Below are 72,089 nucleotides of genomic sequence, written 5' to 3'. Positions count from 1 at the left end.
AAATTATCTTGGGATTAACCACTTTCTACAGATCTTCATACAACATGGTCAACATTTAGAGAAAATTTAAGTACTCTTGAAAACTTTCAAGTGGCAAGACATATCTTCAGAGGAGAGGTTCCATCATCAACGCAGCTACACATTTTTGGTGACGCATCTGAAAAGGCATTTGGTGCTGCAGCATATATCAGAGCAATTTCAAAGGATGGCAGAATAATAGTGCGAATATTATGTGCAAAGTCAAGAGTAGCATCACTTAGAAAACAGATGCTACCGCGACTAGAGTTATGTGCGGCAGTCCTAGCAGCGGAACTTTCAGTAAGAGTCAAAAGTGATCTTCAGGAGAAGAACCAGCCGGTATTTTTGTGGGCTGATTTAATAATTGTGTTATCTTGGATCAATCCATAGTCCTTATCATTTCAAACATTTGTAGCTAACAGGGTGGCGAGAATTGAAACATTAACTCTGTCTGAGCAGTGGCCACACGTTAGGTCAAAGGACAACCCAGCTGATGTGTTCTCAAGAGGACTTTCGGCAAGGGCGTTGTCAACATGTGCATTTTGGTTTCAACGCTCGTTTTTCTTGCATGGAAGACACCAAGGTTTTCGTCATCATTACAAGTTCCAGTTGATTTGGAGAAGAAAAAGGTTGTAGCTGTAGGAACTCAAAGCAATGATGCAGATTTCATATACAGGATTCAGCACAAGAATTCTTTCAAGACGTTACAAAGGATAGTAGCATATGTTTTAAGATTCACTAACAACACAAGGATATCAAAGGAGTCACGTGTCATATATATAGTACCAAGTGCTACCGAATTGGAAGCAGCATTAATCACTATAATATGTCACATTCAGGTTGAAAAATTTTTATTCTAAACATAAGGGAGGTGCGCGCGCAAAAAATATCACTGCGTACTTTGATGTTTTTTCTAAGTGTAAAATGTATAAATTAATTTAAATTTACCACAAAAAAAAACCGAGACAGTGACTCGTAAGAAAGAAATAAAATATAGTGCCCGACAAAATAAAATATTAACATATTTAGATTGTTTTATGTAAAAAGCGGATTTTTGGTTTTGCGGAATTACTTTGTTTTTGAAGTGGTTAATTTTGCCTCAAATGCGCACACATTTAAAAACAGCTGATAGAGACAGCAAATAAAGCTTTTAAGCTTAAATTAAATCACAAGAAAAGTGTTGTAAACAAATCTATAAAAACTAAACAAATTGTGTAATTGTGTAATTAATATAACTAAATAACTGACAAATGCTAAATAAATAAATACGCGAAGGGACGCTAAAAATATGTATTTATAAATTTTAAGGTAAAAATTTAAATTTAAATTTATATTATTAGTATAAATATACGCGCTAAAAATAGTATTAATTTAAAATTAATATGACTGATGCTAATACCCCACCTCCCGGTGGTGGAAATAAAGAAAAAATGATCAAACTTGAAAAGGAAAATACAGAACTTCAGAATAAAATTAAAAAGCTTGAAAATTTATATTTATTATTATCCAATGAGTTAACTGCACTGAGAAGTGAAAACGAAAAATTAAAATATTTTAAAAACGTACCAGAAATCATAGAAATAACTCATAACATTGCAAAATATGAAACCGATGAGAAGGAACTTGCGCGAGGGACAGACTGGATCTTAAAAAAGAAAAGACCAACTAAAAAACGTAAGGCCGAATCCTCTCCTGAAGTAGCTAGTCAAAGTAAACCTAGTGTTGAAACAAATACTTGCCAAAAAGGACAAGCTGCCCCTAATAAAATTGCTCGACCTCCTCCTATTGTTATCAATGGCATAAATGATTTTAAAAAATTGCATGCCCAACTTATTGCAACTATGAAAAACAAGTATTTTGTGAGACTTATAAATAATGGTTCATATAGAGTATCTATTTCTGACTCTTTTGACTATAGATCTGTTACAAAACTCTTAACTCAGGAAAATAATTCCTGGTTCAGCTACGAAGACAAGCAAACCAGGTCAATAAAAGTTATAGTAAAAAATCTTCACCATTCGTGTGATCAAGAATCGATTATAAATTACTTAAGCAACCAAGGTTTAAAAGCAATCGGTGCGATAAACAAACTCAAATGGAAGACTAAAGAACCGCTTTTGTCATTTGACTCAACTGAAGATGTGAAGAAAATCTATGAGATAAAAAGTATTCTTAACACAATTGTAAAGATTGAACCCATCAAACCGTCAAACTTAATTCCTCAATGCAAAAAATGTCAATCGTTCGGTCACACAAAAAATTTCTGGTGAAAACCTCCACGATGTATTAAATACGCCGGCAAACATTTAACTTCGGAGTGCCAAAAGACAGTGTCCGATAAGCCTAAATGCTGAAACTGTGGCGAACCGCATCCAGTGAACTATCGTGGTTGTATAGTCGCTAAAGAATTACAAAAAATAAAATAAAAAACTGAGGCTGACGAAAATAATCAAGTTGCTGTAACAAAAAGTAAATCCAAAACTACTGGACCTACTAGTGTTAGAACAGTCACTTATGCCCAAACTGTAAAGGGACCCATTCAAAGTACTGAATTACAAAGCAACAACGCGTTATCAATTATCTTAACAAAACTTAATCTACAAGAAGAGGTATTTAAAACCCTCGAACAACGTCTGAGAGTGCTAGAGCACAATATGCAATTTTTAGATTATGACTAATCGTTTGAAACTATTCTTTTGGAATGCGAATGGCTTAACAAAACATAAAAATGAACTCGAAGTCGTATTAAATAGCGAAAACATTGACATCGGTTTAATCACTGAAACTCATTTTACTAAGCAATCGCATATAACGTTTAAAAACAATATTCTATACCATACCATACATCCCGATAATTGCGCTAGGGGTGGCTGCGCTGTCATAATTAGAAACTCGATAAAACATCACTTACTAGAACAATATAGCACAATTGAATTTCAAGCAACTTCTGTTTCCGTGGAAACCTTAATCAGCCGTCGTAACTGCATTATATAGTCCTCCCAGGCATCAGTTAAAGCGCACACACTACTTATCTCTTTTTAACGGGTTTCAAGGCCGTTTTAAAATTGGAGGAGACTTTAACGCAAAAAATACGTGGGGCTCGAGACTTACTACAATGAAAGGAAGAGAAATGTACAAAGCCATGCAACTCGCAGCTTGTAATTCAATTTCAACTGGTAAACCAATGTGCTGGCCGTCGGATACTAACAAAGTTCCAGATCTAATCGACTTCTTTGTCTACAAAAATATTCCACCATCTCACCTACCCATCTCAGAAGGCTTCGACTTTAGCTCTGACCACTCACCAGTGCTGCTGATAGTTTCACAAAATCCAACAATAAACCAGAACACACCCAAGTTAGCAAATACATTTACCGACTGGAAATATTTTCAGCTTCAGCTTGTACATTTGCACAAGTTCGATCATATTGTTAACAGCGAGCAACTAGATGACGCAGTACTTCATTTCACTCAGCAATTGCAGATGGCAGCGTGGAACAGTACACCAACACCAAAACTCCAAACTCTACATGGTAAAAAATACCTACCCGTCATCACAAAAAAGATTACGGAGAAGCGAAAATTGCGAAAACGTTAGCAAGCAACTAGATGCCTGTTAATTAAATCGCAACTAAACCGAGCAACTAAAAAGTTACACACAGCCATCACATCATACAAAAATAATACCTTCAATAGTTTTCTAATAGGCCTCACGGCAGACAAAAATAATGAATACTCTCTGTGGAAAGCTGCTAAATCATTTAACAGACCAATGCAGCAGTCTGCCCCAGTGAAAATAAGCGAAACTCAGTGGGCTAAAACAAATGCTCAAAAGGCGAACCTGTTTGCTGAACACCTAGAGAAAACCTTTAGTACAAATGAAGGCCAAGATGTTATTGGGTCAAGTACAAATTGGCCCGAAGGCGACACTGCAATTTTTCCAGTCACTATGGAAGAAGTGAGTAAACAAATTTTAAAAATGAAACTCAAAAAATCTCCTGGTTTTGACTTAATAACGGCTGAAGTTCTTCGGAACTTACCCAATAACTGCATCATCTACCTATGCGATTTAATTAATTCGTGCCTCCGTCTGAAACATGCACCCATTTTTTGGAAAATCGCTGAGGTAATTATGATACCCAAACCGGGGAAGTCTCCCTCATATAGGCCAATATTACTTCATAAGGATAAAGGATTACTTCATAAACTTAAGTCATTATTGCCTATACTATGCTGTAAGCTGCTATCATCGTATCTAAACGACAGGTACTTCAGTATTGAATATGAAGATGCACATTCACCACTAAAGAAGATTAGCGCAGGCGTGGGCCCATTCTATATCTCCTGTATACAGACGACTTACCCTCTGCAAACCAACTAGTTACAGCAACATTTGCAGACGATACTAGACGCGACGGCTAATCTACAACACACAGTCAATCAAATTGCTTCATGGGCAAAAAAATTGAGAATCAAGCTAAATAAGGAAAAATCAGTACATATAGTCTTCTCATTGAGTAATTATAACCGTATTCCAATTCATATCGATGACACAAAAATTCCACACGCCAACGAAGCTAAATATCTGGGCATTACGCTCGACGCCAAGCTGCGCTGGAAAGCGCATGTTAAGAAAAAACGAGAAGAGCTTGACCTAAAACTAAACAAATTTTACCACCTCATTGGCAGGCGCTCTAAACTGGCAATCCATAACAAACTAATGGTCTATAAACAAATACTGAAGCCGGCTTGGAGTTATGGCATACAATTCTGGGGTTGTGCCAGCAAGATATACATTGCAACTACCCAGCACTTTCAAAATAAAGCACTACGACACATCGTAAATGCTTCATATTACATTAGAAACAGTGATCTCCACCGTGACCTTGACATACCAACAGTCGACGTCGTGGCAAAAAGGTGTGCCATTGCTCACAAACAGCGTTTGAAAACACATGTCAACGTTACAGCATCCAGTCTTCTCCAGGTGGTTGCAATACCTAGACAGCTAAAAAGGAAAACAGTGGCAGACTTAATGGACAGCGAGTAGCAAAATAGCTTCATTTTTTACCTTAAATATTCAAATCAAATTGCTTATTAGTACCTTTTTTTTGTTATTTGTACTAGGTGCAATATTAAAACGATTTTTGTCTTTATTTGAAGAATCGTTAATAAAAAACAAAAAAAAAACATTCTGGGTAGTGATTTTAATCAAGAAATCAAACAACTGAAGAAATAAGGCAATGTCGATAAATCTAGCATACTATAAGTCGAAGGACGAAATGTGTCACAGTCGCTATTTTGATTATATTTAATTATATCTTAATTTAAGATTCACTAATCATACTGTAAAAATGATTTTTTTTTTGTTTTGAATACTTATACATTTATTTATTGCATCTTCTCTTACAATGAGACTAACAACAAGTTTAAAAATCTTATCACTAATTACATAACATTACAAATTTTTATTTTAACTATACATAGTATAAAATAAAATAAAATAAATAAACCTTATATCACGAACCTGACTTAGATCAATGGGTTAGGTTACATTGGATTGAGAAAGCGGCTTATTAAGAAAGCGGTTGAACTTCATCAGATTAGTTAAAATAATGGTGCGGTGATTGCTTCAAGCCATTCCATATTTTTTAATGGCTGGACGGTCAGCTCTTTTTAGACGGGAAGTAGCGGATAGATGAGGGAGATTTCATGATAGGAGATTAACATGTTCTGTCAGCCTTTTAATGTATTTTTTTCTTATATAGTCAAATTCAGTTTTAACTAGGGGAATTTGTAGATCTCGGAGGATACTTTCATTCCTTACATACCATGGGGCAACAGTGATTGTTCTCAGTAGTTTTGACTGAGCTCTTTGGATAATTTCAATATTTGAAGCACTAGCCAAATAGCTGGATACCATAAGTTCATATTGGTTTTATGATGCTGTTATATAAGAGTGCTTTATACTCTAGGAAAAGGAAAGATCTGCTATTAATGAGCCAATGCAACTTAGAGGCTTGGAAGTTCATTTGAATTTTTTTTCCTTCAATATGTTTGCGCCAAGTTAGTCATCTGTCTAGGTAAATACATAAGTACGTTATATTATCTGTTTGTGATATGAGAATGTTATTTAGTAAAATTGTTCGATATGTACTCCAATTTAAGGCGAAAATGACGTGTCTACATTTTAGTTCATTGATTTTTATTCGACATTTTGGCAACCGTTTCTCCACCCGCAATAAGTGAGATTGAAGTTGGTTTGAAGCTAACACAGCGTTTTTGTTTCAACGTAAAATTGCCGTCTCATCAGCAAACGTTGTGGTGACGACTGAGCTACTTATTGGGATATCAGATGTTGAAAGTACTTACAAGATACTTCCTTGTGGAATGCCAGCTTCTATTGGGAAATTATTAGAAGTACATTCAGCTCAATAAGTACCAGGATTTTGTTAACTACTCATTAAGTAATAGACCTTTTTTTTGTTATGTTGTTACACCCTTTCTTGACATATGATACAAATTTGAGCGCCATCTGTCAATTAGCAGCTGTTAATGTGAGACTACCTTAAGTGCATTTACTTGAGGTATGGAAAATTCAGTTGAATAACGAGTTTGTTTGAAATTTTGTGTTTTCAACAAAATTTCATGTGTTGAAGCATTGAAAAGGTGCAGAAAGCTTACGGAGACTCCTCTATGTCTCAAGAAAAATTGTGCTGGAAGATCGTCGTATAACTGAAAGGGAGATTGCTCGTGAGTTAAACATCTCAAATGGATCCGTTCACCACATTCTGCATGATATTGGGCATGAGACGCGTTGCAGATCGACTTGTACCGAAACACCTTGATTTCTTGCAAAAAGAATACCGAAAGAACATGTGTGAAGAAATGATTTTTGAGCATAGAAACGACTTTACATTCATGAAACGCATTATAACAGGTGATGAGATATGATTTTATGAGTATGAAGTCGAAACCAGTCAACAATCGAGCGAATGGTGCTTCGAAAACGAGGCAAAACTCAAAAAACCGCGCAAAAGTCGCTTGAAAATTAAAGTTATGCTCACGATTTTTTTCGACTACCGGTGTTGTTGTTGTTCATTACGAATTTTTGCCAGTGGGTCATACCATCAATTAAGAATCTTACCTCGTCATTACGAAGCATTTGCGTGAGTCCATCCGTAAGAAAAGACCAGATTTGTGGAAAGCCAACATCACGATTTTTCATCACGACAATGCTCCATCGCACACGGCCTTTGTTATACGCGATTTTTTGACCAAACACGGCACCACAGTCATCGCTCAGGCACCATATACGCCAGATCTGGATCCGTGCGACTTTTTCCTGTTGCCGAAACTCAAACTGCCCTTTTGTGGTAAACGTTTTAAGTCGATTGAATCGGTAAAAGAGAATTCGCTGAAGGAACTAAAAGCCATACCATCACGGGCCTACGAGAAGTGTATGGAAGATTGGGTTAAGCGTTGGCATATGTGTATCGCTTCAGAAGAAACATTTTTTGAAGGAGATGAAATAAATTTGGAATAAAATTTAAATTTGTGTGTTTTATTTACAAAATCCGAGTACTTTTTAAGCAGAAGGTATATGATTTACACTTAATTTTAAAGCTTCTGTTATGTAGATACGATTTTAAAACTGAGTGGGCATTTGAAGGTAATGAACAGCGTATCTTACATAGGAGTCCATTATGCCACACTTTGTCAAAGGCTTGTTTAACATCGAGAAATACCGTGGTACAATATTCTCTGAGCTTAAATGCGTGTCTTATTTCATTCGTTATACGATTCACTTGCTCAATAGTTCCATGTTTTTCCCTAAAACCAAACTGGTGGGAGGGTATTAGGCTTTGACGGTCGAGGAATGATTTCAGCTTTAAAAGCAGTGCTCTTTCAAAGAGTTTAGAAAGGCATGGCAGTAAGCTTATTGGCCTGTATGAAGAGGCAAGCGTGGATCTTTACCTGATTTACGAATCATAATAATCATAGATGTTTTCCACTCTGTTGGGTAAAAGCCAAATTTAATAATGGCATTAAAAAGTCTTATGATAAAATTTATACCCAAAATGGGTAAGTTTTTTATCATGATGGGTGAGATATTATCATATCCCGGTGCCTTTTTTGTGATTATTTGAACAAGATCATTGGCTGTAATAATCACGTCAATAGATGGTGCATTTGGATTTTGTTGGAACACCTCTTTTAGGTAATCAGCAAAAACGTTAGATTTTTCTTCATCACTTCGCGCCCAGTTTCCAAGAGAGTTTCTTATTTGAGAATCGTAGTCTATGGGAGGATTTATACCTTTGCTAGCATTCCACAAGGATAAATCATTTTTGTCATTTGGACATAGGTTTTGAATATAATTATATTGCTTGACTTTGGTTTCCTTGCTTAATGCAGATCTAAGTCTTCTTTGGGCTTCTTTAAGTAAGTTTTTCGCTGAAGGGAACCTAGATTTTTGCCATTCGCGCCTTAACCTACGTTTTTATAAAACTAAGTTTTCTATGTCTCTATTTGTAAGTTCTTTATTGGATCGGTAAATTTTATTGTCTTTAGAAGTGGAGTTTTCTGCTGCTGAAATCAGAATTGAGCTTAAAACCGATTTTGCGTCCTTAATATGAGATTTAGACTTTGTCTTGTAATTTGTGTGTATGTGAGAACTAATGTACTTTTTATATTTGAGACAGTTAGTTCTAGGACTTGTAATGCTATTGGAACAGTCACGAAACAGAGAACCATCAAGTAAGCAAAATATAGCTGGAGAATGGTCAGAAGACAATTCGCAGCTTGGGTATATGGAGATCAAATGTGTGATTATGCCTTTGGTCACTGCCAAGTCTATTAGGTTTGGTATTTTATTGTTATCGGCGGGCCAATATGTATTTTTTCTATTTAAAATGGAATTGTAAAGCTGTTTACCTTTTGGATTACAGAGCCGTGAACGCCAATACGTGTACTTGGCGTTGTAGTCTTCTGCTGCAGGAAATCTGTCACCTAGAGAAAAGAAGTACTCTGAAAACTGGGTCTCAATAAGATTGAACAGTGAACTGCCGATAAAGTTAAATTCTTCCCTTCCCTGAGTTTAAATAGTTTTAAGACTGTGAATTTTTGGGAGAACGACTTGAAAAGACGACCGCTCATTAGAAAGTTGTGTGTGGAAAATCAAATGAAATTTTAAAATGAAAATAAGTATACATACATTAGGGTGACTCAGAAAAACTAAAATGCGGTTTTTAATAAGCGCATCCCCTAGGAATATGCCATTGATCAAAAAAATGATATTCCCAAAGTTTTGGAACAATAGGATTAAAAATGACATTGTACCTCTCGAGCAAATTTTGGTTTTCAGTACAAAAAATAGAAATTTTTCAATTCAAGGTCATTTTTTATCTTTGTTACTTGTTTCAACAGTTATTAATATATACTCATTTGATAGATAATTAAAATATCTTTTTAATAGGATACTGATGAGTACAATCGCTTAAAAGTTATGCGCAAAACACAATAATTAGTTGAGCGACTATGCTCCGTTTTCTATTTCATACCTTTTAGCTGGCATGCACAATTACGTAATAGGTATATACTACGATTTAGTTAATTATTTATAAAAAATTATAATTTCAAGAAGACCTTTTTTTTCAGTAATTAATATATTGTGTTTATTATGCTTTATAACATAAATCTGACTATGTGAAGGATAATTTTTATGATAATGTTCGACTACTTGCAGAACATATTGTTTTTCCTCTTCATATTTTGTCAAAATCGAATTATAATCCATCATAAGTCTAATTCCTCTTTCTATACAATCATTTATCATATGAAGTCTGGCACAGAATCCAAGTGCATCTCTATAATCTTGCGTCTCCATCCATGGCGAAGGATCGAAACTGATAAAACTATTAGATAGGCAAAAACGATCAAAAAAATTTGTTATCTCTTCGGTCACGAAATCAATAAGGTTCTTTCAGGAAAATAACTTCATTAGTGGGTTCTCACTCTTTATCTAACCAGAGATAGCTGAGAGCTTGGATCTGTGACCGGTAACTCTACAGCTACTATCTACGCAGATGGCTCAAAGATGGAAGGCGGTACGGGAGCAGGTATCTTCTCGAAAGATATGCAGATAGGACAGTGCTACCGCATCCCTGCTACTTACAGCGTCTTTCACGGCGAGATATATGCTATCGAAAAAGAGGTCACCATTAGACAACAAAGTACAATTCGTCCCTCGAATATCACGATTTTTGTAGATAGGCTGCACTGAAAGCAATTGAATCTAAATTGAATTCCAAGATAGTATTAAAATGTCACGATTCACTGATGAGCATCAAACATCATAAGGTCTCTCCTTGTAGGACATAGTACATTTCGTATACTTGGACATAGCAATATTGAAGGGAATGAACTAGCAGATGAGATGGCCAGAAGAGGTTCTGAACTGCATATAGAAGAGGCCGACCTCTCAAAACATACACCGATATGTATACTGTTTAAGATAATAGAGGAAATCAATACGGTGACTAACAATTTATAAACTAACCGCGAAGACTGTAAGGTCGCTAGAATCTTATGGCTTAAGTTGGACAAAAATAAAACGAAAAGCCTTTTAGGCTTCAGCAAACCTGCAGTTAGTGTGCTTTCTGGAGTACTAAAGGGGCACTGTGCCATTGCGCCTATGCTTCAACGGTGGCGAGTTCCAACAAGTGGATTATGCAGGAGTTGCCAAGATGAAGAGGAGGTACTCAGCTGACAACGTACACCGGGGAAAACATGCCCGGTGTTCACCTTATGACAGCTTACCTCCCCAGGGCAGCAGGCGTCGAAAACTAAAAACTACTGAAGCTGATGGTAAGATAAGAAGATAAGAGTAAACGGGGTACTAGCTCCCACTTGAGCAGAGTACTGCGACCATGATTGATCTTTTGTGGTACAAAAGACCCTAATCGAACAGAAGACATTTCGCCTTCCGAATGAAGGCTAAAATGTTGGTCGTTGAGGACCTCCAAGTGTCGGAAGGTGAGAGCAGTTCCCGACCCAGTGATTTCCTTCTGGTTCAGATCAAGGCTGGGCATGTCTCCTCTGCTTCTAAGCAGAGTCTACACTCTATCTCTTTGAACAGACCCATTTTGTTGAGGTGGGAACGTAGTCCGTGGTGACTTCTTAGATATCTCACCAGCAATCTCAACTCTGTTTTGCTGAAGAAGGATATTTTATTATAACTATAGGGGTGAACCAGCTCTTTACTCTGACGGTTACCTCGACTGTCGAGCCAGTAGCGACTTCTCTCGGTTGAAATCCAATTATTGATTAGAGACCTAGTTGTAGACCAACTTAATCCACAATAAGGTTCTGGTCCACAGATTTGAGAGACGGATTCTACCCTTGCAAGACTGTCGGCAGATTCATTATCATTGATTCCTGTCTGATGAGGCACCTAGCACAGCGTCACTTTATTATTGCTTGCCAGCTGCTGCAGCGTGCCATAGCAGTCCATTAGAAGCTTTGAGAAAACCTTCCAGGAGCATAATGCTTTGATTGCTGCTTGACTATCTGTGTAAATACAGATACAGATATCTGTGTATATACAGCGCAGACTTTGATGGCGTGAACCTCCGCTTGGAAGACAGTAAAGTTCCATGTTCATTCGATCTGTCTACGGGGTGACGAAACTCAGGTACCACCTGAGGGCATATGCAGACTGGTGGAATACTGCACGAATAAGAGGCTGTCGCTTATACTCGGCTGCGATGTCTACGTGCACAACGAGGTTTGGGGTAACAGAGACACCAAGAAACGAGGTGAGTACCTTTTAGAATTTATAATTAAAAATAATTTAGAAATTATAAATATAGAGAATACACCAACATTTGTAACTAGTGTAGGCAAAGAGGTTCTAGATATAGCGCTGGGAAATACTCTAGGTAGCGAACTAGTTAAGAATTTGTTGGTTTCTAATGAACCATTGATGTCAGACCATAGAATTATGAAATTTGACATTGAAGGGGCACCATATACCAATAGAATAACTTGGAACCCTAAGAAAACAGACTGGGAAAAATACCAGAATGACCTAGGATTTAACCTAAGTCAGTTAGATATAGGGAAAAATATCTAGCATGCAATCCAACTGAAAACCACAGTTTAAAACCTCAGCAATGCCATTATCGATGCATACAAAATTAGCTGCTCGATAAGCTCAATAAAATCAAACAAGGAGTGCCTTGGTGGAACAATAAACTAACGGTATTGAGATCCAAGACTCGAAGGCTATTCAATCGATCCAAGCGCACTGGGTGCTGGACCGAGTATAGAAGCTCTCTCACTCTCTATAATAAGGAAATTAGGAGAGCAAAAAGACAAAGCTTCAGGATGTTCTGCAACAACATAGAACACACTACGGAGGCAGCAAGTATTTGCCTCTGCAAAGTAATGACCAGAGAGGAAACACTCTCGTCAACCAATCTGTAAGAAGATGATAGTACGTACACGGTAGGTGAGGAGGGAAGGATCCAATTACTTCTCGAGACTCACTCCCTAGGATCCTCTAGCACAGACGAACAAGAAACTGAGAATATCAATCAGGAAGTTTGCGAAATACCAGATAAAGGAACCTGGGCTATTGCCAAGTAAATATGTACGACAGCTACGAACAAATGGGCGGTGAAAAAGTTTAAACCATTTAAATCACCTGACATAGATGGTATACTTCCGGCACTTATTCAACAGGAAATAAAATACCTGTTAACCCCGCTGACAAAGATAACTAGAGATAGCATTGCGATTGGGTATATACCAAACGACTAGAAAAGGGCAAAAGTAGTTTTCATACCAAAAACAGGTAAGAACGATCCATTTCATCCAAAATCTTTCAGACCCATTTGCCTCACATCTTTCATGCTAAAGACATTAAAAAAAGTTGTGAATAACTTCAATAGTACGATAGCACTTGTAACTACCCCATTACATCCATGCCAAAATGCCTACAGGGCGGGGAGATCCACTAAAACCGTATTGTTTGAGCTGACAAACATGATAAGGGATAGTATTCAGAAGAAGAAAATAGCAATATGCACATTTCTAGATATAGGTGCATTTAAAAATACTTCACATGACGCTATAAAGACATCACTAATAAACAGAGGAATAAACTGTACTGAACTAAGCAACAAAAAAGCTGAGTGGGCATAAATCAAACCTATCGGCTAACAAACAGCACAATCGCATGGTTCACTGACGGTTCGCTTACGGAAGAAGGTGCCGGAGCGTGCATAGTCAAACTAGACAAAAAGCACTGGGAAGCGCTGGGAAGCGCTGGGGAAAAACAAACAGCACAATCGCATGGTTCACTGACGGTTCGCTTACGGAAGAAGGTGCCGGAGCGTGCATAGTCGAACTAGACAAGAAGCACTGGGAAGCGCTGGGGAAAAATACTAGCATCTCCCAAGCAGAAATTTAAGCAATTTTAAGATGCGTACTCATCAATATTGAACGGAATTACCAGGGTAAAAATATTGCAATACTGGCAGACAGCCAAGCGGCGATCTAGACACTGAACTCGTATCAGGTGACCTCAAGCCAGGTGTTAGACTGTCTTGATAAGTTATCTGATTGGCGAAACAAATCAGGTGTCGATTCTTGAAGACCGGCACATATTGGCGTACGCAGAAACGAATAAGCGGACAAACTAGACAGAAAAAGAGCAGCCACTCCGATGATGGGGCCGGAATCTTTTTGTTGACTTGGAAATAGTACGCCCCTTTCTCTCACACAAATTAAGGAGAATCAGAATGAAAACGATTACAGGGATAATATACCAGGATTAAAACAATTCAAATTCCTTATTGGTACCTATAACAATAAGAGGTAGCAGGATTGTATGAACCTATCAAAGAAAAACTTAGAATCATCACAGAAAGCCGGCACTGTAGACTAAAACAGCACCTTACAAAACTGGGTATACTTACGTCGGCCACACATGTACCTTGCGCTAATGCACATATGAAATTGGCTCTAGGAATTTATATTACTACGAAAGAGGCAATAAAACTCTGTAAAGTAGGTTCTATACTAGTTTTTATTGATGTAACAGGACTTAAAGACCTACGATACAACCAACTCTATGTGAGCCGGTGCGTTATTGTGGTGTAAAATCCATGAGTTTTCCTTCCATAAATCTGGCCTCTTTTTGCGAATGGCCTCACGCAAACGACGCATAACGGCCAAATAATACTCCTTATTGACCGTTTGACCGTCCGGAAGGAATTCGTAGTGCACCACACCACACCACAAATTCATAGACCCATGTCTCATCACCAGTTATGAGGCTTTCTATGAATGTGGGGTCACTATCTGTGTTGGAAATCATCTCTTGGCCACATCACAACGACGCTGTTTTTGAATGAAATTCAGCTAAAAATCGCCACACGAAAATTTTTCGACTTCATTGTATAGACGCCAAACAAAAACTAATCTTACGATATTCGTTAAACTTTGACAGAATGCCGGTTGGATAAGCGCGGGAAATCAAAAAAATATCGAATAAGTTCTTTTTTTCTTCTTGATTCAACTCTCGTCACAACAGCACTCGTGGTTTAAGTCCCCTTAAATAATTTAAAATTAAATAAAATTCTAATATCAATTATATAAATAATATGCATTTTTTCGTGAAAGGAAAATGCTTGTTTCAATTAAAGGTGCTCAGGTCAAATTATTTCGATTGCCGCTTCTAATGCTGGGGATAAATTTGGGTCACTATTGTTCTATATGTTTGATTGTATATTCTGGGCTTGAAATGGGATTGGTTGTTGAATTGATTCTACTACTGGAGGCCTGATCATGTTTGATGGATTGCCCATGGTTTTAATTTTTCTAATTTTTGGGTTTTTTTTTATATAGAAGTATTTTTAATAATTTGAATATGATTTCAATATAATTTTAATATACTTTCAATATAGTTTCAATATAATTCTAATATAAATTTATTATAGTTTTAGTATAATTTCCATATACGTTTAATATATATATAGTTTTTATATAATTTTCATACTATTTTAATATGATTTCAATTTTGTTTAATATAATTTTAATATTATTTTTGCTTATTTAAAACTAATTTACCTCTAGTTTAACATTTCTTTTAATTTAATTCCGAATTTTTGTAATTTCAATTTTCAATTAGCACAATTTTTTATATAATTTTTCTTAAATTATTAATAATTTACACTAAAACGTTTAGTAATATCGTAATTCGCTGGCGGAGAGAATTTGTTCCTCTTCACCTTTTGTTAGTTCGAATTCTACGTCCGCTCTCCAACGATAAGGTTGCCTTGTGTTGCTGGATGAAAAAAAATCACTTTTTTCCCGCGATTTCTTTATACAGAACTTAATCGCAATTGATTCACTAACGTTACACGTATTTTTTATTATTTCGCGCGAGTAATATATTTATATTTGATTAATTTGATTTGTTTTCGTATTTATTGATTTTGTAAATGTTATTATTATTTTTTTTACTGTTGTTAGTAAACCAGTTATTCTTTAAATATTTTCACTTCGCTTTTGATTTCGCGTAAAATTCTTCTTGAAAATATTCGTTAATTTAGTTTTCGTTAGATTATTATTAATTTTCCTAGATATATGATAAATGAATGTATCATATTCATATATCATATCCAGTAGCGAGGCGTCAGCTTTTTGGCAAGGTGTTCACAATTTAATCAAAACAGAATTCCAACTATAACGTATTCCCCCTACTTCTAAGTTTTGTCCTTTCCACAAGCAAATAGCGTACAAGACCAACAACACAATTTATTTAAATGTTCGCAGCCTGTGATCCACTGGTTTTTATTTACCATAAAGCTGTAGCTGTTGGAAAACGACGACTTACCATAGATTTCGACATTTTTACAACAGGTATCAAATTCTTCATATCTGGAGTTGGTTTATTCATTTCATGAATTAAAATCTTTTTTTCAGAAGATCGTTTAAAAAAAGACATTGAATCAAATCTTTAATCACACACTTATCCATTTCTAAATATTATTTTTCACTTCAAATTTCTTTAATTTCTTTCTTTACTTTTACCATTTGCTAGTATAAAATTGCAATAATGACTTTGTTTTGATTTATTTCCACCCTCTATATAAGAGTAAGAAACTCTCATTTACTCTTCATTTACTCTTTTACTTTGTATTTACAATGCCCGGTTCAATTTTTATACTGAACCATTTGGCCATATAAAACAGCAACCGTGACTTTGATTGTATTTGCACGCTTTGTATAAACTTTTGGTTCAGTTTATAGTGGAATGATCCTCTCGTCAAATGTAAAGCGATTTTCGCTCAGTCATTTCTTTTCTCTTTTGTATTTACTTTGCATAACATTGGAAGTGCACTTTTTTTTTATTGAACTGCTTGCACGCATTAATTTAAGAGTTATGATTATTTTGTTTTTGTTTTCTCTTTTATTTTTATATTTCTTTGTATGTTTTGTGTTGTGTATTCAATATTGAACATAGTCCCAATGTGAATGTTATTTCATTTGCATGCTTTTTAAGCGACGCAGTGCAGTTTTTATTCTGAACCTTAGTATATTTCAAGAGGAATGTTATTTCTCTTTTATTAATTATAAGCAATGTTGGGTGTATCTAACATATGTGTGATTTTGTTTGTATTCTACGTTTTGTGCTTATGTTAATCTGTTTGGAAAAGCTATTATAAAAAATGTTAAGTAGCAATATAGCGAGATTATTTTACCTAATAAAAAAAAATCTAAAAAGGAAGCTTTGTTAAGGTGTTCAGTGAACACTCTGAACCATTCGACGCCTCGCCTCTGATCATATCATATATCCTAGATATATGATATATGATAAGTGATCTCAAAATCCCGGTGTTATGAATTTTCGGGCATCCACAACAATTTATATAGCAGGGTTTCACGAGAACGGCAGTCTCAAGAAAATTGTTATGTGATTCCCTGTGGCCACCCAAAAAATAGACAGTTAACTTTGTAGTTAATTTCTCTCTTTATTAAAAAATTTTAAAACAAAAACAAAACATTCGTAACGCCACTGTTGTTGTCTAACGGTTACCGCTGCTGCTATTGCTGTTGTCGCTGATACTGTTGTTGATGTTGATGTTTCTGTGGCTGCTGTTGCTGTTGTTGAAGGTTTCTTTTCAACATTTGTATTTTTAGTTTTTCATGTTTTTACGATATATAAGATTATTTATTTACTATTCCAACAAATTATTTTAAATTAAACCACAAAAACATTTAGTACTTTATCCTTTTATGATATGTAAGATTATTTATTTACTGTTACAAGAATTTATTTTACATTAAATCACGAAAACACCTCGAACACCATTCTATTAACTTTAATACTCAAAACACTACTCTGTTCGGAACTTTCCACCCATGTTTTCATCTTTGAGAAATAGTGAAAACATTATACTGTTCATGTGCGTAATTAATCGGAAATTTCTATTAATTTTGTACATAAAATAAATATTGAGTTCAATAGTTGCAGGGCGATTCCACTAATTGCTATCGCTAAAATTTTTTAAATGCATTTTAGCGACTTTTTCGATTCTGCTAACTCGTTACGCTTAATTTCTATTCGCTAATTTTCTCAACTTTCAAAAACAGCTGATTTCTCCGGATAAATCGCTAAATCTCCAAATTTCGTATTCTGTTAAATTGGCAATTGCTAAATTTCGTTAAAAACTACTAAAATTTCTCCTAATTTGATTGTTTTTGGCGACTAGGTTTTTGGTGTCGCTTAAAGTGAAAATATTATTTTTTAAACAAATTGAGCAATTATTTTGTACGTATTTAGTATTATATTCATATTTATTTATTAATTAAGTTATTGTGATAGAAATAAATTTTGCATTTAAAGTAAAATGAAAATAAATAATTAATATTACAAAAATATTGTGGCAGTAATATAGTGAGAGTGTGTTTGGTTCTCAGCAAATGTAAACAAATGTATTTTATTTTTCATATTTTATTTTTAATTTTTGAAATTGCACCAAAAATAATGACTTGGAAATAAAACAGTAAACAAAATAAATAATTATATGCATATTTCCACATATATTATTTAATATATTTTATTTGTTATTTAATTTTCAGATATTTATGATGGAGTTCGTAGATTTAAAGACAAAACGCATTAGCTAGGAGCAGAAACAAGCGCTGGTCCAGCATATGGAGCATATAGATTTGCTCATGACAGATTTGTGTCGGATCATAGTGCGCGAAGTCTTCACGAAAGAAGAAGGTTTGAAATATATGTTAATAGTTAATACTATTTATATGTAAAAGAATTATACAAACAAGCATGTAAAATGACATCGTCACATTTAATTTTAAAATTGTAGTGTGCATATTTCTCTTAGAGAAACTATATTGAAAAACTGTGAATAAAAAAACTCCATTGTTTAATTTTAGACCCAAGAGCAAGAGAAAAGTCCAAGAGTATAAACATGGAATGGGAATGACCAGAAATGCAAATGGGATTTAACCGATCTGGATGAACGGATTATTGCAGTAGCGGTGCAAGTGTTCAATATTGGACATAATAACAATTTATTATTAATAAAATAATACTAAAATAATAACAATATAAATAAATACATATTTTAATAATAATAAAACTTATTTAAATAAAATCCAATTAATATTGAAAATAATTATTAATTATTTCCTCTCTTGCTATAAACGCTTAAGGGACGGGTTCTTGTGCTTCAAAGTCGTTATCTTCATTTATTTCTTCGTCCGTCTTTTCTGCGCCATAATAAGCTTACATAAATATTTCGAAAAACAAAATTTCAATAAAATGCGCATCAGATATAGCAAAGGGGTCTGTGGAATTTCGCAAACATTTTTTTTGCAACGTGAATGATTCCGTGTATCTCTGATATCACCGGCTAGCGCTATCCGCTAACACAAACATTCACTTATGTGATTTTAATTTGCATGTTGCTAGGATAATTATTTCAATAATTAAGTATTTATTTCTATAAATTTTATGTATACATTATTCACTTGACTTAATTTGTTATTTTTTATATTATTTAAAATTAAAATAACATTGAGTAAGAAATTATAAAAATAGGTGATCATATTCACAGTTCTATAATTGTATGTCTATCACTACGTTTACGCGAGTCTAAAAATCACTTTTAAAACTGATTTTAAAATTTGTTCTTACAGTGTTTACGCACAAGCATTAAAAGCATTTTTAAGGTAGCTGTCAGTCAACCAGCTGTTTAACGGCAAACAGAAATATTGATTTTAAACATTTTAAAAATGAATAGAGTAAGACTACAAATTGCTTTAGTTTTATTGCAAGAAAAATATTATAGCCAAAATTGTAGAAAAAAATAATAAAGCAACAATGCTGATTTTAAAATCATTCCGTAAAAAATTTACAAAATTACGAGAAATGCGATTGCAGCTCTTTAATAAAATGGCAATACGTTAATGAGGCTTTAATGAATGTAAATGTTTTTATAAAGTTTTTCATAAAATATTTAGAATGCATTTTTGTTTTTAGATTCCACCACGAATAAGAACTTTTAGCAAAAGGAAGAGAAGTTCGGAGTGGTGGGATGTTGAAGTTCTGCAGTTCTATGACGATGAACAATGGATTGCTGATTTTCGAATGAATCGACAAATATTTTTCAGGCTTGTAGATTTGCTTAAGGATAAAATGGCACCAGCAGAAAATACTTTCGTTGAAGGGTTGTCTGTTGAAAAGAAAATAGCTATTGCAGTTTACAAACTTGCCTCTTGTGCTGAATACCGTGTAATTGCAAAGGGATTTGGAGTATCAAAAAGTACTGTTTGCTTATGTGTTCACAGTTTCTGTAAAGTTTTAATTGAAAATCAAGTCGGCAAAATATTATCCTGGCCAAATGCATTAGAATGTGAACGCATAGCCTCGAGATTTGAACAAAAATTTAAACTGCCAAATATTATTGGTGTTATAGACGGCACTCATGTGCCAATTAAACCCCCACAAGACGGTGCTGCAGACTTTCGTAACAGAAAGGGTTATAGTTCCATTGCAGTGCAAGCTATTGTGGATGATCAATATTTATTTAAAAATATCACAGCACAAAATCCTGGCTGTGCACACGATGCATCAGTGCTTAGGGGCAGTTCTCTATACAAAAACCATAATACATTAATTCCTGAAAGCCATAGGGAAATCGCCGGAATTTACAACGCCTCAAATGAAGCTATGCTTTTTAAACTTCCTTATTATATTATTGGTGATGCAGCTTATCCGCTTTGTAACTGGATTATGAAAAATTATAGGGACGAGTTAACTGTTGAAGAGACATCCTTCAACTTATATTTGAATCAAGCACGAATTGTTGTGGAGCAAGCATTTGGTCGCTTGAAAGGAAGATGGAGAATACTTTATAAGAAGAGCGACCTAGATGTTTACAATATGCCGCATGTGATAATAGCGTGCGGAATTCTTCACAATTTTGTGGAGATATCTAAACAACGTTATAATTCCTCATGGGATGTAGAAAGAATCCACGGTGAAAGTGAATATCCCCAACCTGAACAGATGTACAATCGACAAAATTCGTCGTCCGGACATCTTATGCGAGATCATATATGCGCGTACTTGGCGAGAAAATATCCACTTCTACATAGAAGCAATTAAAAAAATAATGTAGAAAAAACCAATTTTTAATTAATTAATTTATACGTTTATTTATAACTAACAATATAATATATATAATATAATATATTTATAACAATTTATGTTTAATAATAAATTTAAATAATTGAAAATAATAAATTTAATATTAAATTGAAATATTTTTTCAATTTTTAGAGAATAAAAAATAAAAAGATTTTCAAATAGAGAATAAAAAATAAATAATTTTAATTAATTTAAATTCTGCGATGCAATTAGACCTCTGATAGCACTTTCAATTGTCTCATTGCTACTACGCACCAAATTTTCATTGTGCTTACGCTGCTCTTGCTGCATTTTCGTTTCCCATTCACGCTGTTTTTCCGCTTCCTCGCTAAAGAATTTTTCCTGGCGGCTAATCATAATTTTGCATTCGCGAGACCAACTTTCATGAAAGCTGGACAGTGCCTTTGCGTAACTTCCTCTGCCCTACGATCGATCTAGTCGAATTTGCGTTGTGGTGGTATTCGATGAAGTTCACGTCGAAGGCAAGTCATCTATTCCTAACTCCCAATTCGTTTCATCTGCGTAATTCTGCGGGTTCAAAAATGCGGATGTTGAAGGCAAATCAAAGTCTGAATTGTGCTCCTCTACGTTGTCATTTAAATATTCTTCATTTCATTCGCCTGCAATTAAGAAAATTAAAGTTCGGTAAGAAGATATTTACTTGTATGATAAATTACCATTTAGGTGTTCAATATCAAGAATATCGCACCCGTTATTTTCAAGAATTGATGATGGTCTTGAGTCAAGGATTTCGCACATCAATGGATGGTATTCTTGCACTGTTACCACTACAATTGTTATGTTTTTTTATTTCAGAGTATTGTCTCTTTAATACCTGCCACTTTTGTTTTATTTGCTGTACACTTCTGTACCAGCCACTGATTTCCAGTTCTTGGCGAACAATTTCATAAATTGTGTCCTTTCTATATTTTTTGCCGTCTAACAATTTAATTATTTGTTTTTCTGCAAATATTTTAATTAAGCATTATTCCTCCTCTTTCATCCAATTTTTTCTTTTTATTTCCCTTTTCTCCATATTTTTAGTTAGTGTTATTTGTAATAAAATTCAAATTATTTGCACCTATTCACTGTTAACAGCTGACAATTCAAACCTTAAACTGCTTTTAAGGTGTTTACGCAAAGCGTAAAAGTGACATTTCTTACTAAAAGTGATGTTAAACTACTTTTAGTAAGCTAAAAGTGCTTTTAAGCAAAATTCAATTTAGGGTGTTTACGCGATCTTAAAATCGATTTTAAGAGCCTTAAAACAACTTTTAAGGCTCGCGTAAACGTAGTGTATGTTTTGTTAACTTCTCGGGTTTGTGTTATATTCTTTCTTGTAAAGAATATTTTTTTTTAATTTAAGCTAAAATAATAAATTAAATAAAATAAAAACAATGTGACGTAAAATAAAAGTCAGTAAATCTTTAATGCAATTAATGAATGTGGTTTAAAGAATTCCAGTGATTTTGCATAAAACCGGTGCCGGTGTGTTATCGTAATTTATTTTCGGTGGTGGATTTTCTGTGTTTGTTCATATTAGGCCTTTTTTTGTAAGCATATCACGAAAGAACAACTACTTATTTTAAAAATAACATGTGAAACAACAACACTGCTGGCTTATTTAGTCCAACCTTTTTGAAATCGCTTAACTAATGAGAAGCTCAAATTGCATGGCTGCCAAGTCTAAAAATTCGTCTATTGTGAACGGCTTTTGGAAGTATCTACGAAATTTTCAGTTATTTGTCAACGAATGATTTCGTTAATTATTCGTTTTTCATGTCGTCATTGTTCGTAACAAATATGTTATTTTTTCTATTTATTATTTTACTTTATTTACAATCATGTAAAAACATATTCTCACCAATAATTGTAAAGAATTATTTTTATTTTGTCCAGAGTTGCAATCGAAAGTAGAACTAATTTTATTTGTTCTTTTGCGACATGCTTACAAAAGAAAAGGCCTATTGTAGAATTTTTAATAAAAATATATTAATACAATTTCATAAATGCAGTAACTTTTATTTTTTTATTTAAAATAATAAAAAACTAACGAAGTGCTGCTTGTGATGTGTTTTGTTTGTTGATAAACAAAAATGAAAACAGTGACTGTTAAGTTGTTGAATGTTTATTAAACCTATGTGTTGGGGAACAATACACTTTCAGTGACATATAGATTAAGAAAATTCTAGATCTGTGTTCTTGATCTGTTTTTCGCTGCTAGTTGTTGTTTTACAAAGAAAAACTCTTCTCGGTACATTTTTGGGGCACAATAGATATTTGACAAAGTGCGTATTTTGAAGTGATATAATTTTATAAAAAACTTTGAACTAAATATATGTGTTGTATATTTAATAATAAAAATGCGAACATTTTCATTTTCGGGCCGTGGTCGCCGTTTTGTTACTTTGCTGCTGCCGTTCGTTCTACGGTTCTTGTAATTAGCTTATCACTACATATTGCATTTGCTTTTGAGGCTTATACTGTCGATGCCCGATTAAATTAGTGACGTGCTTAAATAATAGAATACTAATAATATTAATTATTAAGATGCTCCATATAATTGTATTTAAACTAAATCTCGTCGATTTTTATTGTTGTTGCTGTTTATCACTTACCTATCGATTTGTTGCTGTAATTGGTGCATTTATTTTCTACATTACATTTTTACATCATAATAGCAGAAAAACTAAACAGCAAAGAGCCAACACTAAAAAAAGCATTACATGCATTAAAAATTATATCGAATCCACAAGAAATGAAGGAAATGTACTTCCACATGCTGAACTAAAATGTCGTTTAGCGATTTTAGAAGCTTATTTCAAACAAATATTGACTACGCAATCGAACATTGAGGTTTTAAATCCAGAGGATAATTTTCGATCAGATTTAGAGGAGCTTTACATTAATGCAAAGGTGGCCATTCAGTTGCAGCTGGGAGACGATTTCCACACCTCGTCAATATCTGATGGTAATCAACATTCAACCAATCAACATTAAAATTACCAGCGCTACAACTACCTTCATTTAATGGAAAATATTCCGAATTCAAAAATTTTATAACGTCATTTTTGCAAATTATTGATCGAGAATCAACCTTATCTAATCTGGAAAAATTTAATTATTTGCTGACTTGTCTGCATGGCCCAGCGTTAGAAACTGTTATCGCTTTTCAAGTCACAAATGAAAATTACTCAAAGACATTAAAAAGATTGAAGGATAGGTACAACAATCCAACATGGATTGTTGGAAAACATGGAAAACATATCAGCTCTTTTTGATCTTCCTGGTACTTCTAAACCGGAAGGTGATAAGCTGCGAAGTTTAATCGATACTGCGACAGCGATTTATAGTTCACTTCTATCATTGGGTTCTGAACGTGAAATTTCACAGGCAATTTTGATTCATATTGTGATGCAAAATGTGATCAAGGGACGAGAAGAAAGTGGAAGGAATCGTTGGATTTCAAAAGGTTGCCAAGTTGGAACGATTCTAGTGCCGTTTTAGAGAGACATTGTCAATATCTGCAATCTCTGTATCAAACGTCTCCTTGTGAATCAGATGTGCGCACCAATGATAAATTCTCAAAAACAAAAAAATTTTACAAAGATTATGCTTTTTCTTGCACTAAATCTTCTTGTATATGGGTCATTCTTTTACAACTCGGACACAGTTTTGACCTCATGATCTCCGATTTGGCTGAAATTTTTTTTATGAGCTCCTTTCATGAAAATTTTGTGATTTTTTTCCTAGGAGATATGGACTCTTGGGGTTTTGAAAATTGGCATAGTAGACACATTTTCAAATGGCTATATCTCAAGTTCTATAAAAGGTAGAAACTTGAAATTTACAGCGTTTTAAAGATAATTGTAAAGATGATTATAAAATTGTTTAAACAATTCAAATTGTTAACATTTAAGTACTAATATTAACCGTTAAATTTCAAAAAAAAAATTTTCTCAAAACTATTAGCTTAATTTTCATTTTATATATTTTATTTAAATTCAGTTTTAAATTTTACTACGAAATAAAAATTTTCAGGAAACCATTATTTTTTGAAATATTTTAATATTTTTTTTTCACATCAAGCGCATGCGTACTACATTTTCATTGAATGTATTTTCAGTTTTTGTATCGTTCACTTATTTCGATTCGTTCTTACTGCTGACATAGTGAAGATGTATAGGCAGATTCTGATTGATACTGAAGATAGAAAATTTCAGTAAATTCTTTGGAGAAGTTCACCATCTACAAATATTCGTACTTTCCAGCTCAACACCACTACCATTCCAAGGTACTGTCTAAAACCAAAAGCAAAGACAATTCAGTTCCATGGGTTCTGCAATGCATCGATTCGCGCATATGGTTGCAGCACCTACATTCGCATCACAGATGATTTCAACCTCATAGATGTTCATCTATTCGTAGTTAATCTAAAAGAACAATCACCGCAGGTTCACATTGGAGATATCTCCACAGAAATTGTAATCCAGCGGACATTGTGTCAAGAGGCAGTACTGTTAAGGATCTCGCTAATTCTATTTGGTTTAAAGGACCTTCATTCCTTCGTCAAGAGATGTATAAGTGGCTTGCAAACAAAAACGACAACTTGGATTTTTGAAGAAATCAATAAGGAAAAACGAAGAGCAGCATTCAAGGTAATTGAATCAACCAATTATGCTATAGATGTTATTGATAAGTATAGCTCACATACAACTGCTGTTCGTGTACTCCCTTGGTTGTTTCGTTGGTATCATCATTATAAGAAGAAGTTCAACCGCAGTGTTTTTAAAGAAGTCCTTACTCATGAAGAATAAGACCAAATATACAAGCTCAGTACTTTGCTGAAGATATTTATTTATTAAATCGGGGATCTATAACAAAAGGTTCATTAAAAAACCTCAACCCATTTATTGAAGATATCGGTGGGTTTAAGCTAATTAAGATTGGTGGACGATTAGAATTGGCCGATCCTGCAAAAGAACGTAAACATCCTATCCTGCTGCCTAGCAAATCTGAATTCATCATACGTTATGTTCGTTATTTGCACCGTAAGAATTATCATGCTGGACCGAAGGCATTAGTGGCACTCATTCGTTTAGAGTTTTGGATTTTAAACGCCAGAGATGTTGCTCGAAGAGTGGTCAAACAATGTGTATTATAAGCATTATAAACCAAAGCTGTTGCAACAGATGATGGGCAATTTACCTATAGAACGTCTCAAGCTTTCACGGTCGTTTGCTCGCTGTGGTATAGATTTTTGTGGACCATTGAATACGTATTTACGTATAAGAGGGAAGCCTCTATACAAAATTTATATCGCCATTTTTATTTGTATGACAATAAAACAGTACACATCGAAGTCGTTTCAAGTTTGTCAACAGACGCGTTCATTGCAGCATTAAAAAGAATGATTGGCAGGAGAGGCTTACCAAGTGACATATTTTGCGATAGCGCAACCAATTTTGTTGGGGCTTCAAATCAATTGAAAGAACTAAAGCCATTTTTGTATAATGAAGTAAACCAGTCCTGTTATTCGACTTCTTCCATTGGTTTTTCTTGGTTATATATATAGATTCATTAATTAACTGTGGTATAAAGTACTCCATTCCATTATCACTTGATTCATTAGCTTCATTTTGTGGGAATAACTGTGAGGCTTATAAAACAGCAGGTTGCAAAATTAAATTTTTCCGCTTAATAATTTCTTGCTTACAATATTCATTGATGATTGCCATGTTGCTCTGCTGCAAGTGATTTGCTGGCGGATACAAAAACAGTGCCATTTTTCAAGTGATGTTTAAATTTGGCATAAATGTTTCCTTTTAAATTTTCCTTTTAAAGGCAGCAATTGGTACTCCATCATATTCATTAGGTTTACAAAAACTGTTTATTCTTTCTATAAATTGTATTTCCAAATTTATCGTAGAATAAGCAAAACCCTGTAATTTTTTTGATATGATATCAAAATCCATTAAAAGAACAACCAGAGATCTTATCAAGGATATGTTATGTCTATGTTAGTAGTTCTATTTATTGCTCCACACTGCGCAAGAATTTATTAATTTTCAGACAGTTATTTTCTATTGACTTCAGCATTATAAATTGTGAATTCCATTTAGTTTGGCAACAATTTTTCACAGACGCGTCCAACATATACGGCAAAATTACCTCTTTAAAATATTTTACAAGACGTTTGCAGCTTTTAATAGTATTTTTTAATTCTGTAGTGACATCAATGGCAGATAGTAGTGGGTTCGCGTAATTTAATTTCTTATTATTTTGAAGAGCCTTTATAACATTGCTGCCTCTATCAGTAACAAAAGCTTTTGGTTCCAAATCTGTCATGTCGAATTCATTAAACAGTAAAGACAATTTAGTGTAAATATTTAATTCAATCGACCACATGTGGACCACATGATGTCATTCCAAGGACAATATCATGAATTTTGAAATTCTTTTATTTGCGTAATGTTGTGCATAAGCAATTCCAAATAATTACCACAAATAATGGTAATTGGACCATATCTCGAAACCAATTTCCCTGTTGTAATGACCAAAATTTTAATAATTAAAAATTTGATCGTTACAACACCGTGGGTATAGCTGCTTACAAAACACAACGCGACCACCTAACACACAACAAGTAACACTCACTTGAATTTATTAACTCGAAGGTTCCTGTAATAAAAAATTGTTAAGTACTTATAAAAACATTAAGTTAAACCAACTCACCGCAATCCTCTGCTACCAACAACGTAACTTTTGCAGTTGACAAATCCTGAAATTGTATGAAAATTATTGGTTAGTGCGTAAACAATTTTGAATAAAACAATAAGATACATACTTTGAGCTATCGTTGGGTGTCCTATTTTACTGGAACTTTATTGAAAATTAAAATAATTTTAAAATAATTTTGTAATTAATAGAATGAAATACACACGTTCACCGGCACAACACTTTGCTAAAAAACAAACGAGATCAAAACAAAATAATGATAAAGAGACCTGTCAAACGAAGAAAGCTTTGTGCAGAAAGGTGTGGAAGTGGATCGCAACTCAGACTAAAACCACTTCTAAATTGCAATAAGTACTCAGAGAAATGCAAATTAGCCGTGAAAGTAGACTTTCGCTCAGTGCGGTGCAGAAAAGGAGCTTCAATGTTGGGTCAACAAACTTTAATGTTTTTATAGCTGACACCGTTGACCGTAGATGGGATAAAAAGAGCGTTCACCAAGAAGACGCTTCTTCTTGCTTGTTTTGTTCATCCGCGAAGTGCACAGAAAGACTCCTGGCTCTGGCTTCAGCAGCAGCAATTAAATTTCTTTGACTAAGACGGCGGTGTCAATATCGAAATTTTAGTAGTTTCTTTTAAATAAAAGCAAACAGATACATAAACGTGAGTTCGTAAACATAACTACTGAATTGGTAAAGCTACTGAATTGGTAACTACTTATATTAACTTCTCCTGAACGGTGCAAATTTAAAAGTGGGAATCAAACTGAAGGCATACAACGGCATGATTGAGAGACATAGGTAAGCAAGATTCAGGGATTCAACAGTAACTGAATCTCGGTTGCACGGGGTAAAACTCACGTAGCTTTAATAATCACGTGTATCTATACCATAGTGTCGGAAGCGATAGGTAGCTTTAATAGTAATCTAACGTCTCCGGCTCCTGGGACCTTAAACAGTGAACAGGGAAAGGCGTGTGATCTGCGACCTGTAATACCACTCACGTAGCTTTAACAGTCACTTGTATTATATCGTGTCGATTACTGACGGTGATTCCATTGCGTCTGTGGTTCCATTTGATATTCGATCCAAGTTATCCTCAGCTAACACGTCAAGAGAAATCGGAAGTGACAGGCTCTCGCCAAATAAATTTCTTGTGTGAGCCTTGGTGACGGCTGAGTTCAACCCTAGCTATACACGAACCAAAAGAAAGGATCATTACACTGTATCGCACTAAATGACCGACAATCTTCAACGATTCATGCTGTGCAGGCATGGATTGATTTTATTAAGATTTTGAATTTGTGCATTAATATTAATAGCAAGAGAAAAAACTCAAAAGTTTAAAAGTTATAATAATTTATTTATAGTTAATGTAATTTTTATGTTATTTTTTGAAGGTAGTTCAATTCCAACTTTATTATTAATTTTAGGATGAGGATATCAACCTGAGCGTTTACAAGCTGGAATTTATTTATTATTTTTTACTTGAAATACTTAGTTATGATTTTTTTTGATTAGTTTTAGGAATAATTATATTGAAAAACGAAATTGCAACTCATAATTAGTTGCTCTTATACTATAAATTTTTAGAATCATATTAGTTTTTAACGACTTACTTATTTGTCACCGAGTTTTTCGTAATAAACGAATATAGGTGCAATAAACAAATCGAATGTCGGTGTTTATGAGTATCACGTGACCATAGTATAATAATTATAAGTGCTGTCAGCTGTTTGTATGAATCAAGTGGAGTCGAATATACGAAAAAGAGAATCAGAATGCATATAAATGAAACGCAGTGAATGATTCGACTATGATTCGAGTGTTGAGTAGTCATTGCAGTTCCCTGATACACAATATCTTTATTTACAAACCCAAACAATTTACATCCAATACAAATGTAAACACAATTTTATCTTTTTCTTATGCCAACGAAACAACAACAATGTAGATCGAAAACATTTCCAAATCATTTTGGCCGATAGACTCTAAAATGCACTTAGTGAAAAGATCGTTAAAAAGTTCACGAATATAGTGAAAATAACATTAACGCGCACATTAAAAATTTTAGAGGTGTCGGGAACAGTACACTATTTTAGTGTTCCGGACACGTCACTTTTATTTTTAGTGTACTGTTTGTGGTTGTATGCATGCACACAACATTTAAAATATTTGATGTGTTTTGGACAGAGACCGAAAATAACAGTTATTTCAAATATCCATATTTAAGTATACAATTATCATTCCAACACTTTTATCCTTAATATTACGCATCCTTTTTATATAACATCCTTTTAGAATAACACTCAAAAATAATAATTAAATTCGTTTTATATTAGGGGTATTCACGATGTCTGTGCATCATTGCATGTGCAAAATTATTTGATTTTACAACAACAATTGCCTTATTTATAATTCTGCACTTGATTTGCAAGACAATATTCAAGACCATATTTTCAACACCAAGTACCTCTTGCATATTTAATTTTCAAGACTCTGTTGTGAATAATACTACTTTTTTTACTGTCCGCTGGGCAATACTTTAGCGAAACTATTAAGTTTTTTTTGATTTTGTAATTTTGTGCAATTATTTGATTTTGTATTTATCTTACGTTCAACAATGTCGGAGCTACTGGCTAAAAATATTCGGAAATGTGGCAACAAAAAGTGGACCAATGATGAGGTTAATCTCATTTTAGATTTCCTTGAGGAAACAGAAGGTTTTGAGGTATATATGTTATATATTTGTCAACTTGGAATATGTTGCGGTTTGAAGTACGCCATTTAGGACAAATTTTCAGGAAAGCAAGTGAGTGGTGTACCTCAACAGGCTCAGGTCTTGAAGAAAATGATGTGTGTATAACTATTAAAGGTTGTTCAAAATACTTCTAACTTATTACAAATAAAACGCTATTATATATTTGTTTATAGTGCACAAGCGACTATAGAAAGGGCATATAGTCGCTTGTGCACTATTTTTGAACCAGGAAGAGTTATATCTTCCAACATGCATATATGTATAATATGCAGTTTTGACTGTGGGGAGTCATATGGTAGTAAAAACATGGAAATAAAAGTAGAAATTCCAAAGACAGATACGGAAAAATACGAAGAACTGTCACAACCTTCATCTAAAAGAAATACTTTCACCAAAAAAATAAATAAAAGAATTCTGAAATCAGCTATTACTCAATTCCAAGTAATCCAAGTAAACAGAGATGTTCCCAAAAAGCAAAAACTTGAGCTGGAAATTCAAAAACTTGACTTTGATAAATATAAGTTCGAGAAAGAAGTTGAGTTAAAAAAAAAAAAGAATTAGAATTAATGGAAAAAGAGATTGAGAGCAGTGTAAATATAAAAATGGCAGAATTACAATCGAAGGAACATTTGGCGAAGTACGAGCTAGTTTTTTATGTCATTACGTTATTAATTACTGTATGTATATATATTATAAATATTATTATTATTAAGTATATATTAAGACATTACTTTAAGTATTATAGTTTTATATCTTTTCTTTTTCTATTTCCTTAATTATTACAAATATTTATATTTGACCATTAAATATTAATGAAAATACTTCTTGCCGTTTAATGTCACCATTTCTTCTAAATGATGCTGATATTTCCGGCACAATAGCATTTTCAGTTGTGGCATTTTCATCTTCTAATAATATATTATATAAAATACAACAAACTAAAATCCATTTGGAGCAATACTTATAGCTGTTTATGTTTTGGAGTCGCATCCGTAGTTCTTTGAGACTTCCAAATCTTTCCTTTAATATGCCAAAGCAGTGCTCAACATATACTCGGTATGTGCTATGTCGCAGATTGAAAGCAAATCGGGAGTCTCTACTCATCTGATGCGCATTTTTTCTCTATGGAGTTAATACATATTCTGATAAAGGATATGCTGAATCATCCGCAATCTATTCTCCAGGTGAAAAAAAATTTTTTTTATGTTTATAAATTGAGCTGTTACGATATATTTTTGCATCATGCCAACTGCCTGAATGACCTACTACAACATGTCGAACTCGCAGCTTATGATCACAGACGATTTGATTATTAACTGGACTTTCAGCTAATTTTATTTCCGTACCATCTATATAACCAACGCAGAAAGATAGCTCGTGCATAGTTGCTGCAACAAGATATAATTACTGCAAAAAGATATAATTAGGTTGTAATTTCAAAATAGCCTTAAAGGTCTTGCGTGTTATATTCATTATCGTTCCATCATCTCCTATTCCAAAAATTTCTGCTGCAACTTGTAGTTCTACAAAAAATTGTTTAGATGAATATGACTTAGTAAATTCTTCATCGTTAGCTAAAAGGTCAACAATTTTGTGGAATTATAAGCGCTCAACTCGTAGCATTTGACGAAATCTATTGTCATCAATAGTCGTGAGGACATCAGTGAACCATTCAACAGATTTTGGAACTTTTGATGAAATTCCACGACTGCACATGAGCACAGTGGAAATGTCTTCTTCTAAATCATCCAAAATGTCACTCATTGCATCGTCATCATCACTATCAATTTCTGAAATTTATATGAATATAAATGTACTGCTATATTAAACATATAAATGCACCAATCTAAATTACCCATTAATTCCGCAACAGCAAAATCCAGCACAGTATTCAATATATTCTGCTTTTCACTTTTTGTGGCAATGTTAAATACTTAATTAAAAATCAGCTATTCTAAATATTTTCAAGATCAATATGCACAAAATGCGTTCACGATTGTTTGAGTTTGCAATGATACACATTCAACGATGCACAGACATCGTGAACACCCCTATTATATTCCTCAAAAATAATTATTTTATGTGCCTTTTATACATTTTCCAACTCTGTAATACATTTTCTATGGAATTACAAAAACAACTACCTTGTATGAAGAATGAACATGAACAGTTATTTTCAAAAGTAACAGTTAACAGTTATTTTTGCGTTTTCAAATAAATAGCAGAGTGTAAGAGTTATTTCTGCGCGAAAAAATAAAATTCACATAAAATAAATCTTTTTGGTGAATATAATATAAAGCAAATTTAGTTGTTATTTTTTGAGTTTTATTTTAAAATGCGAATGACATTAGTTAAAAGGTGATTTTTATTTTTTTTATGATAACTGTTACGGTCTCTGGTTTCGGACTCTATTTAGTGTTTTGTTTAATTCGATTTTCGAACACAAATACAAAACAGTACATTATGTTGGGTACTTTACAGTTTATTGTCGTTCACGGAATAAATGTGAATGATGAGATTATCAATCAAAAATTTATTAGTGTTTAGTTTTCTAAGTTTTGATTTACTTGTTTTCTTACTACACAGATATAACTTAGTGCTTTAAATATAAAATCTAATATTGCTGAAATTTCTGTGTTTGAGGGATGTGGCTTAATAAGTTTTAAGAAAGTTAATTAAAATTGAGGAAATCTTTTTATTTTTATTTTGGCGCCCTATATGTCTCTTATAATAGTTTTTGGTTTATACAAATTTAAATTCTGAATGTGTACACTTTCTGGGAACTCCCACAGTAAGTCGCAGCCACTTGCCTCGACATGAAGGTGTAGGTAGTGCGCTCCATCTAGTTATTCGACCTGGAAGGCCCTCTCCGCGACAACGATGGATCAGTTTGCTTGCTGGCGTTGTTGTAGTTGTCACCTTGGTTGTGTTTGGTGCTTTGATCGATTTAGTCACTTTATCATAACTTTTGTTTTCACCACCTTCTTCATCATTAATTAAATTCGCTTCGTCGACCCCTTCTTTATAGGCTGTCGCGAAAATATTCCGCATATATGTTCTCCATTTGCTACTGTTGGACAAGTTAATTTCATCTGCTGTTAAGGTATATTTTTGACTGGTACTAAGCGGCATTATATTTATTCTTGTATCATATTTTACTGTTTCCAGATTACAACGAACGCTTATACGGTCTCCTGTACAAAGAAATAGGAAAAATATGAAGTTATAATTACGAACTAAGATTTTAATGTGATTAAATTTTTTTAATTAATTGGTGTTATTATATTAAAAAAATTGTAATACTGCTATTTAGTTTTGTAGTTTAAGATAGCTTACATGTTTTGGGTATTTCTTTAAACAGATACCGTATAGAATTTTATAACATAAGGACCAAAGCTATTCACTCCTATTAAGAGTATTCCCAAGGAATGAACTTCTTCCAAAATGCACTTCACTCAAGAATGAATTGCTTGGGAGACAGCTGTTGTGGAACAACAAAAAATTGAAATTTGTTTTGTTGAACTTTGGTAACATTTTACGTATTTATTTATTTTATCCACACAGATGTTTTATAAAACTTTAGGTGTTAATTTCAAATACTTATTACAATAAAATATATGGAGAAATTAAAATTACGGAAAATTGATGGCAAAATTGCTTTTGATTTCTTTTTGTTCCCAGATTTTAGGGGAAGTGCTGTCTCTCAAGCAATTCAGAATAGGAGAAACTTATTCTCTGGAAATACTTTTGAAAAAACCAAACCGAAGAAATTGTTAAATTAGTTAAATAGTTTCTGCAGAAATTCCAGATTCATATGTCGACAATGAACTATTTGAAATTGTGACATAAAACATGATACATGCTCCATGCGGAAATTTAAATATGATGTCACCTTGCATGGAAAATGGTAAATGCACAAAAGGATTACCAAAAGATTTTGTGAGAGATACGATAACTGGAATTAATGCCTATCTTAAATATCGTCAAAAAAATTCGGAAAATGATGGCTAATCATTTTTACTAAAGTTGAGAAATATTGAATATGGAGCTGAAATAGACAATAGATAGATAGTGCCATTGTCATCCAAAATATATAAGGCGTACATCATGTAGAACTTTAGGGTTCTGTGACATCAATAAAACACATTTGCAAATATGTTTACAAAGATAGTGATATGGCAGTATTTCCAGTTTGTAAATTTAAATAAAAATGATGAAATAACACGCTACCAAATAGGCATATACATTAACAGTAACGAAGCCATTTGGTGAATTTTAGGTCTTCAAACACACTAACGAGATCCATTTGTAAAGTATTTGAGTATACAAAGAACAAAATGCAATAGAAAGGGCATTAATAGCACCAAAAACCACATTAACCGAGTTCTTTGAATTGAATAAACAACAAAATATTTTTGACCATTACGCAAAAATGTATCCAGAAGTTCTAACATATTTTGCATAGAATTAAACTTTAAATAAATGGCAATTACTTAAGCGAGGTTTGTTATGTCAGCAAACACCCTGAATCCTTTATATATTGTTCATTCAAAACAATGAGAGCGTTTATTTTTAAGACTGCTTTTGGTAAATATACGTGGACCAACATCGTATGAGTATCTGAGAACCGAAAATGGTCAGCTAAACAATACATATCATGATGCATGCAGAGAATTGCGATTACTGGAAAGCTATGAATATTGGGATCAAATTCGTCAATTATTCGCCAAATTGTTGACAACCAGTTTCCGAAATAATTCCAATGAATTGTGGGAAAATTACAAAGACTCAATGAGTGAAGATATACTACATAGACATCAATGACGACGCGTGCCCTATCTGGAAGGGTGTGCGGCCGCTCTAAAAATTTTTTTGTACATATATGCTTAAATTAAAAATGATAAATTAAAATAGATAAGATGTTTTATTAATAATAACTGCATTACATTAGGCAACAATATATTCACAATATAACATTTAATAATTCATTAACAAAATAACATATTAAACAAATTAAATTAATAATTTATGTATAAGTTTAATATTATATCAATATGTGGAGTAAATACAACTTTTTACATATGTATATCTTATAACATCAAACCAACTTTTTTCACAATCGAACACACTTGCAATGTATAAATGTACGGCCAGCTACTCCGCTCACAAAGCGATTATTATTCGCTGGAGCAACAGCTAAAAGGGGAGAGACGAAATTTGAAAGAAATGTATGGTGATGTGAGCTGCAAACTTTAGCCGCACATCTAACCGCTTCGGCAAGGCAACATGTTGAATTGTTATACATGTAGTTGATATTCGAATAGAACAGAAAATACTCTCATACAATTCCCAATCTCTATTTCTCATATTTTAACCTAGAGCACAATCACATTATTTTGTTCATTCTACTTTTGTGCACACTTAGACTAAAATTTTTGAATGCAATTGCTTAAAGGGGACAGACGAAATATGATAGAAATGTTTTAAGATGTGAGCTGCAAACTTATGAGCACAACTAACGACTATAATAGCTAAGAGAAACAAATTAAATGAGTTTTCATAGACAATTATATTTAATTGTTTTTGCTAAAACTTAATCTTTAAAAATATATATATGAAAATGTAATAAACTATATTAATTCTTAATGTAAAGATATTTAATAAATTTATATATATTATATTTGACCATTTGCAAATTATATTAGGGTGTGCGCCGCAGACCTCCGCACCTTACAGTAGTCGTCACTGATAGACATAGAACAACACATCATGACTCAAATATACAATTCAAAGCTAAAATTTTAAATGAAACACCATCAAAAGGTCATTTGTGACCGGGTTTCGAATACTATTGTGGCAAAAGAGGGCGGCTTTTTGTTTTTGGATGCACCAGGTGGAACCGCAAAAACTTTCTTTCTTAATTTCAGTCATTCTTGTTAAGGTTAGAATACAAGGTAATATCGCTTTAACAATTACATCATCTGGAATCGCTGTAACATTGTTAGATGATAGAACAGCCCTTTAGTTGCTACTTAATATATATTCATGTGGAAAATGCAGTATACCATATAAAAAACATACAAATATATCTAAGGTACTTCAAAATTATAATATTATTGTATGTGATGAATTCACAATTTTTTTTTTTATTTTTTTTATTTTTTTTTTTTTTGCGGAGGGGAGGTTTAAAAATGTCGAACGCATCGTCACTATAGTAGCCTGCGTCCAGGCCTCGCTTAGGTTTATTTGTTCCTCTCTTTTTTAAAATAATATTTTTTCCGTTTGAGTATGATCGTAACAAATCGGTCTATGGTGGTCCATTTTTTTTCAGATAGCATCTATTTCGTTATATGATTTTCGATGTTTATTTTACCGACTATTGTTTTGATATTATTGCGGTGTTCCATCTGTTGGATTTGAAGATGATGTGCTCAGCGTTGTTTTCGTCTGCATCTCCGTCTATGCATTTTGGATCATTTGCTTCGCCAATGCCTAAAAGATATTTTTGAAAATATCCATGACTAGAGAGGAAAATAATCGTTTACTTCGCCAGTTTTCCTGTTTGGCCATTTCGTTGTATTTTAATCCTGCTTATTTTACCACCGTATTTTCCTTTCTTTGGCAGCTTATCTATATGTAATGTGTTACTCATGACCAGCACCGCTGACTCAGATACCATACGGTATGCTGAAGCAACTGAAGCTGTCGTTCGTTGCACTGCTGCTAATGTCTCACGTTTCTGTTCTACTTTCAGCGAATCGGCCCATATTTCGCATCCGTAGAGTAGGACAGAGTAAGTTGTTGACATTAGCAATTTTTATTTGGTCTGTCTTGGGTCGCCAACGTTTGCTATTAATCTACTCAGTGATGCAGAAGCTTGTGCAGCTTTGCTTGCAGCTTATTGGATTTGTCCACAGAGCGATAACTTGGAGTCCAAGTGCAGTCCTAAGTATTTTATTTCTTTTTTCGTGTAAAATCTATCTTCACATATGTTCATCTTGTCATCAGAAGTATCTTTGTTTTCTCTGTTACAAGTTTTAGGGCATGATCATAGAGCCGGGTCATTGTCTCCACCATAACTTGACTTAATTTGTGACGCGCTTTATCTTATTTTCGTGCCGTTTTCATTGCGACTATATCGTCAGTAAAAGCTACTAAGTGTGAATCATCTGTCATTTCTATATCTAGGAATCTGTTGTAATTTAGATTCCAAAGATCATGTCTACGTATGGATCCCTAGGCGGCTCCTGATGTTACTTGAATTATCTTTTCACCATCACGTGTCTTGTAGATAAGTTCTGTGTCATTTAAGTAGCTTTGAAACATTTTCATTAGATACGCTGGTACTCGAAAGCTACGTTTGTGTACATAAATTATATCATTCCAGTTGACACTATTGAAGGCATTTCGGACATCGTGAGTCGCTAGCAGAACCATACGTTTGGAGTGATGATTACCAATCTGCACTGATTTTACGGTGCTAATAACGTTTTGAATGGCTCCTGATGTAGATCGACCTGACCTGAAACCGTGTTGACATGTCGACAGCCCACCAGCTTCGTCTGTGACAATTCCAAGCCTCCTCTTTATCAAGCGTTCTCACAACTTTCCTTCAGTGTCCAACATGTCGATTTATGGGATGAATGTACAATGTCACATAAGCATTGTCACATAAGCATCATTTAAAAAGTAGTGCCTATAAAGATTTGAAGTAATATGAAAATATTTAAAACATATGTAGTGCATATAAATTTTTGTAGTTCAAAACAAAAAATAAATTCAGAATGAAGTTTGATTTGGCAAACCTAGTGAATTATGTCAAATAAGTGGGCGCGCGGAAACATTTACAGATAAATTTGAGTTATATTGTAAAAAACTGGTTACAACGTTTGTGTTGTTACAACGCCGTCGAATGTGACCCTAAAAGTGAATAATAATACAATTTTATACGATTGAGACTTCTGCAGCCAAAGTAGAGTTGTATTTAAAAACAGTGATAACCAAATGTAAATAAAAGTGCAGGCAATTAGTGGAACGTTAAGCGAATTATACTTAGTAAAAAGCTTGATCAAAACTTATAGTAAAGACACTCAGTATAAATCTCGGAGTGGTTTGTGTCCGTGCTAACGAATTTTAATTTTTAAAAATTATAGGACTGATATATACATATATATATTTTTTTTTGCAGACTTCTAGGAGAAGCATTCAAAACAGAAATTGAAAAATTTAAATTTAAAAAAAAATTTCAACAGCAGATATACCAACCAAATCAAGTATGCAAGAAAATCGCTGGTTATCAATGGGGTGAAAGAAACTGAAAATCCAACATCGACGATTCGAAAATTATATGTTGAAGTTCTGCAAGTCGATAATGTGCAGACAGCTTCTGTAAGAAAAATATTCGAGAAATAGGATAGGAGTAGTTGCGGAGTTCAATAATATCAAAAAACTTGCGAATATTGAAAATTCAATGGCGAGAGAAAGCAGAGAAACATACAGATAAACGGGTTATGCTGAAACTAACATAAAACAAAATTTGCGTACCGCAGACCAAAGACATAATTTCATAGTTAGAGACAATAGAATGAAAATTGATGGCAAATGGCTGTACTTGAATAAAGAAAAGGAGCTGAAGTGTGGTAACAATAATGGAAAGGGTGTACTGCGGGCATCTTATGGCAATAACCTGAATTGATTAAATGTATCATATTACGATACTTTACAAACACTAAATGTAATTCCAAAAATCTAAATGAAGGTAATATAATCAGCTGTAGCGTAAGTTTAGATTCAAATTCGTCAGAAATTTTAAATATTTTAGCATTTAATGTAGCAGGTCTAGTAAAGAAAGTTAATCACTGCGATTTTATATATTATGTAAACTCTTTTGAATTTTTTTTTTTTGAAAAATATCTTCAGAGAACATTAATAAAGTGTTTGAAAATTACATATTATGGTGAATTCCAGCAACTCGGTTCGCAATCAAAGGTAGAGCTAGGGGCAGTATAATGTATAGAATTAAAAAGAACTTAGAAGTTAAAATGAATATACTATATACAAATATTGAATAACATGATAGTTAAATTAAAATTTGAAAAGACATTGGCGTACATTATTCCAATATATATTAATTGTAACAAGTGGGATACGCGTTTTAAGTGATGTACTGTTCGGATTAGGATGACTTTAATGCTAAAATTGAAAAGGCACAAGACTTGGAAATTTACCCAAACCAACGGACTAAGCGCAAAACGTAGAGTTATGGATGATAAAGTAGATAGAAATGGCCGAAGATTACTAGAGTTCTGCAATACGATAAATCCAACTGTGCTGAATGGACGAAGCGAGGGCGAAAAAGAAGGCAAGCTTACATACCACAGACAGGCTATCGTCACCACGATTGACTATGGTTTAGGAGCAGGGATCTGGGATCAAAAACTTCAAAGTGCAGAACTCAGATCGTCAGCCAATAACAGTATGTGTTCACGCCGGAAAAAACACATCTGAGGATAATTCAGGCCTATAGTTGCTATCAAAACTATACTGGAACAAACGTGTCCAGAAAACATATAATTTAACACTTAATCAAGAAATTATTGGAGTAAATAGAGAGATCATATGCTCAACAAACTGAATTGAGTTTTTAATGGAATGTATAAATAATGCAGCAAAGCCTCTTCAGCAAAAGCCAAAAACTGGCATAAAACAAAAACAATGGTTCGATTCTGAATGTAAATTGATAAGAGATACATCAAAAAACAGGATTAAAGGAGGATCAGACAAACTACAGTCAGCAAATAAACGATTTAAAGAACTTTTCCAATGTAAAAGAGTGACGCACTATAATCAGCTAGCTATGTTAATAGCAATAACAAAAGACAGTAATTCCTTTTCGAGCAAAGTTCAAAAATTACATGGGACGAATCATATAAAAAATGCAGAGTTTGATACATTGGAGCTGAATAAAAATTTTGAGCGTCTACTAATCAGCAGTATAGATAATGATAATTTAAGTTTTGAGTTACCTATACTTAAAGTGAGTGAACTTAACAAAACTATTTCAGTAGCAGAAGTCAAAAAAATATTGCACAAGTGTAAACATAATAAAGCTCCTGGAGAGGATCGAGTACCCATGGATTTTCTTAAATGATCCATTTATTGAGAATATAACAACATTATTTAACTATATCTATAAAAGCGGCAATGTACTTGACTCTTTTTACAAGTCGATTATCTTCCCATTGTACAAAAAATGCGTCTATAAAACTATAGAGCTATATCTTTTAACAATACCATGGCGAAAGTATTTGAAAGTATTTTGCACGAGCGCCTACAAGACTGGGTGGAAAACCGAGCACTGTTAAATGAATTTCAATCAGGATTTAGGAAAAAGTATTCAACTGTGGATAACATATTTCTTTTAACCAATATTGCAAAAATGTATATAGATAAAAACAAAAACTCTATGTCTTCTTCGTAGATTTCAAGGCGGCGTTCGATTTAATACGGTAGTAAAGCAGCAGTGTGGGATGGAAATATTATTTCTAATCGGTTTCTTACACAATCTGGTGTTAACTAAGGCTGTGTTTTGAGTCTACTTTTATTTACATTATTTTTAGATGAACTTTTAAACGGTGGTATAATGATTGATGGTATGCAATAAAGGTTAATAAAAGTTCTGATCTACGCAGATGATGTAGTGCTGTTTGCAAGAGTGTTATAAATCACCAAGAGCGATGGACTTGATGATAAATAGACTGGGCGAGTACTCTAATGCCTGGAATTTAAAAGTCAATACATCAAAGTCAAAAATAATAATATTTAAAAAACATGTAAGGCGGCTTGCATATGATGAAAAGTTGCATCTCAACGAAGAACAATTGGAAGTAACTAAGTCAAATAAGTATTTAGGTGTTTGGGTATCATATAATGCAACATTCGAAACACATATTCCTAAAGCACTTCTAAATAAAATGTTTTCCAAGTTGCGGTCAACTTAATTTGGAATTATGCAACCCAAGTTTGGGGTTTTGAAAGGTATAATGAGACAGAAACACGGCTTTCTCATTTTATCAAACGTATTTTTTGTCTTTCGGCCAACACGCCAGACTACGCATTCTACCTGGAAAATAGCTTATTAACACTACATATCGGCACTTTAAAAACACACTTTCAATATATTAACACTGTTATAAAACAACCGGATAGCAGACTCACTAAACAGCTTGCGACATACTTTCTAGGTAAAAGGAATTCGTTTTTTGCGGCATGGTTAAATTCAACCGAGGAGTATGAAGAAGATTTGAGTTCAGAAGATATGAAAAGTTGGATTGACTGGCAGCAGCATATTCTACTAAAACAGGATCAAGTTGAGAGAAAACGATTTTTTTACAAGACCAAAACAAGCTACTCCAAACAAACATACAGAGAATTAACCTACAATCTAGGGACATCGACTTATTTTAACAATAAATATAGAGTGGAAAATATTCGTAAAGTTTTCAAACCTCATACCGAGCTTCTCAACCTTAATTACATACCCGTTTCAGAAAAACGTTTCCTGTTTGCGATAAAGTGCAAACATTGTACAAGAAATTATAGACGAGGTCTTTTAGCCGCAGGGATAACAAAAATAGCCGTAGGGATAACAAAAATAGTACAATATCAAACTCTCTACAAGATTAGAGGTATAATTAGAGTATATTGATATATTGTATTTTATCATCTGTTTATTTTTTTGTTTTTTAATTTTGATTTATATCAGCTTACAGACAAGAACACTGAAACGCATTTATTTTCCAACAGTGAAACGCATTTATATCGAAATATTCGCAAAAATTTCTTGCTGTATTTTAGAACTTCATCGGTGCTATATAAATATATAAATTAATTTAAATAAAAAAAAACACATCAAAACATAAATAGCTTATTCTTTAAAATGCATTAGTTTTTCGTTCATCCCTAGTCATTAATAGTCAATATTAATAGTCAATAATATACAGTCAAACCTCTCTATAACGATGTCGTTGGTACCTACAAAAATCTTCGTTATAAAGAGGTTTCCGTTATAGAGAGGATGAACAAAATTTTTTGTGTTTGAATTTTTTTTTTGCATTTGACTGAGAAATATATGCGTTTCTATTTTAAAAATATATTTAATTCATGTTTATTCATATATATATACATAGCATTAGAAATTTTTTACTTTTTCCTTATGGTATTAAGGAACTCTTCCAAATCTTCTAACAAGTTAATAGCTTGCACACAAAGAAGTTTCTCATAAGTTCCCAGTAGCAGAATACTCAAGGCCTTGTCAAAAAAAGGCCTTTTAAAAGCACTCCATCAGAAGGTGTAATGAAATTCACAGGCCTTTCGTTAAAGTACTTCAAAAAGGCCTTTACTAAAAAGGCGTCACTAAAGGAGTTAATGTGCATTGCGTACACGCAAGCGGTGTTCAAATCATATTTGCATGTTTTGTTTTTAAGTATATCTGTTTTTTTTTTCGTTTTGGCTTACCTTTGCTTTATTTCGTTGTAGTCTAGACTACTGTCTCTTTGTTAAGTTAAATTATTGCAAGTTATAAAATTCTAACAAAATTAGTCCGTTCGTGAATTCGAAAATATGCTGATCGCGAGTGAAATAATTTATAAATAGTGCTTATTAAAAGTAAAATATATAAACTTATTAAATAATTAAATAAACTAATTAAAATAAACGAAAAGACAACTGACCCATAAATATTAAATAATAGTGCAAAACAGTGGAAAATTGTACGTAAAAATTGTAACAAAACAATTGTAAGTATACTTTTATACCTGTATGGAATTATATTTAAAGTTGTCATTAGTGCATATTTTTTCAGTTAGTATTTTTGTTAAAATTAAACAACATATACATTGTCTAATATTGAGTTATGTTACAGAAGCTGCAGATACTGAAGTCCTAAGTGAAGAAAATTATAGGACTGACATAAAAAAGGGTCTCAAGGTTGCAATAAACCGATATTATAGAGAGGCTTACACCAAAAAAAAAACAACAAAAGGGATTAACTAGATATAGTTATAAATAGTTTTACAGTATTATTAGTTTAATAATGTTAATTTAAGTTTAAATAAATTTTAGGTATAGTTATAGATAGTTTTATAGTGTTATTAGTTTAAAAAATGTATATATTATTTAATTTATAATAATGTTAATTTAAGTTTAAATAAATTTTAGGTATAGTTATATAGATATAATCATGTTATAATCATGTTAATAATTTTAATTTAAATAAATTTTATTATAATATAAAAGATATTGGAATTTTATTAAATATAATTAATTACAAATACATGCATTTTTTAAAATCTTTTGGCGGCCTTTTCTACGCAACGAGTGTGGAAGGCCTTCCTCAGAATTTGTGTTGCAGTGCTTTATAAAGGCCTTTTCTACGCAACGAGTGTGTAAGGCCTTCCTCAGAATTTGTGTTGCAGTGCTTTATAAAGGCCTTTTCTACGCAGCGAGTATGTAAGGCCTTCCTCAGAATTTGTATTGCAGTGCTTTTTAAAGGCCTTTTCTACACAGCGAGTGTGTAAGGCCTCCGATATTGGCTCATCCAGAACAAAAAAGAAATAGTAAAAAATACAAGTGTGTAGGTACTACTTACTGCAGAAAAAGGCCTTTAAAAAGGCCTTTTTACTCCTTATTTCTGCTACTGGGTTAGAACATATTACTTGAGTGTTTAACTTGTATTTGAATAAATTCGTTATTGAGAGGTTTTTTTGTATGCAAAAATTTGTTATAGAGAGGAATTCGCTATAAAGAGGCACGTTGTAGAGAGATTCGCTTTAGAGAGGTTCAAATACATAAAAATTGCAGTGTCTTCAACAAAATTTCGTTATAGAGAGGAATTCGTTATAGAGAGGGTCGCTATAGAGAGGTTTGACTGTACATTAAATTAACTTATTAAAATAGAAACTTAAAAATTTAAAATTACAAATTAAAACTAAATAAAAAATTTATTTTTGGACATATGTAACTTGTGACGACTTTTACAATCTCGCCACAAAAATAGAAATGTCAGTAATAATGAACCGAGATGTAAGTTCCCCAATAAACCTGGATTGTCTCAAAAAATTTCAACACTGTTCAAACAAGAGAAAATAAATAATATTGTATTGTACAACTTAAAAGCGATAAAGAATTCTCAAAGATTAAAGATAATGATGATGATTGTAATGATTGTAATAGAGCTTATATAGGAACAACAAAACAACGATTGGGAAAAGGAGTTAGTGAACACAGAAGTACATGTAAACGGAAAGATGATTGGAAAAAAACAGCTCTTTCCGAACATTCTCATTCTAAGGGATATGATTTCAACTTTGGTGAAGTAACAATTCTTGAAATTGAATATAATTATCAAAAAAGATTAATGAGTGAAGTTATTTATATCATATTAAATAATGGACAGGTGGTAAACTACAAGAGAGACACGGATAATTTTAGTACACTTTACTCTAATTTACTGGATAAATACCAGTAGATTAAAAATAAGAGATAAAAAAAAATAAAAGTCAGCTGTTTGTTTATATATATTAAGAAATATGAAGAGATAAAAGAGAACGTTTTTATTATTATTTTTATTTTTGGCGGAATATCAACATTTTGTTTCAGTTTTGTTATTTTAGTTTGTAATGAACCTTACCGCCGAGGTTTTGCTCGCCGGATCCCAGAGTCGTTACAAGAATATTTCTTTGTAACCCTGAATCTTCTCGTAAAACAATGAGGTGGACACTTGATAATTTTTATTTTGTACTTTTGTATTTATTATATATTTTCTTTATTTACAATAATTTATACTTATCTACTAACAAAAAATAGTTACAAATTTGTAATATTTTTATACCTCCTGTATTAAGAAAAAAACTGATTAATGATGGAATAGGAACCAAAGCTACCGACAAGGCTGCGCTGCTAAGAATCACTGTTACCGACTGGGCTACACTGGTATACTAGGAATTAACGCTACTGACAAGGCTGCGTTGCTAAGATTCAGTGTTACCGACTGGGCTACACTAGTATACTAGGAATTAACGCTACTGACAAGGCTGCGTTGCTAGGTTGGGAATCAATGTTCTACGAATTTAGTAATCACACTCAAAAAAAATGAGAACTGTAACTACTTAATTTATATTTCACAGAGGATTTATATATGGATGAACGAAAAGCTAATGCATTTTAAAGAATAAGCTATTTATATTTTGATGTGTTTTTTTTTATTTAAATTAATTTATATATTTATATAGCACCGATGAAGTTCTAAAATACAGCACGAAATTTTTGCGAACATTTCCAAATAAATGCGTTTCACTGTTGGAAAATAAATGCGTGTCACAGCTTGTTTGGAAGCTGATACAAATCAAAATTAAAAAATAATTTGAGTTACATGAATAAATCTCACAATGTCTTTATCTACACAGAAATTGGAATAACAACAAATATTATATCTCAGTTGAGGTGGGAAAATTAATTGTGAGATAAAACAACGTTCGCTGGGTCAGCTAGTATATTTCTATGCATTGATGTGGATCCATCTCTTCTGTGCCGCCGCAAGTAGAATTATTAAGAAAAATAGTAATTAATTTTAGCAAAATATTTTGTATAAATACCTTATAATTTTATCAAAAAAATTTGGAATTAATACTGAGCTTTAACAGCTCAAAACCAATTCTCACTTTCATTTTTTGTCTCGGTATTTTTGGATGCCTAATTAGTTGCAGATTTCTTCCTGCTAATTTTAAGGAGAAGAAAATTATAACTTCGACTTAGAGTCTTTTCAAATTCTATAAAAATCCAGGATAAAGCAATGTGAAGCGTATGAAAAACTTAAATAGCTACATAAATAATTATTGCACTTGATTGCACATCTGGCATCTATAGTTTGTTCAGAGCTCGAATTTTCGAATAATGCAAAGCAAACACACAATTGGCCTAGCGGATTAAAAAGTCATAACAGCTTGGCGCGTTTTTTGGTCGAGAGACTGTGGTGTGCGTTGTGTGTTGACTTTTATTGTTGAAATTCTAATTTTTGTTTTGATATTTTATTAATATTTAAATAAATTTAAGAATAGTCGTGAACGCGACAATGAAAATAATTTCAATAAATAAAAATTTTATAAAATATATTACAATAAAAACGTTATAAACTCTTGGTTATGTTTTTTGACAACGTGGGATTCTTGGACTTAGACGAGGAGGTAGCTGACGTTTGGTATAAAATTACATTTATGAATTATATAAATTTTAAAAGAAAAGAAACATTCAATTTAATTTCAATGATTAACTTTATTGAAAGTTTAATATTAAATATTCGATACGTAAGGAATTTTATATTGAACCTTGTTTTTGTAAATTCATATAAATTCTAACTATATTGTTGTTTTTAAGTAGAAGAGATCATATAATTAATAAAGATAAAGAAATAAAATTTACATCTTATGTGTTAAAATATTTACTATTGATAGTTTATAAAATTGTAAAAGAATAAAAAATTTAAATTTTGGTTTAAATAAAAGAAACTATTCAAACAAATCAACGTGTATGGGTGACTCGATATAAGCGGTTAATTCAACAAGTGAACCTTATATTTGAATTGGGTAGCGGTCACGGAAAGTACTAGACAACTGAAGTGAAGAGTGATTTAGGTAGGAACAATTCAGAGCTTGAATAGGGACTGAATCTATGTCGCACGGAGTATAACACAAGTAGCTTCAATAGTAACGTGTGTCTATACTATAATGTCGGAAACTGTAGGTGGCTTCAACAGTAACCTAACGTCGCCGACCGTTGGACGCTTCAACAGTGAACAGGGAAGGGCGTGTTGCCTTGAGCATATAATTCAACAGATTTAGTTTTAACAGCCACTTGTGTCTGTGTTATACCATCGAATATACAGAGTCGAGTTCAGTTGTCGAGAGTGATTAGTTCGGTTGTCAGAAGTGACAGGGTCTTAGTAAAATAAAATATCTTGTGAAAACCTTGGCACTAACTACTGAAAAAGGTTCATTACAACTATATATTATTATATCAATGGTCATCAAACTGTAATTATATTATAAAAAATAGTATGTAAGCGATTGTGAAAGAATTATACGAGAACATTCTCTAATTAGTGAAAATGGTATAAATGGCTATGTAAAGCAAAATGCATAAGATATTAAAATAAATAAAAGTGATTTCTTATATAAACAGACGCCGTATTCATATAAAAGATCACTTAGCACTTAGCACTCACTTAGCGCACAGTAGATACCTGCATCATCGTTAAGACGCGCCAGTAATATTCTGATACTATAGACTAGATAAATAGTAGGCACAGTAGATATAGGCTAGAATCTTTGCATTATCATAGAATATAACGCCGTCGGCATTTTGATACCATAAGCTAGAACGTATTGTAACTCCTTAGAGTTATAACAACATAGACTAGATTTCTTTTTTACCTAGTATTAGAAATTTTATAATAAAGATATTCTTTTCAAATTAAAGTAAACAACGTTTTTTCTTTCTCCTTGGCCTTTTTACTAGCTCTCAAACTAGTCAATAAACAACTTTATTGCAACGACTCGGAACGTGACCGAGTGATACCTCAGCAAAATCAAACGACGTATTTGTGTCCTTACAGACCTACAAATAAACTCTTAAGTAAATCAACTAAAACAAATGCAACAAAAACAGTTGGCGAAATTACATACCAAATAAAATTAAATTAATTAATAATAAAAACGAAAATTTTAATAACATTTTCCCAAACAAACGAAAAGACATAATTTCAAACGAGACTAATATGATCACGAAGCAAGTACGAAACAAGTAGGGATGTACACTAAACTTCGTAAGATATTTGCCTATGTATGCTCGGGCAACATCCTTTACTAGTGGAATGTTTAAATTCTTATGGATATTGGAGTTTTTTACGTACCACGAGGTTCCTGTTGTTTTACGTGTGATGAAGTTTTGCACTCTTTGAATCTTTTCAATATTTGTAGAGCAAGCTGAACACCATAAATTAATTCCATAAGTCCGTACAGATTTAATCATACAGTTGTATAGTAAGACTTTGTTTTCAAGACTTAGTTTACTATTTGAGTTCACAAGCCAAAGAACTGATTAAACTTTAATTTCGTGTTTTCTTACTATCTATGTGTTTGCTCTAAGTCAACCTTCTATCAAGATGAATGCCAAGATACTTTACGTCGTTTGCTTGCGGAATTACAGTGTTGTTCAGCGTAACTTGTGGTCAAGTCTCTTTTCTTTGATCACTTTTTGATACATGTACTTTTATCCTCAATTTGGCCAATCACTTCTCAGCAAGACACAGATGATGTGACAAATTCTGAGAGGCCATTTTGGGGTTTCTGTGTACACTAAGGACTACAGTGTCGTCTGCAAAAGTTGGGATTTTATGGTTAGAAAAGAGAGGAAATTCAACTATGTATAGTACATATAAAAACGGCTCAAAAACACTTCTGTGAAGAACACACATTATTTCAACTTCTCTTGAAGTAAAAGAGTTATGTTTTAAACGAAATTTTCTAGAAGTTAAGTAAGAAAGAAATAACCGATGCATGTTTTCAGGGAGTTTTAATTTCATTTTCGCAAGTAAGCCTTCATGCCAAACCTTGTCGAAAGCTTGAGCAACGTCCAGAAAAATGTCAGTCCAATATTTTTTCTCCTGGAAAGCAGTGTGGATTTCACTTGAAATTCTGTGGACTTGTTCTATTGTTCCGTGATTTTTCCTGAAACCAAATTGGTGATTAGGTATTATTTTATGATGCATTATATAAGGTTCCAATTTATCTAAAATTATTCTTACGAAGATCTTCGATAAGTGAAGAAGAAGACTTATCGGCCTGTAAAAGGTAGCCATTGTTGGGTCCTTTCCTCGTTTTGGAATCATTTTTATCAGAGAAACTTTCCATTGCCTTGGATAATAGCCAGTCGGAAGAATGCTATTAAATATTATGGTTAAAAATAAAATTACCTTGTCAGGGAAAAGTTTTATCACTTTGCCTGTAATATGATCAAGACCTGGTGCCTTCTTAGCATTTGAATTTGTTTGAATTGCTTCTTTTACTTCATAAATACTTAGATTAATTGGAGCTTTCACCTTTACTGGAAAATGAACTCTACGTTGGCAGTGGACGACTTCTGGATTTGGTTGAAATACTGATTTTAATTGATTAACTAGAACAGATCCTTTTTCTTCGTCACATTTAGCCCATGATCCGTCTAGTTTTCGGATGGGAGGATCATTTTGAATAGGTATTTTAAATTTTTGGGATGCTTTCCACAAAGTATAATTGTTTTCTTTATTAGGTCCAATATTCTCTAAATAGTGCTGTGCTGTCCAATTTCTATGATTGTTGAGTGTATATTTAAGTAATTTAGAGACTTCATTAAGTCTTTCTTTAGCGTTAGGAGAACGATACTTTTGCCATTTACGTCTTGCTTGTCGCTTTACTAAAATTAACTTCTCAATTTCATTGTGAGAAACAACTTTAGAACGAGTGATTTTTCTGTAAGTTGAGGCATCTTTTATCGCATTGGTTATTGTTTTATTCAGTAATATCACCGCTTTATCAATACTTAAATGACATCTAAGAGCTGTAATTTGAGGTATGCGATTCTGCATTATGTTAGTGTAGTGTGACCAGTTGATAATTTTTTTTTGCTGATCTGACATTCTGTATCAATTCTATTTAGTTATAATAAAGTTAAAATAGTCGAACAGTGGTCTGAGGATAGATCAAAAGATGGTACTGCAGTTATGTCTTTTCTACTTAGTCCTCTAATAACACCAAAGTTAATCAAGTCAGGTATTTTTTGTTGATTAGTTGGCCAATACGTTGGTTGACCTGAGGAAATAATGTCAAGATCATTCTGAAATGCTTTGTAAAGCTGTCTGCTTCTTGGTGAGATTAATCTCGAACCCCAAAAAGTGTGTTTTAAACATAAAAGTATGTTTATCTATTTTATCTGGATGTTTGGTGTCATAAAATTTACAACCATTTATCCGAAAACAATTTTTTTGCTTTAAGTGAGTCTCTGATAACAGCATAATATCTATGTCATTTCTATATAGATAATCTTGAATTTCAAGTAAGTGTTGGCATAAACCGTTAGCGTTCCAATGGCAAAGAATAAATGCGTTCATTTTGCCTTTAGCAATTCAGCCATAAGAGTTTGATTTTGAATCATACTTTTTATAATGTTATTCATCAGTTTTTGCATCCAATCCATAAAATTGTGTATTTTTTTAATAAAGGATGAAAGTATAGATTCAGTATTTGGAGACATATTGGTGATTTCAGAGTTATTGTTGATAGTTGGAGTATTCTTAACAACGTTGGTTTGTTATTTGAAGAAGTTGTTGTATTTTTAATTATATTAGTAAATTGTTTAGGCAAAATATTCACAGAATTTATTGTATTCACTTGAGTTGTACTTAGATTACTTTTAATTCTTTGTTTTAGTTCAATGTATACAGGGCAACCTCTGTAATTCGCTGTATGGTTTCCACCGCAATTTGAGCAACATTTAGCTTTGTCATCAATTTTGTTCTTCGGACATTTTTCAATTTGGTGATATTCTGAACATATCACGAATATACTTTCTAGTTTGCAATATGTTCTTGGGTTTCCATATTCCTGACAATTAAGACATTGAATTGGATCTGTGCGTTTATGGGGTTTTTCAACCACGATTTTCACATGAAGTAAATACCTCACCTTTTTTAGTTTTTTACAATCAGTCTTAAGTGCAATTTTATTCAAGGGCTGATGTATACGATTTCTATTTATAATGTTAAATACACTGTTTACATTAAAGTTTAGTTTTTCAAGATTACTAAGATTACAAAGGTAAGTTCTACCTTTGATTACAACACTGAGACTTTTACTACATTTAAGTTAATAAGGGTAGAATTTTTTATTGCGTTGCTCATAAATCATCAGCTACTTATCAGAAGTGGTATTCTTTATTCACTTGTATTTTTGTTTCATATGTTTTTGCTTTTTATATTGGAGCAATAAAAAAGTTATTTTTCCATATTGGACTTGACAGTAATTTTACTGTTTCAGTATTTTTCGTGTCTAATTTTTCAAAATCCATAACTTTTTGCATTTCGCTTGTTTCTAGTGTCTTACACTGAGTACTTCAAAATAGGGCAGTTTTTTATTTAGTGTTGCCAAGCGATTGCATTATGGGATTTATTTGATAATTATCAGTTTGCGTTGTTTGTTTTGTAATTACAGGTGAATCTGATTATATCGATCAATACCAATCTGCAAAGGGACAGCTTTACCAGTATTTGTGGAGATTTTACTTATCAAGCAAAAGTTTGTATTTCTGTATTTGAGTCCTGTATCGATTCGACTATCGATTTAATCGATATTTAAATATTTATTATTATTTGGAATTAGGGTGGTACTCTTACTTTTCTGAACTAGCCTGATTTTAGATTTAAATTACTAGAAATAAGGTAGATGGTATTAATATTTCATTTTTAAAAACATTATTTTTGTTCAGTTCCTACTTTGATTCTGGAGGGGAATGAGCTACGCTCATTAAGCTTTTAAACTTAGAATACTATTTTGTTTGTTTACAATTTGAGAGTGAACAAAAGTCCAGCAAATTACTACAATTCTAATACGTTTTGGAGATAATATGACAGTATGCAACACAGCCTTTTTTTATAAATCGCTAACTATTAAAAATTTTGTAGGAAAAGGAAATTTCAATATTTCCTGCATTCTTAACATTACTTAAAATTCTTTACAGGAGTCATGGTTCTATAGCAGCAGAAGCATACGCATAGAAAAACTAAATACAGCTTCATTAGAGACGGTGGATGAATTTGGTAGTAACAAGTCAAGTAGTCTGTTTATAGCCGATAATAAGACACAGCTCAACTTTCTAGTGGACGCGGGCGAAAATTTGTGTTTTATCAATATCAGCAATTCCTAATCATAAACTTAGGTCCACTCAGAAGAACACAATTCGTAGCCAACGGTTCCCACATAAAAACATACGGAAGTAAACTTTCAATACTGATCCTGGTTCTGAGAAAAAGTTTCACTTGGTATTTTACCATCACAGATATATCGAAGCCAATACTAAGCGCAGATTCCCTAAAAAATTGTAACTTACTGGTCGTCTTTTTGCATTGCCAAAATTAAAGCCTCCTCTCCAGTATTTTAAATCAACCGCGACAAGAAATATCAGCAACTGCTATCCAAATTCAACACCCTGAGAGTACCATTTTCATTTAATTCATTGGATGCAACATAAACAAGTGTGCAACATCGCATCTACTCCAATGGATGTCCTATTTTCTCACGTGCTAGATGGTTTAACCCCAGTATGTTGCAAAGAGTCTGTCAAGAATTTCAATACATGTCAAACCAGAGAATGTGTAACCCTCCAAGGAGCGAATGGGCCAGCCAATTATATATCGTTGCAAAAAAGAATAGGACGTGGCTACTATGAGCGAATTATTGACGAGTGCATGTGCAAACTCTACCAGTGCCGATACCCTATCCACCATACGCAAGACTTCGCACAAACATGCAATGGCAAATGGGTCTACTCTATCATAGACATCGAAAAGCCAATTTCAATATACTGATAGCTGCAGGGAACTGAAAAAAAACCGTAACACCATTCGGCTTTCACGAATGGTGATCACGTTCTTTTAGGTGTAGACTTCATCGCCAGATCGACAATATTTCCATAGTGTACAACAGTGAAGGAAATTATCAGCACGTGGTTACGGTGTTCCAACGCCTAAACGGGTTGAAAATCAATACGAGTAAATGATTTTTTTCTAAGAAGTATCGCTTCTAGGTTATCACGTTAACAAAGATGTTGTCAGTTATCCAACTGAGATGATCAATGTCATTCAAAGTTTACGATCAATGCATGCGAATTACGTAGATTCTTGACAATGCTGAACTTATATCGCCGATTTCTCCAGAAACAGCAGTGATGCAGGTTCATTTACAAGCCCTTATTAAAAGCAACAGAAAGAATGACTGAACTCTTTTGGACACAAGAAGCCGAAACTGCACTTAAGCAACACAAGCAAGCTATAACCTGCGCAGTTACTTTGGTTTGGTTCTACAAGTAACTTCGGCGTTGACGCAGCAATGCTCCATATCCGCAATAATTAGCTAAAATTCTATTAAAATTCTAGAATTCTATTATGAACGAATCACAGTTATGCAGAAGCACAACAGTATTATAAATGTATTATTTAAACTGATCGTAAACAAATCCCATTCTCGTTGCTTAAAAACAGACAGAGTATCTTCACCAATTCACAAGGAACATTCGTCATATCTCAGAAAAAGATAAAGATAGTGGCTATACCGTATCTATACTAATTAATTACGTGGTACGTGTTGTAAAAACAGAAATTTATATGCGCAATTACATAATAACAACAGCACGATACTGATAATTATAATTAATAAATTAATTATTTGCTTTATTTAATCATGTTTATAAATAATTTACATTTGGAATATTATGCATATATTATGATTACATTAATATATTAAAGGTGGCTAAAAGAACGAAGATGCGTATTTTATTATTTTAAAATTATTTTACGCATCTTTCATTGATAAATCGAACAAACTAGTTATAAAGGTGACAAGAACACCCATACGCACAGTCAGCACAAGACAAGACGAGCTTCAAGAACAGGTTTATTCTCCGGCAGAGTCGTTAATTCGAAAGGCAATGCAAAAATTTAAGCAAGAAATGCATCAACCTTTGAACATCCAAAGAATCATCCATGTGCGTGCAACTTCCGAAAAATGTGTGACTTTTCACATATATATAGACAACAAATTTATTTCAGTGTTACTTTTCATACAAAATAGACAACAAATTTGTATGGAAGATCACTTACCGCCGGCACACCGTATTCGATAGCCATCTACATCATCGCTAAGTCTCTAGGAAATTTTCACGCTAATTGTGTTTTGACACCACAGGCTAGAACCTTTTGTATTTCCATTGAATATGATGCCACCGACATTTTGAAGTCATAGACTAAAACATTATTTATTTCCATAGAATGTAACACCACAGGCTAGAATTTCTTTATTTATAAGCACAGTAACTACCACAAGAAGTTTTATAATAAAGATATTTTTTTTTAAATTAAAATACATTTTCTAAACTCCTTGGTAATTTATTGCAATGATCCGGATCTGAGTATTACCTCAGCAAATTGAACTACGAATCCGAATGTAGAGTGAAATAAAGAAATGGCAGAAATACACCTTGTGGATCCCAACTTTAGTAAATCAGTTAGAAATCATCGTACAGAACAAACATAAATTGTTTATCTACAACTAAATAAATTGTTTATCATCACCATAAATTAGCATCTGCACATCCATATTTGGACGGAGGTGGAATAATAAGAGTAGCGGACGACTACTTTATTTCACTCTTTAGGTTTGATATATTGACGCAAACATCCCATGATTACTGAAAAGTCGGCGCTAGCAGATTCCATAATAGGTGATGTTCATTAACACACTTTACATGGAGCAAGTCGTTTAGTGAAAACTTTCATTAGAAGAAACCATTGGTTCATAAATGCCAAAAGAAATGTTAAAAAATGACATAAGAAAATGAGTCATATGCACACGAAATAAGTAATGATACGAAGGAACAATTGATGGGAATTCTTAAAAAATATTGAGTAAACATATCTGCCTCATTTGACCACTATGCAAGTGGTTAAATGGAAGAAGACAGAGAGCATTCAAAGGATAGATAAAGGTATTTGTATGCATGGCAACAAAGGCAGTCCACTTGGAGGTCGTTAGAAGTTTGATAACGAAGGCCTTTCTAGTGGATAGAAAAGGATTCTTCTGCAGAATTAGGGAAAAGCAGTCATATTTATTCAGACAAAGGCACAACTTTGTAGGTGCAGCTAAACGTTCGGGCATAGAGTTTGCAAAGTTTATTCAGAAAAATACGTCGGTGGCACCAATATTAGAAGAACAGCAGACAAAATGGCACTTTATTTCGCCGACAAATCCCCACTTCGAAAGAATTTGGGTCTAAACTTTCATCATATTAGTGGACATACCTCGCTTATTTTAGTTCAAGTTATCAGTATTATTATACCTATTTATGTCATAAAAAAGTATATTGTCACATATTATAATATAGGTACATATATGTAGTCCAATCTTTAATTTTGATTCAATGATTCTTTTTGTATTACTAATGAACTTACTAATTATGAACTTACTAACTCTCTAATGCACACGCACTCTACATTGCTTATCGACCGTCGCACACAACAACTTAACTTCAACTGACTCATGCTCATTACACTCCTTTCTGTCATCTTTGTTCTAGAACAGAGTTGCCAATCCTAGACAAAAGTTAGAACAGTTAAATTACCAACAGAGTTCAGACTTTAAGAATTTTGAGAAAATAATAAAGCTGAGAGTTATAATTTAAGAGAGCAGCAGAGAGCATTACATTTATATCTTACATATCATAACTATATACCATCGCTACACGTCGATTAATGCTACTGGGTTTAAAGCAATATACCCACATATACCCATATACTCGTGAACAATATCAAATTTTTTTTCGTGAGTAATTTTTTAGTAGCATTCAGTTAGATTACTTAGACTTCTAGTTAGATCACTAACTGTCCGTTTTGTGATGAACCACCATCTATAGATCATATACTTATTTATTATTCTGTTTTTGATACTATGAGTAATCATACATTTTTAAATATATTACCACCAGCCTATTAAAAACTGTTTAAGATATACTTTTGATAATACTTAGTTTATAATATTCGAACTGAAAGCACTGACTGGTAGTGCTAATTTTTCTATTTTAATTATAAGATTTTATATTTTGTACCAAATTATAGTAAATAAAACAATAAAAAAATTAGTTCTTAGTTGCTTGGTATATCAAAACTTTGTTTAAACGCATTTGACGAAAAATTACCTCTAACAGATGAATTATTAACTAAAAACAAAATTAGACTAATATCTCACCTTCCAACATTAGATTATAAGGCGGCAACTTATGACAAGCCTTCGATGCTCTTAAAACTTCAAATTCGACACAATATCTGAAAAATAGAATTTTATAAGAAGTAATGAGTTTAAGCCATTGAGTGTAGATGAACAATGTAGAACACATAATTTTAGGAGCTTTATTTTTGTAATAATAAATGCAAAATGTAACAAAAACCAAAAAGGCATTCATGCATTAAATAAAGAAACGAATGAGTGTAATCTCTTTTGCCAAAGACGGCATTTAAAAAAAAGTATTTTAAATTCATTTATATAAAGTCTTATGTGAACAGTCACGGACCAACGAAAAGTGCAATTGTGCATTAACACCTTTTCTTGTTGGTCATTGCATTGAAGAAAGTGTTCAGTATTTTGTCTGATAATTATAAATTTAGTGTTTTGTGAAGTAATGCCTTAGTAGATATTGTTAATTAGCCCATAATACGATTGTTTCTTTATAAAATAATTTTGTGTATACAGTCTAAATATTTTTATTATAGTTCAGAGATATAATACTACGCAATCGTCGTGGTGTTTAATTTTTTATTCTCTCAAAGCTACCAAGCTTATTCAGATCAAGGACCTGAGTTAGCATCAAATAACGATCAAGAGTACTCTAAATAATAAGATTATAACACTTTACAGTTCTTTGGTATGCATAATAGAACATAATTTTCTTTGTTGTTCCTACTCTTCTAAGTATGACTTTGCGTTCGGTATTAATTCACAGACCCGCATATCGATTTCCAAGGGTATTTGCCGATTCGTTAAGATGATTCTTGGTTGCTAGCTTTAAGCCAAGAGAGTCTACTCACGCCATAGTACACATTATCACTTGGTTCAGTCAGAGTTGTGGCTCACGCACAACTCGTGCTGTGCGGACTGCGGCTACATCGTCAGCAAAACCGACTAGGTGAAAGATGTCCGGCATTTCGATGGAGAATATGTTGTCGTAGCTCGTATTTTATAGATCAGGGTCATGGAAGGAACTAAGTTTTGTCTTACTTTGTATTAAGGCAAATAAAAGATAAAGCTCAATATTCGCGATCGCTGAATACCGATAAATAAATAGTTGGTTCTAGTTTTGAATAACCATTTTTATTGCTTTAAATTTTGTCAAAGGCAACACAATTTTCTCTAATCATATGCATAATACAATCTATTTACAAACTAACTAACATTCCTAGAAAACTATTTCTATGATTACTTAGATTGAATATTCAAAACAATATTAATAGCTTTTATACTAAGAACAACTTTGGTTGCGCTTCTGCTGGTGCTTATTCGTCATTTAATAAGCAAACCTCATATATTAGTATGAAGCGAGTATTTAATTTCATCAAAAAATCAAATTAAAAATGATTTGGAGAACTTGTGCATCGCATGCATACAAAGCCAATCGTTTATTCAAAGAAAAAACCCAAAAACAAAGTGTATGCATCTCCTTTAAAATAACAAAGAAAGGTAGAAAAACAAAAAACTTTACTTCTTTTTTGGTTTTCTTGATACGCATGAACCAAGAGCGATGGTTGTTTTTGTTATTACTATAGTTTTTTCTATATGGTTTCGCTGAATCAAAATAGTAGGTAAAAAATATTCAGAGAAAAATAATATTTCTCATAAAGCTCTACTCCTTTCAGACAACGCATCATGACACCCAATAAGCCATTTGGAATTTCTCTAAAAAATCAAAGTGCAGGTTTTGCCGAAAGATACTACGGCTTTACTCCAACCAATGGATCAAGGTGCTATATACAGTTTTAAAACGCATTATCTACAAAAACTTTTCGAATGCACATACAAGTAACAGATAATTGAAGGTGCCAAAAAGGTTTCTGGAAAAGCCACAATATTAAAGATGCCATAGTAAGCATAGATGAATCGTGGGAGGAAATACAAATGGTATCTCTTATCAAATTTTGCAAGGCTTTATGGTCAGAATGCGTTGTCAGAATATAAATGATGATGTCGTTAAAACGGCGTTAGAGACTGGTTTTTCTAATTACATTATAGATGACGTCAGCCAACTTTTAAGAAATGAGAGAGAATAGCTCACGAACAAGAAACTGGTGAAGTTAGATGATTCAGAAAACTTCGATAAGGAAAAGTCAACCATATATGATAATAGTGTTAAATTAAAATCCCAAATTTTGAAGAATTTAAAATTGCAAATTTACTTCCCTAGCAAAGCTCGGACGTTCCCAAAAAAGTTGATGAAGCTATGTAACCACATGAAAAAGTTATAAAAGAGCAACAAAAACGTCAAACATATAATATTACAATTGTTTCTTAAGAAATCGTGAAGACCTTAAAAATATATATATCAGTAAATAAATATATATGTGATTTAGTGATAAAATATAATTATTCTCTTTTTTTTGAGGTCGTTATGCATAAGTTTTTTTTTTCTTTTGGAACCAGTTAAGATTATTTTCCATACATTTGTATGGAATTACTTCATTCGTTGAAAGACATTTCGTTTTACGGCCAACTTTTTTGGAACGAGTTAACGGCCTTAACCGAGGTATTCAAGGCATAGAGGAACCACAAAGAAAGATACAGGTGTTAAGATAATTTGTTATGTAGAAAGTAAAGCGGAGTTTTTATTCAGATTGAACTTACTAACCAAATTTACTGGTCTGTTTCCAATTTGGAATTTTTAAAGCGTCCATTTTATTATCCATTAGGGTTGACTCTTCTAAAATGTAAGGCGCCACATGAGCATCTTTTACGTTGGAATTTGTATCCGGATGTCATGATTTCGCACGAATATTATTTGGTCGCATCACCATCGAAATATATCCAATGCAATTTCATGCGTCTTTTATGACCGCGCCTGACTTTTAGATGTGGGTGAAAAATGTACAAGAATTGCTTATTAGGCAATAATTATCTTTGCTATAAGAGTTGTAGCGAACTACATAAAAATCATTCAATATTATGAAGCATAGACAAAGTTAACATGAGATTGTGGGGTGGAATATGTTAATCAGACATGTAACATATGCAGACATGTAACTTATTAATTATCATTCTAGCGGGTTGACTGGTAGTAAATTATCATCATCAAATAGGGAAGTACTAAATGGAAAGTGCTACATTAACTATACAAGAAGTTATAATATTTTGCAAAAGACACGAATACCAATGAATGAACAAAAATATTGCATTACAAAGAGTAGAAGACTTAAAAAAACAGTTCAAAGTTTGTGACCTATGTAAATGCAGTTTGTGTGTATTCGGATGAAAAATTGCTGTCAATTTTAGAAGGAAAGCAAAGTGTGGACCGTCCACCTATTACAATAGGACGGATTTTGGCAAAAAATGACCTCATGATCTCCGATTTGTCTGAAATGTTTTTTGTGAGCTCCTTTTATAAAATAAGAAGACTCGTATCTCGAATAAAAATTTTGTGATTTTTTTCCTATGAGATATGGACCCATGGATTTTTGAGAATTGGCATTGTAGACACATTTTCAAATGGGTATATCTCAAGTTCTTGAACTGCGGCATTAATTTGCGTAAAATAGCTGAACTTATACCAGGAGCTTGTGGTGCAGAAAGGCGTTTGTATAGAATATGTATAGAAGCTGGTATGTACGCATTGTGTAAGCGTCGTTCGCATGTTACTCAATGAGATTTTAAAATGACTGTCGCTATAGTCAAGCAGAAAGAAGTATTCGGAGCAAAAACTGTCTATTAAGAAATTACGGAAACAAAAAAACTAAAACTATTATCAAAACTATTACGTATTTATATACTGAGTATGATAAAATCATTATTGATTTGTAATTGAATTATCATTTCTTGGATCTTTACAATTATCATAAAAAAATTAAAACTTAATATAACATTTACGTTTTTTGTATTTGCTAATATTTAAAATGAAAAATTTCGTACCATGCAACAGTAAGAATCTGTTGGATTATTGACTTTGTCTCGGACTTACTCAGCATCAACTAACCATTGCCCCTAAAAACTTTAGTAGAAGTTTTGCCGTTCGCAAGAGAAAAGGATCATGTAAGATCCAATAAATCAAAGGACTTATCTCGGCTTTGATTCTCGACTCAAGACATGCTGTAATCAAAAAAATATTCAATCCATTTTACGAACAAATTATTAAAAGCAACTGGTGCAAAGAGTAGTACCAATATTTTCCAAACAAATAAAATCGTTAGGGCAAGAACTCAATATTTTACAGGCCATCAGTCCTAATGATACCTTTATTTTGAAGTTATTTAGGCCACCATCATTAAGAGTTACTGTCACAAAGTAAATTTAAATCTAGCCAAGTTTATGTATAAAAAATTCAGAAAATAATTGTGTTGAATATATGAAATTTTATTTTATTTATTAATGAATTACTAAAAACTACAAGATCTGAATTAAAAGGTAAGTCAAAAATTGTATTGGTTATGAAGACAACAGCATACGAATATCATTATTGTCAGTAACATCCTAACAAGTTTAACCATTTGTATCAATAAGTTTACTATTTGCATTAAATGATAGTAAGGACGTACACAATCAACGTGACCACATTGCAAAACTTCCAAGATTGGCTTCTTCAAAAAAACATTTTTTTCATATTCAGCTTTTTGTACTACATCATTTATCGGTAGCCCAGTGAAATGAACTACCCAACTGAAGGCAGGCTTAGATTTCTGTGCACTTTTTAGCTTTGGCTGCCAAACTGGATCAAGTTGTCAATATATAAATTGTTCACAAATAATGTTGAACACAAACAATATTATTCAAATGTCAAAAATTACCAAAACAATATTGCCAAGTCGATGAAAAGGAATTCAATTATTTTTTAGAAACAGCCACTATAATAAAAATTTATCAAATAAATGTTTATAATATTTAATAAAAGTAATAAAAATTTTAGAAAATACAAATATTTACAAAATTTATCGCAAATTAAATAATGAAAAATATATGCAAAAAGTGATCACTTTTCGGTCAATAGTTTTCTAATAACGATGATTAATATTTTTAAAACACATAAAACAAAACGTTTTAATAAAATTATTTTTTATTGCCATTTTCCATATTCATATCTTCATTTAAATTCACGTGTAGAAATATTATCTTATGAAAATACTAAAATGGCAGCCCTGGCGATTAAGTCTCGACTTCGCCACCTCGAAAATATGCTAAGTACCCACACATCACTACATTATCGGCACAACTTAGAACTTCCCTCATTTAGAATGCCTCTTAGCCTAACTCGCACACGTCCTTAGTTTCGTTTAAATGAGGGCTGAAATTAAGGGACATTTTGATTGCAACCAGTGGCGTAACTACAGGGAAGCGACTGGAAGCAACGCTTCCAGGACCCCGAATTTAGGGGGTCCCATTATAAATTTATGTATTCATTATATTTATTTTTAATAAATTCTCAAAGGTGGGACGAAACGTTTTATGTTGGAATAACATAAATTTTGGTTTTTGAACAAAATTGCATTTCTAGTATCAAGAAAATCTTTAAAATTTCTTTGTGTTGACATTTAAGTGGAGCCAAGAAAAGAAAAGAGCAAAACGAACGAGAAGAAACAAAGAAATTACCAAATCTAGAAAATTTTCTAAAAATAAATGAAAACAATAGTGAAGAAATAAACAATTTAAATGATGCCTTTGCTAATTGTGCTACACAGAATTAATTGACACATTCTTCAAATACTGAAACAGACTTCTGAACAGACTAATTCTTCCAACCACGAGAGAAGAAATACTGAACAGACTAATTCTTCCGACCTCGAGAGATTACAAGGGCCTAAAAGATCCTATTCAAGAAAATAGAAGTTTCAAATCTTCATACTATAATTTAAAAACAAACTGTGTAACTGTGCCACGACTTTGGTTATGCTATTCAAAGTTATCGGATGTGTGTAAAGTTTCATTCGACGAATTCAAAAGCTGAGAGAGTAATTTGAACTGAAAAAGTATATACCTATATACATATACTGATATATACTTTATGAAATTTTCGACATTTCCTTTAATGCGTTATGAAAATCTTGACAAGCTTAACATACCCTTTTTACACTTTTTCGTGTAAAGGGTATAAAAAGATGTTAGTAGGAGCCCCTTAGTTAGAACTTGCTTATGGGCCTAAAAAATGTAGTTACGCCACTGATTGCAACTATGCCTAAGATAAATGTTAAGCTAAAGATAAAGTTGAGATAACGAAAAACTGAAATTTCTTTCTAATTAATGTCAACGACAGTTGACATCGTCAATGAATTTTGAAAAATTAAAGCAAGTTGTGTATTCGTAGAATATACATGAATATTTGTAGAGAAAATCTTTGTCTTTTGTCGACACAACTAATTAATCGGTGTGTTATGTCATACGTCACACACTCATATTCATATTAATTCATTACATATCAATGCAGGCCAAGTTAAACAGTAAACGCGGGTACTGATTATTTTTTTCAGAAATAATACAGCAAGTGTCAACCTCAATTACTACCCTGATGATATATACGAGAAAATGAGCAAATTTGATTGTTTTCATTGTTTTTGCATAGATGAGTGTGTTAAATAAAAATGTGAGCCACGAAAAACCCTCTTGACATCGTCTCAATTAATAGCAGAACAATAAAATCTGTGACCATTAACTTTGGCTTCCTGGCAAGAAATGTGAATGCCCTTTTTACCACTTAATGAAAATATGTGAGATTATCATGGTCACCAAGTCAAATAAGCCATTAAATGAAATTGGAAAATTCGAATACTTCCAAAACACCAACAAAATCATAGAAAAACAAAGGTATGTATTCTGCCTCTGTTCAATAAATCATGAACTCTAAAAAAAATGCCATCAATGGGAAAACATGTCTGTTCAATCCTATAAACAATCACTGCATGTTATTCAATGTATGATCACTAATATTTTATAACTGGGTCAACAATCAAACCAGTAGCGAACACAACATATTTTGCTTATACTAACCATATGGAAAAAACTCTAATTTTGGAGCACATTTCTTTAAAAATGTTTTGCATTATTGAAAATCAAGATATTAATTGAACGTGTCCAAATTCAGCAATACCATCAACTCGTTCAACGTATTCGCACAAATTAAAGCATAGAGTAGCGAAGAAAGAATACAGTGCTAATTTTAGCTAACAATGCTAAAAATTCAACGAAAAATCACTCTTGCCAACATATGCTACTTCGGGCTAAGTAGGTGATTGAGAAATAAAGCACTCTCTCGACAAACAAAAATCACGCTCTACAAATATCCTATCATGCCTATACTGTTGTATGGTTCAGAAGCTTGGACAATTACCAACAGTAATGAAAAGGCTTTAGGAGCAATCGAAAAATTCTTCGGAAGATCTATGGTTCATTACGCGTTGACGACGAGTATATAATAAGATGGAACGATGAGCTGTATTAGCTATACCGCGACATTGACATAATTAAGCGCATAAAAATTCAGCGGCTTCGCTGACTTGGTCATGTCGTGCAAATGGAAGAAAGTGCCCTGGCTAGAAATATGTTTGATTCTGTAACGATTTGGGAGCGATTGGTACTACTAAGTGGCGGCAGCAAGCAACTAAATGGGATGGCTTGCGGAGGCTACTGAATTTGCATTTTCGTAAAAATTAGGTATGAAATTTACAAAAACCAACATTTTAAGTTAAAATACAAATAACGGAGACACATTTTTAATTTTCAGTTTATATTATAAATACTTAACAACATACGTCACGATCTCAACGGGCCTATTTACACTATTAGCTCAGTATACACTATCATGAACTCTCATGAGCGTGAAATTTGTTTTGTTTTGTGTGCACAGAAATTGAGAGTATTCAGCATTAAAGGGTAAACATAAACATAACATTGCATATGTATGCGTTTTAAGCAAATTTCATATGTTATCTCAGCAAATTTCATTGCGTGAAATTCATGAACTCACATCACACCCTCTTCCCTCCCTCATCTATCCGTACCGATTTTCTACTTCATGTTCATGTTTTTTTTTGTTTTTGGAATTGAACCTGGGGGAAAAATCTTCTAAAAATACAAATGGCCCGTACCATTTGCATGCCCGATTCATGCACGACGTAATTGAGTCATACATGCCTACGGACTAATAAGTTCCCTACATTCTCAGCTCAAACTCCTGGAAATACCCTGCAGTACGACCAATTAAGGTATAACTTCACAGAGCAGGTTAGAAGAGCACTTAGCGTGCTTTCACTCCGATTGTGTACTAAGTATTTCCTCCACTCTAACAGTGTTTATTCTTCTAGATATTATGCTCTTCTTGAGGCTCCATTCTTTAGTGCCTGCCAACTTCTGCATTACTACATTAGGAGATTTTGTCTAGTATCTACGAATGTAATACAGTCTCTAATTATATGGTCGGGCTCTCCATTTTATCTGGACAAAACTGGCAGTACGGATTACCTGCAAGCTTGAACCGGTAAAAGTATTCACGAAAGCAGCCATGCCCCGTAAGAAACTGCGTTAATTGAAATCCCAGGTCTTCAGATCCTCGGTTAATCCAAACTTTTATATTTGGAATTAACGAATACGTCCATCTTGATTTTTGGGAAGTTCATGTTCATGTTACGTTCATGATAGTGTAAATAGGACCAACGAATGCAAATATCAATCCTTTCAAAATTAGCAGCAAAATAATATTCACTATTTCAAACAAAATTGTGAAATCCAAGTAACTATTTTACATCCTTGGGTGCAAACGCAAAAATAGAAACGCACATTTGGTAGCAATGCTACAAATAGAATTTTAGACACTCGTGTGCGAAGATAATTTTATATCGCACAGTGCAGTGCGAGCATAAAAATTCTTACAAATTTGATTGTCAACATTTTTAAAAGTCAATCGCACACTTCAAATTTGTGTGCACATGGTTGTGTGCACAATCATCGCTTGGTGCAATGTTAAAAATAAAGCCGCATCTAAAATGTGTGTGCGCAGATTCGCTTACTTAACACCACAAATGTGAGTGTGCACATATAAAATATTAAATTCACTCGCACAGTGCAGTGTTCAATTTTGTGCACCACATTCCGAACTCTGGACTCCCTGTTATGTTATATAGTATGTAAGAACCGTCAGTAGCGCAACCATAGTTATTGTTAGTGTAAATGCTATTAATATTTTTGGTATAGAAGATATTGTTGCGCCTTATGCAGTTATTACACATCAAGCATTTTTCTTAAAAATTTTTGTCGCCGTTTAAATGCATGCATGATTTTGTTTTGTAGTATATTTGTTGTTTTTTTCTGGGGCATGTTCAAGCTACTGTCGACTAATTTGATGTATAATAGCAAGCAACGGCAAATATTCTTGATAAAAGTTCTTGATGTATAATACGCGCTTAATACGCGCTTTATAGTAACAACTATAAGTGGATAATCTCACTTCATCTTAATAGATGGAGAGAGTTGAGCACTTGTAGACAGACCAAACTCATGTTACCTAAACCGTAGGCCAGAGAAGCGATAAAAGTGCTTAGCTATTCGCGGAGCACTCTAAGCTGGCTGACCTCACTAATTATTGGACATGGCAACTTCAAGTATCACATCAAAAAGATAACTCTTGCTGAGGAAGATACTTGCAGACTATGTCTAGAAGAAAAGGAGACAGCGGTGCATAAATTGTGCCAATGTCCAGCACTGGCAAGTAGGAGGAAGACTGTCTCGGGACACCATTGGGTTGGTGACGACTTGGCAGGAAACCTCAAGCTAAATGAGATACTTGCATTAATAAAAGATGTAGTTATGCGAACGGAAGCCACTCCAGCTTTAATTCAATAACAACATCCAAGAATCGAAGGACGAAAAAGGACCCAAGTCGTTTCGTGGTCTACTTCGACTAATCCTTCACTTCAGTGGGGTCACTTGTTGGACAGTGCGCTGTCCCAACGTCCCACCATATATATATATAGTAACAACGATATTATGAATTATATTAAAAAACATCATGTTGTTTAGTAATTAATTATTAATCACATTTTGAGTTTTTGTTAGGCTTTTTCTTTTGTAAGCATATCGCAAAAGAACAAATAAGGTAAATACCATTTTCGATGACAAGTCTGGATAATATGGAAATTTTTTCAAGCTTATACATATGTATGTATATGCAAAACACGTAATAAGATTTAAAGTTAAAATTTCGAAAATAAATAATTTTTTGTAGTTATTGGTGCCTTTTACCGGTAAAATAATAAACTGAAAAAGTGACATATTTGTTACGAACAATTAACGAAATCATTCGTTAACAGTTAACTGGGAATTTCATAGCAACTTCCAAAAGTCGTTCACAATAGACGAATTTTTAGTTTTGGCAACCATGGGATATGAGCTGCTTGTTAGTTAAGCAATTTCAAAAAGGTTGGACTAAATAAGCCAGCAGTGTTGTTGTTTCATATATTACTTTTAAAATAAGCAGTTGTTCTTTTGTGATATGCTTATAAAAGAAAAGGCCTATTATTATTTTATTAAATCTTATAAAATAGAATTATCAACTAAATTTAAATACATAACAATTACAATTGTTTAAAATAAATATATTTGTGGTGTATTACTTTATTTTAATATTAACGTACTTTGTTGACTTTTCATTATTATTTACAATGGCTTATAACAGTTATTTACTAGCACTTATTAACCTATTAAGTACCAGGCAAGTTCAAACTTGGAATTTTATGGTGAAATTTTCAGAAAGGTCTTATTTTACGTTAAAAATATTCCCTGCAAAATTAAATTTTTTTTTTGAAAAGTAGTTTTCCGAAAAAGTGCCGTGTGGTCAACCACACGCTGGGACCCATAGCACATTTTTCTCTCTTCGATTGTACAAACATTTTTATATATGTTTTGTTCGCAAATATGGTATTTAGTTACTTTTATGGTGAAGTAAGTATCATTTTAAGTTGTATAAAGTACACGTAAGTATAAAATTCAATGTTTTATGCTTTCCAAATATTCATTAATCAAAAAATATATTTGAATTATTATATATGTATTATATTATGTAAAAAGAAATAAGTTTACTTGCGTCATGGTCTACGATCAATGTAATATTGTGTTATGGTTGTGGTAGAGGTGGCAGGATTGGCATGTTATGGTTGCAGGATGTTAGGATCGTCAAGTTATGATAGCAGGATTGCTATGTCTTGTTATTATAATTTGAAAGCAGATTTCCAGATAGAGACTTCTCAATTATTATCAATGTCCTGTTTCCTGAAGAGGATTCAAGGAATGCCTATGCGACCGGATATAGTGAAACGACCAGATATTTAGGAGGAAAGTATTACTAGGCTCTTCAGCTGCTTATTGCTCTGTCAGCATCTAAATGCCGCATAGAACACGATTCAAGAAAAAGACGTTGCCTTGTCTTAAGTTAAATTGAATATGTCTTTATTCTAAAAATCATGGGTATTTATACTTATTCTAGCTTGTTTACTAAACAATTATTATTTACTTCTGTTTGACTTGAGTAACCAATCAATGCATTGATTACTCCCATAAATTACATTAATTATTTTACAATTACAATTATGCGTCATGTACTTGATTTTTAAAGAGTTAATGTACTTTCTAGAATTTAGGTTGGAATAGTGCAATAACCACACATGCTTATCATGTCTTATGTTACAAATGCATGAGTCAAAATATTTATTTTAAGTAATTTTAAGTAACAAAAGTGCATATTATAATTTATGACACATTTATTTTGTCTAAATGAACATATGGCATTGATGTTGGTCATGGCCACTACAATTGTTTATTTTCATAGAAAATTTGAAAGCAATTTTCTACATGACCATTTAAATGGCACTTTTCATACGCAAAAACTGTGACTTTTGTTGTACGAACAATACAGCGGTGGCGATTTTGAGTTTTTATGGGACCGTGCATACCGGTTACACGTGGTAAATTTCCCGGAAGATAAACATCTTCTGCTGCACTGTGACTTTCCCTCTTCAAATCATCGTAAGTAGTAACTTCTGTAATGAACATTCAGTTCTCTAATGCAGGAAGAAGGTTTCTAGCAATGAAATTCTTGAAGTCTAACTGAGGCATCGGTTTTGTGTTATTAGAAAGAGCGACGAAGCAATGTAGTTTCCAAACGTTTACTACAGCGCTATCTAAACACTGAGGCTATAATGGCCACCACCAATTAATGCTTCTATTACCAATACAACAGTTAGCAACTCTATTGTCATGTAAATCGACGCCGCCCATGTATCGGTAGTAGCTGTTGATAACTTGAGGTTGCGGGACACCAACCTTTTTTTTCTCTCTGCTATAACGTTGGATACTCGCAATGGCTCAATAATTTCTTTATAACAAATGTACCGATTCCCAATTGCTTGTTGTTTTTGTCAGTTGCACTCAGGTATGGCAGAAAGTGGAAGTTATATCCACTAATATTAATGTTTTAACTAAAATTTGAGTTCCTCTCCAAAACTCGTATTTATTTTTATAATTAGGATACAAATGTCCTTAAATTAATAAACTGTAATAACAGTTTATGATTGTGCAGATGTTACAATAAAAACGGAGCAATGTTTTATCTGCACATAATTGCAAAAGTTGATTTTAACGTATTCTAGGAATCCCATACATTTCAGAATTTGGGTTTCTGTCAATATCTATTGTTTTAAATAACAATAGTAATGCTTTAATTTGTGGAAAAAAAACCTAGTGGATAAAATAAAAATTTAAATATATTAAGTTTGTTATAATACTTTCATTAAAATTATAATTTTAATAAAATATATTATCTAAAAGTTTAGTTATATAAAACTAGGTGACCACGCGAACTTCGTACCGCGTAACAGTCAATGAATGTTATATTAAATTTTAGATTCATCAGCGATCGAATTTTGTGCTTGAATACACATGCAGTGATGTCGTGCCGATCACTTGATGTTTGTCCAGGAAGCAACATTTGAACAATTTGTTTCCATTTTGGATTACATAAACTAATTTTTTGATAGTTTCCTCACCTGATTTAAAAACAATCGGTATCTTAGAAGTAAGACTCACGTCTGTATTCTGAATTGAAAACTATGATCTTGATACCCACCATTCAATGGGTTTATCATTTTTATATCGAAGTGATATCCATTATCTTCTTGCCAAAACATCAGTGGGTATTGCAACGTGTCATATGAACGGTGTGTTTCACATACTTGTTGCAGTTGCCCAGTATCGCGATGTGTAAGCACAATATCGCGTGTGTTCAAGTTTTCTCCAACGATCAGGATTGCAACTTCATCTATTGTTGGAGCGTTAAATTTGCGTTCATGTGTTTCTGCTGGTCGTTTATCCGCTCTGATCACAACTTTCTAGTTATCATGTGGCATGCGCTCCAACGCAGTCTTGAACACCCTGACCAATGCATGATGTTCATGAAGTAGTTGCTGCAGATCTTGAAAAATTGCTATTTTCATTGCTGTGTTGATCTCTTGACGCCGTTCAAGTTGTTCCATCATATTGCCCATGAAGTATATTTGGAAGAATTTATGTTGTGCACCTTCAACAGGTTGCAATGATTCAATATGATGGTGAATCTGGCACTCGCACAAAACAAACATATCAATACTTTCAGCTCATATTTATTTATTTTATTTAAATTTATTATAATTGAAATTTGAAATATTTGAAAAAGAAATTTAAAAAGAAATCAATATCACTCAAATTGTCGAACTGTCAACAGTTTGAAACAGCATTTACAAATTAATTATTTTTGCTAAAATAAGTGGATTTTTCCAATATTTTATAATATATTTTGCTATTCGGAGCGGAGACGATTCCAACAAATCAAAGATAATTTAAATCGGTCCAGCCGTTCTTGAGTTATAAGTGGTCTAACTAACACGACTTTCTTTTATGTATATAGATTTATTATAATAATTTTATTCAAACAAAATCGAAAAACTAATCCAGCCGTGTGGATAAAATGAAAGAATAAAAATTAGAAAATATTAAATTTATTATAATAATTTTATTAAAATATATTCAAAAATCTGATCATTATAAGTTACTTTCATATAAAATTAAACTATTTTTTTTGTCTCCCAAACAATTTGTTAATTTTCCATATAAAATATTTAAATAGATGCCATTGGATAAAATTAATGTTTAGATGAATTTCTTTGTGTATAATATTCTTTGTAAACACTCTGTTATCATAAAATAAAGTTTCTTGACCATTGCCATTAGATATATATAATTTTAATCCGCTAAATAAACGAAGTCTTCTAATCGTCTCACCAAGACATGTACCGCATCAAATGTTTGCCCTTGGGATTTCTTGATGGAAATAACAAATAGAGGTATGATTGGAAACTGTATTCGCTGAATTTGATATGGGAGAATTGATCCATAATATGTATGTTAAATGTATTCGTAGAATCAAGTTTCTTTTATTTCTCATTACTCCAGTTAATACTTTACAATATATAAGCATTTTACTCTCATTCGCGTTCCATTTACTAAAGCTTGTGAAGTATTCATATTACTTATCAACATAATAGATTTCACTTTTATTTAGATTATGTGGTGACATGATCGAATATACATCACATATAACTTTATCAAAACTGTAATAAATTTTTTCCACCCCTGAATAAGGACATATCATCAATAAGTAATAAAGAGTCTTCATTTGTGGGACCTGAAATTACGGATTTAAGAATTTGATCTGACAATAGGGGTATTCAGGTTGTCTGTGCACCGTTGCATGTACAAAATTATTTGATTTCACAAAAACAATTCTCTTATATATAATTCTGCATTTGATTTGCAAGACAATATTCAAGACAATAATTTCAACAGCAATTACCTCTTGCATATTTGATTTTCAAGACTCCATTGTGATACTACTTTTTTTTTGTTCGCTGGGCAATACTTTAGCGAAACAGTTGTTTGTTTTTTTAATTTTGTCATTTTGTTATTTTGTGATTTTATGCAATTCTTTGATTTTGTATTTATTTTAGGTCCTCAATGTTAGAGCTGCTGGTCAAAAATATTTGGAGATGTATTAACAAAAAGTGGACCAATAATGAGGTAAATCTCATTCTAGATTTCCTTGAGAAAGTAGAAGGTTTTAAGGTATTTATGTTATATATTCGCCTATCGAGATTATTTGTTTTTTTGTATTTTATTAGAATCCAACAGCGCAAATATTTTATAGGGCACTTATAGCAACAAAAAAAAATTGAAATATGTTGCAGTTTAAAGTACGCCATTTAAGACAAAGTTAGAGAAAAGTAAGTAACTGGTGTAACTCAACAGGCACAGGTCTTGTAATAAAGATGCCTGTATAACTGTTAAAGGCTGATCAAAATGCTTCTGACTTACTACAAATAAAACGCTATTATATATTTGTTTAAGTTTTTATAGATAAGATTGAAAAAATATGCCCTTCCTATAGTCGTTTGTGCACTCTTTTTGGACCAGGTCTGAACAAAACTACTGCAACTTGTAGTTCTACAGGAAATTGTTTAGATGAATATAACTTAGTAAATTCTTCATCGTTAGCTAAAAGGTTAACAATTTTGTGGAATTATAGTCGCCCAACTCGTAGCATTTGACGCAATCTATTGTCATCAATAGTTGTGAGGGCATCAGTGAACCATTTTTAAATTTGGTTTTTGAGTTAAGTACATAACTTTAATAGACTTTATTTAAACAAC

The 72,089-nt window shown here is 32.8% G+C and overlaps 2 protein-coding genes across 2 annotated transcripts; one reads left to right on the top strand and one right to left on the bottom strand.

Moving 5' to 3' along the window:
• Positions 1 to 19,756: 19,756 nt before the first annotated feature.
• Positions 19,757 to 20,728, top strand: LOC119665639 (protein ANTAGONIST OF LIKE HETEROCHROMATIN PROTEIN 1-like). The gene has a single exon (XM_038074868.1). The coding sequence runs from the start codon at positions 19,757 to 19,759 to the stop codon at positions 20,726 to 20,728; it is 972 nt and encodes a 323-aa protein (XP_037930796.1).
• A 12,098-nt stretch (positions 20,729 to 32,826) lies between these two features.
• LOC119665638 lies at positions 32,827 to 68,403 on the bottom strand. Its single transcript, XM_038074867.1, has 3 exons — positions 68,231 to 68,403; positions 56,368 to 56,444; positions 32,827 to 33,459 (listed from the first exon to the last, which is right to left on the bottom strand). Exons 1-3 carry the CDS (start codon positions 68,401 to 68,403, stop codon positions 33,008 to 33,010), a joined length of 702 nt encoding a protein of 233 aa, XP_037930795.1. The 3' UTR covers positions 32,827 to 33,007.
• Between the last annotated feature and the right edge of the window lie 3,686 nt (positions 68,404 to 72,089).

This window comes from Teleopsis dalmanni, chromosome 1 (assembly GCF_002237135.1).
Source record: "Teleopsis dalmanni isolate 2A chromosome 1, ASM223713v2, whole genome shotgun sequence".
NCBI lineage: Eukaryota > Metazoa > Arthropoda > Insecta > Diptera > Diopsidae > Teleopsis > Teleopsis dalmanni.
This window is presented reverse-complemented; position numbering and strand designations above follow the sequence as displayed.

Coding starts and splice junctions, on each gene's coding strand:
- LOC119665639 (XM_038074868.1), top strand. CDS start 19,757: ATGGCACCAGCAGAAAATACTTTCGTTGAAGGGTTGTCTGTTGAAAAG.
- LOC119665638 (XM_038074867.1), bottom strand. CDS start 68,403: ATGTTCATTACAGAAGTTACTACTTACGATGATTTGAAGAGGGAAAGT. Junction 56,445..68,230: donor ACAAAAGTCACAGTTTTTGC/GTATGAAAAGTG, acceptor TCTATTTTTCAG/ATATTGTGTCGAATTTGAAG. Junction 33,460..56,367: donor TTATAATCTAATGTTGGAAG/GTGAGATATTAG, acceptor TTCTTTGTACAG/GAGACCGTATAAGCGTTCGT.